The following is a 72,089-nucleotide window of genomic DNA, read 5'->3' as shown; positions in this document are numbered from 1 at the left end:
ATGATGATAATATTGTTACTAATAATGATCTTTTTTTTTTTATAAAAACCTACTGTATGCATCGTATTCAAAGCAGAATTATAATTTAGAATGTCAAACACAACTAAGAGATAGAAATCAAAATATAGTTCAACTTTGATGTTCTATAAATATTACAGTCAGTATCGTTTCATCCAATTATCGGGTATGAATCGAACAGGCAATCAAAATGAAGTAGATTGAGATGAACATCTCTCTTCAATTTTAGAGTACTGGAACAGGAAAAACAATCAAACTACAGCAAAGGGAAGAAATGAGTTCATTTTAAACTAGCAGTGTTAAAGACAGCGTCAGCTACCGTATGAAATGTTTTTTAGGTTTATTTTTAACTTTTCCGCTTTTATATATTTTTTTTTTTTTATTTATTTGCAGAATGCATAAAATGTTTAAAAAAAGCTATTCAATTCTCCAATATTTTTGTAGTGTTTTTCTAATATCAGTACAGTAAAAATATTAAACTCTTGTAACACAGGCTTGAAATTGTTCTTTTATCTCCCTTTTAATTCCGCCATTTTCTGTTTTTTAAATAGAAATCTATGTCTACTGAACGAATTAAGTTATATTAGTAAAATCTGGTATATCCTTTAAATAAAATAGCCAAAGAAATAAGTAAATTTCAAAATGGCGGCCGTCTTTATTTTTTACTCTACAATAGCACATGAATATTATTAAGAAGTATTAGTTATTGTTTATTAGCTAAACATTTACGCAGCCGCTGCATTATGTAGAAACACTTTATTGAAGTACTGAAAAAACTAATTATACACCTGTACAGGCTATTCAATACGTCTTAATATAGTATAAATCTAATTATTACTTACTAATTTAATTGCATTTATATAAATTGAGTTAAATTAGTAAGGTTTCTCACTGCTACAATCTGAATATTAAGTTTTTCCCGAAAAAGCTTTCCGTCTGTACACTTAAGCTTAAATTTAAAAATGAAGATTTATTAATTTATTTTGGTTAGAATTAAATTAAACTCAAAGACGTATTTGATTCCTAAATGGAGGACCTTGACAATGTAAAAATCTGTGTGCTTTATATAATGCCGAGATCTTTTAGTGAGATATTTTATCTCTTTTTTACGTTACGAGGGAAAGTTCTGCCAGCCACCGCTCTTCCGTACAGACGATACTATCAGGTTCTCACCTAATAAAACTCTTCCTCCTTAATACAACATGCTTCGATACCCACCCATCGGTATTACTCATGGGAGTATTGCCCCTGAGACACAGGATTTCAGACTAGCTCAGGGAGTCCTAACAAAAAAACAGAAATTTATCTACATTAAAAAAAAAATCAACAAATAAAAAAATCAACAACAATAAAATAAAAAAAAATTAAAACAAAAAAGATAGAACCTAGACCTATAGACATAGTAGCTGACACTGAGGGCACCCAACTACCTCCTTCTTTAGGCTATCCCCTTTCTACTCCTACCCAACAGTTATTATTTGTCCACTGTTAGTCCTTCTCCACACTTTACACGTCCTTCATCTTTGCTTCTAGGACTGACTGCTCTGAACCAATTAGCACACCATCTTATCCTATTTCACTACGTAACATAAATTGCATCACCATCTCCAGGCTAGCATATTCCTCCCTATCCGGCCTACCTGTCAGCCCTCTCGAACATACAAAAAAGTATGACCAAATATATCTTCGTCAATCTAAATCAAGCCAAATTCAACCGAAAGCCACCTTCTCCTATTAAACACGCGACTGTTTAATGCCCCAGGATTTATAAGCCACTGGATCATCCAAAAGTCCACCTCTCCATGATTTCGTCCTATCAGGCTTCTACTGTTCGGAATGACGTTAGCTTGTTGCTACCACCTCCTAAGCATGTTCTCCCTTGCTTCCAACGTACTTATTCCTTCATTTATCTCTGACCTTTTCATGATAAACAAATTCATCAGTGGGTTATCTGTTATGATCAACACAGCTTCTAATGAAACCGCGTATTGTGCCCTGGACTACCCGAATTGCTACCTTTATCTGTAGGCATTCTAACTTCTGCCTATAGCGCTGTATGTCCATTACCCTCTTCCAGATCGACGCAGCATACAGCAAAACTGAAGAAATAACAAACGTAATTAACTTCCTCTTCAAAGTTCCAGGACCACCCACATTGTCATTAACGTTTTTATGGCTGAAGGTTTCAGCTGAAGGTTTCACGGTTTCATCCACGTGCGTTGTGAATATTTTTTTGTTCCCACCCAGCCATAATCCAAGGTACTTCCCTCTTTAGAATTGCTGGATCTCCAGGTCCCCAACCTTAATACTTAACCGCTATATCATTCTCCTACCAGTCATTTAGATTATTGCAATTTTTTCCGCAGCAAACTGTAGTCGTCTTTCTAAACGTCACTCCCATGCGTATACACCTTTGGTACTACCTCCTCTATAGCTCTTGCTGTCAAAAGCAGGAATAGATAATTTACAAAAGAGACAGCTTCACTTCCCCGGCCAATCGAGATTCAGTACTTCTTCATATGATAAATTCCAAAGTATGAATCCCAAAACAGAACCTTGTGGAACACCACGCTCCATAAAACCAGTCACCTCCTTGCCCTCTACAGTTGCAGAAACTCTCCTCCTTAAAAATATTCCTGCTGCAATCTTATCAAATAAGGATTAAATCTCTTCTCCTCTAATTCTTCTATGAAGAATAACCTGTCTTGGAAGACACGCTATTAAATGCATTCTTAACATCTATGAGTATCACCATAGGCATCTTTTGCGTCTGGTTACACTACGTATCCATTGTTCACTGGTTTCCTTATTACATCTGAAGTGGCCTCCCTTACCTAAAAACAAACTGCCCAATTTGAGAGTTTCTCGCTGTACTCAATTTCCCCTTTCAGTCTTCTAGATATCATTATCTATCGTACTTCTCCAAGAAAATTAATAAGGCAAATCGGCCTATAATCAGAGGTATCATCCGCTCTTCTTCCTTATTTTTTAATAATACTAACTTCTTCCATTCTTTCGGAATCCCTGCAACAAATCAGTGTTCATTAGAACCAGAACCGTCGGCGGCGCAACTTCAATGACCACCCTTACCCTCTTCACTGGTTTATCAAACGGAGTTATGACAGCTCCTCCATTGTAAACCTAGTTATATTTTCTGCAATTATTTCTCTCCAACAATATAATCATGTCGAAAGAGAACCTCAATCGCGTTGATCAACTGTCTACTTGTAAGTACAGGTAGACATATCTTTGCGTTTCACATCCCACAGACCCTAAAACCAGTGTCAGTTCAAAAGTTCGTGTATAAATTTATATATATATATATATATATATATATATATATATATATATTTCACTTTCTTGTGGACACGATAACTGTTGTAATTTTGCGTCAATTAGTTTCAAATTGATACATAAAATATAACGATCCAAAATCTCGGTCGTGTTCGTTAATGGGCAAAATCGGACCATGGAGGTGGAAATGGGAGGGCTTTTTCAAAAAACCAAAATATCGCTATAATTTTCCTATTAAGTAAAATATCGAATTCGTTTAAAAGTTCTACTATTTTTTGGATAAGGGCCTAAAACCTATCTATGTAAAGTTTTTTGATACCACCAACCATTGGCCCAGGGAGTGGAAAAAACGGTGTTTGAAGACAAAAAAAAATCATACCTCCCTTAATAGGCACAGTAACGAATCAGTTTAAAGTGGTAATTAGTCCTCTAAACATTACTGAAAACTTTTGTCTGAAATAATTTTTGATATAACCAATCCTTCCGGCAAGGGATGACCAAAATGTTGCACAAATTATAAGGAGATTCGTATGATAAATATGTGAAAATCTTTTCACATGAAACCATTGTCGTATTGAGTAAATTTGAAGTTTTTCTTAACTTTCAGGTGGAAATCTTTTTTATTCCCTATTTAGCACCGGTGAAATCTACCTCCGCCTTCCTGCGTTCTGAAAGAGGTTTTTTATAATAAATATATTTATTATACGGGTACTGCAGAATAGAATCCTATTCTGGAAAAAATATTATAATCCTATATCGAAAAATATTATAATCAATAAAAGTATTGAGTGCCCAAGTTTTTGTCTTTCTAGATAATGAGCGGTCTTATCATCAAAGGGGAAATTTTTATGAAAAAAATTCAAAAACTGGAAGGTTCCTAAAATCAAAAAAATTACGAAATAAGATCCAATAGCCGGAGAAAAGGAAGAATGAAATGTGTAATAATATAATAAAGAAATACTGAAAAAGTTAAAACAATAGAATAAAGCGAAATAAAAATGGTATTGCGGTTTATAATACCGTCTTTTTTTACATCGAAAAAATCCGCTGTAAACTCAGTCCCAGAAAGTGCGTAAGAAGGGGGGGATTTCCGGTTTTACTTAAGAAAGAAAGGATGTTGCATTGCTTTAATGATTTTGAAAAATAATATTACTTTCGGTTTTTTTTATAGTTAGCTTTCGATGCTTTTTTGTATTTCATGTTATGTTAGTGAAATGTGTTCTTTTATAATACTGTAAGTACTTTGTTTTTGTTCCAGTAAGTACATTATATTTGTGTATTTTTCTTCCTCTTTTACACATTGTTGTTGAGTTATGACTGCATCAGTTGCTACTTGCCAACACACTTTAATACTGTTACTCATAATTTGCGTATATTTGGTGCTGCGCTTACAAAAAAGAGAAGGTTCAAATTGATCTGAAACAGATCCAAAAATGATTAAAACTTCAAAACTGATTTCTTGGAGAAGAACCCCTTTCCTTCATAACGGATCACATTTTCGATTATTGCAAAAATAAATTACTACAGGAAAATAATAAATTTGATTTTTTATTGTAATTTTTGGCTTCAAACATAAAATTTTGAATTTTAAATATTACGAAGCCAGCTCGCAACTGGCGGTGCTTCCAAAAATCTGATTTGAGCTACAAACTTGAAGTTTTGGAAATTTTGCGATTAGATTGCAGGTGCTCGAAAAAAAACTAAAAATCTAATTATAACTTTCTAACATATAACTATAATTATAACTAACATATAATATATAACTAACCTATAAGAAGTTACAACATGAAAACCTTGAAAACATACCAAAAAAAAAACATATTTTTTGCCTTTAACTTCAAACTGATTCACTTGAAAATGAATAGGGTTCTATTTCCAATAGCTTTACATCCCTTCATCAAGTTAATTCAAAATCGGTTAAGATTTATGAGCGGTAGAGCGGACAAAAAAAATCATATACTTACATATAAAAATTTCAGAATCATGTACTGCAGACTCGAAAACATAAAGAAAGTTGGTCCTCTCTCCCTCCGTCACCCCCTTAGAAAATCTGACCAGGTTCTGTAGTGATTTCTACAAATTATTGGGAAACCCGCTAAAAATTATGTAGGTTATGAAAAAAATTATTTAGGACAAAATATGATCACTCTCGAGTTTTTATACCCTATTATGAAGTGAATTCACAATAGGGCATATAAGAAGCTTAAAACACTTCGTGATTGTTACGTAGCGTAACTACGCTCCTTGTCTATTAAATCACTGTGCAAAGTAACGGTCAATTTGCATTATATTATATGATCTGAGGTCTCAGTCATTCTAACGGCTAATATTAAGTTTTGTTTTTGTTATTAAATGGCAAACATAATCCTATAAACTTTAGTGTTATGGGTACTAATCTGTCCACAAATACGATCAAATCTAATTTCCTATTTATTCACCTCACATTTAATTGTAGTTTAATATTGAATTAAATTAATTTACTTTTATTTTATAGTATTTATCCTTATCGTTAGATATTTTGTGGGCGGGTGTGAACGTGTTATTGAAATATTTTTTTTACAGACGAGTTTTAGATTTTTCCGACATCACTACCATGTATATTTTACTTTATTTTTTTTTACAAATAATTATAAAATATATACAAAATGTAACTATAAAATGTAACTGTATAAATTTTGCATATTAAATTTCAGAATAAAAAATTGCTTTTATAAAGGTAAAAAATTCGTTTAGGATATATATATATTTATTTAATTTTAAATCTACTATTTTATTAGCTTAGAACTCAAAGAATTCTTGTGCTTGAAGCAGAATGTAATTTCCTGATTTTATTTACGTTTTTTGCTCTTAGCTTTCTTTTGCTTGAGATTATTAAAAGATCCATTTATTCTTAAAGAAAAACATCGATATTATTATTTTTTAATATTTATTCGCATTATAATTTTATCCAGTAAACATTCTAACAGCACATTCTACTGTTATTTATACCTGTTTAGCTGAATGTAAAATGAAATATTCTAAGAGAAAGACTTGCGGGTAAAGAGAAGTGGATTAAGATAATGCTTGTTATAGCAAAAATAGCTGCATTATACAATTTAACTACTAAATAAGCTGTTTTGAATTTATTTAAAAAGTTAATAAGTTAATATTCATCTCCAATTAATTATTTTTAACAAATTTTAACTGTTTGTAGTCAGTGTTTTACTTATTTTTTTTTATGATACACATTTATAATTTATATATAGTTATCTCAATATCAAATTTAATTTCAACAATATTGTTCCAATAACTCATTTTGTGCACAGTTCCTACTTAATTATGTAAAACAGTTGTTATGCTAAATAGAGACAATTAATATTATATTTATGTTAATAATTTACGGTGTTTACTGTATTAAAAGAAGATCATAGATAATTTGATGTAGATTTCAGAAAATAAGAAAGAAGAAATCTCTGAATAATACATTATTATTTATAATTATTTTTTTATTATTACAACTGTAAACTAAGACTCAATTCTAAAGTTGTAATAAATTAAAAACCTTTTTTCCTATCTGTTATATCTTGCACTAAAAAAAAGTACACAACCCAAAAAGTGAAATGTTTCATACTTATCTAAAATAAAATATAGAAGCGGAGTAATATATTAAAAATAGATAAATGTTTATATTCTATCTTGATACAGAAAATACATTGCAGTCTGTATTACGTTGTAGCTACGTTCTTGCAGCCGCTAGCTATTTTAAGGTCAAATCTATTGTTTCTAGGTCACTGCCAACTTGATTCTGTATAATACTGAATAGTAAATAACTTTATAATGAAATAATTATTATTTATAAAATAAATAAAAATCCTTTATATGCTTTAGTAAGGATATTACTAAATTTTTTCTGCATGAATTTAATTTTGTAATATCTTTATGAAAAGCCTTGTTTAAGATAAAAAAAAAAAAAACTTAATGAAGTTTATTGTTAAAAAAATAATAAATATTTTGGAGAAAGGTAATAAATAAGTGAATGTAATAAATAAATAAGTAATGTTAACAAATTTACAAGTAAATTTTCTTTAAGCCAAAATTGAAAACTATACCGTTGGAAGATTTACACAATTTAAAAAATTATTGTACAGAAGAAATTATTGATACCCCGATGTATATTTTCGAGAAAAATCTAAACTACTCGAAAGTAAATAATTTTAAATTAAAACTCTCAGGAAGATATATTTCTTTCACAAATAATTAATTTACACTTTTACGAAGAAAACTTGAAAAAAGAAACTCAATATCGTTTAAAAATTAATTAAAAATTTTTAAATTCGGTAGCCATTTTAATTGTATGTAATACAATATAACTGAGAAATGTTATTAGTATTTAATATCTATATAATGAATTGTTATTTTCATTCCATGCAACATAAGATGGTTTTAGAGTAACCGGTGGAATTTGATTAGGAAGCTTATCGCAGAGATATGAATTTTATTAAAGATACAGTTGAGTTCGCTGATTTTAATTAAGAAATCACAAACAGAATGCAGAAAAGATTATTAAAATAAATTTATCAATGCAACAAAGCAACCTTAATTCGAATAACAGAGAAGAAGAATTTGTTAGATTTTATTTTAAAAATAAAATCCTACATTGCCTTTATAGCAACAATGGAAAACTGTTTAAACAAGTTATTGTTACGTTTTGAAAATTGGATTTGACCTCGAAAACGATATAGAAAAAAAGAACAGGTATTTATAAATTGATTTGTAAAGACAAACCAATGTAGGATATTTAATCTATTTTTTTGTGAAGTACTAAATAGTATTCAATTTAGGATACTTATGCAAATTAAAATAAAAACTAAAACTACAGGCAGGTCACAAAATTTCTTTCCTTGAAATTATAGGTTAGTTACACTGTTTGTCACCAGGTAACTGTAAAAATTAATCAGCTGTTTTCATTTATTTAACAAAGGTGAAGTTTGTTAGAATTTGGTATTATTTTTAGGTGTTCGTGAATCTCGATTTGTACACTTTAAAATGGCAGAAACAAGTGAGAATTTAACTGAAAAAATAACTTGTCCGTAATGTTTGGGTCCATAAGTGAACAAACGCAAATAAAAAAACTATGAAATCATAAGAGAAAGATTCGTTAGCGTTTTGGTAATGAATTCTGATCAGTAGTGTAACACTCCGAAAATGGGAGGAAATCCTTTTCCACCTGGTCAGATATTATTAAATGGAAATATTTAATAATAACTGGACACCTTCCAGTCGATTAAATAAATTTTATTTTGTTAACGAATCATGTTAAAGATCTCTTAAATTAACTAGGAAAAGGTCTTTGGAGCTAAATATTCCCTGTTCAACAAACAGTTCATAAAAAAAATCTTGGGAAAATTCTTTAAGCTTGCTCGTGTTAATAAAGTTCTGACCGGAAAATGGCTTTAAGGAAAACTTATTACAAAGGTCTTCTTACGTGTTTTCCAAATTTTCAATCGCGGAAAACAGTTTTCTTCTCCAAGGAGTGAGCCATTTATCTGAGTAATACATTTCGGAATTTGTGATTTTGGTGTAAAGAAAATATCCACTTTTATGAGGAAATAACATGGCATCCACAACATGTAATGATGATGAGAACAGAAATATCTGAAAGACCATACTTTTTTTTAAGTAAATGTTAACAGTATTTCATACCTTAATATGCTGGAAAATTATTTTATTCCTTCGATTAATCGGTATGGTATCAACAGTAATTTTACAGCAAGATGGGGTTCCAGTTCATTGCCTCAGTAATTAAAAAAGAAATGTTTTAAATTAATATTTTAAAGGGTCGTGAATTAGTAGGGGCTCCAAAACTAAGTCCAGAACCTAAGAACCTTCAGTAGGAAGTCCAGACCTAAAACAACCTTCCGTTGAGCTTAATCGAGTTTAATCAAAGAAAAAATCTCTCACTAGTAACAAAGGAATCTTGATGAGCTGAAAACTGTTGGTATTCAGATGAAATAGAATGTGTAACTGCCCTTGGCTACTGATAAAACTGTTCGCACGATGAAGATGCAAGCAAATAAGGATGTAATTTAAAATAAGATTTTAGTGTAAAAATAATAGATTAACTAATTAGGAAAACAATTATAGTGTTTTTCTTTATATGAAAAGGAACTTTCACGCTGCAAAATAAAAGAAATTTTGGGCAGAAATATCGGGAGTAACCCAACACTGCCTGAAATATCTCAAATGGTCGTAATATTAGTTTAAAAAAGTCCTTAAAAAAGAGAAATTAGTTAAGAAACATTTAAATTCATTGTTGAAGTATCAATTTATATTTAAAAAGTACAAAAAGCCAGGCAAGCTAAAACCAAGAAGTATTTTCTGATAGATATTTATAGAAACAGTTTGCTTGTTTTATTGATCCGAATTACTTTGTATTCAAATGTATATATTAATTATAGTTACTATTACTTAGTTACTATTACTATTACTGCGTAATGACTTTTTAAAATATGTAGAACAGTTACGTTAACGGAAGTTATTATTTTTTAACTAAAATTTGCGAGCTGAATTACGTAGAGAAAAAATATCTCCTATTATTAAAAACAAACACCTTAAGATATTTTGCGCAGAAAACCCAATTATAAACAACTCTGTTTTCATATTGTGTTAAAATGTAATTCAAAATAAAAAGAAGCAACAGACCTTGTTTATGTGAAGGTTTGTAAACAAGGACATAAGACGGGTGTCATATGACCTCGTTACTTCTACGCAGTGTTTTCTATCACGTACCAACATTTTATTATTCTAAATTAATTTTCTTTTTTCTTTTTCTTTGGATATTATTTAATAAATAAAAAAAATAATAAAGGAATTTTACAAATAAATTAAAATAAACGGAAAAATAAATGGTAACGTACTTTTGAATAAACAAAATAAAAATAAAAACAAATATGAAAAAGGAATATTTAAAATATTGGCCGTTTAATTGCTATTTTTATACTAAAGCTGATAATTTTGACAGTTTCAATTCTTTTGAGAGGTTGCGTGAGCATAGTGTATAAGTGCGTACGTTCGTATGTGCTTATCGACCGCTCGTTATAGAGCGTCCCACTCTTACTGTTACCCACCTTTGCATCCCCTACGTGTATTTGCCCTATATACGTGTACAATACTCCTCTTCGCTGTATCATATCCCAGAAACTGTTCACTCTTTCCCTAAAAATATAGGAAATAGGTTTACACGTAAATTTTCATATAAAACATTCATTATTTTCCTAATTCAACCATACACAAATCGTATAAAGAATGTTATCGGTTATAGTATATATTGTTATACAAATTCGATAGTCATATTTCATGGACCGTAAGCAATATTTCAATTTATTTTCATATTTAAATTAAAATCTGTTATAATACATTACCTAAATGAAATATTGTGGAATGAAACGTAAAAAGCGATTACTTTATGTAAATTTTAGTGGTAGCCTGTATAAATATTCGTAGAAAAATCTATAAATACGTACGATATTGAAAATAGAATTAATATTTTTTTTGAATAACAGCAAACGGATAAAAATTTAATTAAAATGTAATATCTCAATGCAGAAAATATATATATGAATAGGCTGATATACAGAAATGTAGAATTGAATACAATAGGATATAAAGTATGCTTAAAGATGAAATAAATATTAAGTAAAATCCACGGAAGGATAATAACAGTACTAATATAGAAATTTCATGAAAAAAAAATTTTAAATATTGATAGAAGAATGAAGTATATTATAAAAAAATACAATGATAACTAAATGAGACAAGTTGGGCGAAAATCTTGTAAAAAACCCTATTTCATAACTAAATAAACCTATGGAAAGAGCAACGAAAAAAATATTAAGGGAATTCCGGTCAAATAATTTGATTTAATTTTTATTAAAAAATGCAACATAAGAAAATGAACATAATCACATATAAATACACAGATTATACATAACAGATTAAATTAAATAAAAAAAAGAAGAAATTATTATAATAAATAAATTAAAATCACCACAAAAAAGTTTTTAATATAAGATTATTACCTTTGATTAAATGTGATATTATTTAAAATTAAAGTATTGAAATAACTTACAGATTTAATAATAAAGAGGTCGCCTTTTGGTATCATTCAAGAAGTTTTTGGTCGTTCTTTTCTTGCCATACCCTTTAGCACTACTTCAAACAATGGGTGTGCCTTACGATGAATAACGCAATTAATGATTAATTCAGTTGCTCGATGTCTTGTTCATTACTTTTTAAAATTTTGGTTTTCTTTAATTATCTTCAGTATTTCGACATCTCTTCCCCTACTAGTTCAGAATATTCGTAGAGCTCGGCACTAACACCAATTTTGAAGGTAATTAGTCTTTGCTTTCCACTTTTTACAATATAAAATTTTCTGAGTCATAATACGTCACCATATTCCAAAAAATGTTTTTTATAAATGCATTCTTGTTGAGAGTGATAAAATCTTTGAGTTTAATAGACATTTTTCCGATTAAAAGCTTCGTTAGCTTAAGCGATCTGAAAGCACGCATCTTTCTTACAACTTTTATTAGATAAAGTAAGGCTTTTCAAGGGTACTTGTATTAATCAATCCCCCTTCAACCAATTATTGGCTTTCTGACCGCCTTCTTGTGTGCAATCTTTCTTTTTATTTATTGCAACTTTCCTTCAAGAAGAACGTTAATTTTATTTAAAGAAGTCAGAGATTGTTTACCTTTTCTACTTGAATTATATTAACTCGAAGCGAAGTTTTTATTTTATATAGCCATACTGTTTATTTTTATTCCATTATCATTCACACTGAAAAATCTTTCGTTGATTCTGCCTAAGTAAAAATGTAATAAATCAATTACGTCATAAAATGATTTCTTTATTAATTTTCATCTCTTGGTACTGAGAAATAAACCAATTTACTTTTAATGTAATATTATCAGAAAATTAAGTAACAAGATGTGTTAGAAATTAGTAAAAAATCTTTAGTCAATAAATAATACAAAAGTGTTCCTGTGTAAGATACATTAGTTTATATACTTTTTTTTTACTTCTTAAAATAATATATCTCAGAGAATCTTTCAGTAGAAAATGAATGTATTGGAAGATGCGTACAGTTAGATCCTCATCATGAAGCACTTGCCTTATAGCAGACGGTAAATTCGGGTACTACACTGTATAAATGAATTTACTGCTTATTCATTTTATCTTTGCAATACATAAATAACAGTCTGAAAAATGGACAGGGGGTCATGCCACAACATTGGTATGGCAAAACTCTTGTGCCAGGTTTCAATTACTTCTAGTCCGGTTTATCAGACGTTTCACACAAGTCAATAATAGATTGACAGGCTTAGTTCTGATCCTCATTAGGTAATGATCCAAAACTTTACCGCCAAAATACAATTAAAAACTTATATTAATAGTAGAGACAAACTTCATCGTTGTTCTTTAAACCACAAATCTCCAAATAACAGAAGTTTTCCAGATATTTTTTCACTAACACAACAACATATGACACAATAACTGTAGATCATAATTCAAAATGAACTACAGAACGTGCATACACAAAGAACGTTTAAAATATACTGTTGTGACTCAGAAGATTGTTCTCTGCTGACATGTCAGAACTTACAGTATATGAAAAATTATGCATATACAGCAATTGCCTTAATAATGTTTATTTATATCCCACACTTTGTTAAAATTCATTGAAAATATTCTTTTATATCTTTAAAAAAATTCGTTGAATTCTGAAAAAGCAATACTTCAAAAATTTTACTGCACTAAAAATGTAAGTGATAGAATTTTGACTGCATTTTCAAATTTAGTATAAAATTTATACTACGAGTTGGAGAAACACAATAAAACTTTCATATGCCAAAAACCTGTGTTTATTAGTGTTGTAAATGATAATGATAACACATTTTGATCAAGTTAGATAGTATATTTAATGGTAAGAGGTGGCGAATATCTTAACAATTATTGGATTATAGATAATGTTAATTTCATATAAACACGAAACAAATTTCAGGTGATCCAAAATTTCAGTTTTATGAGGATAAGCCTCACAAATATAGAAATATCTTTTTAAATTAGAATACTTTTAATACAAATATTTTTGATATTATTTTATCGTTGTTTTCATGAAAAAGAAATATCTTAAGGAATCAGTTTTAGCTAGTACATTTAAGTTATAAACTTAGTGTAGATCATAAAGTATTTTTTTTTTTTTTAATTTAAAAAATCTGCAACAAGAGTAGGTTATTTATTAAACATCTAAAATAACAAATACAAAGTTTTGTTAAAAAAATTATTGGGTTTCCTTTAAAAAATACATTATTTAATCAATCTTTTCATTTCTAAAAATATAATTATCACTTAAAGAAAAATAAAAAAAAATGTTAAAAAAACTTTAAACAGATTCAGTATGGTATATTTTATAGTTCCTATTTTGCAAATGATATAATTTACCCATTTCATATTTACTGAGAAAAAAACATAATGGAAACCTTTAGAAGGATAAAGAAAATAATGTCAAATAAGATAGAAAATGATGCAATGGAATGGAAGTATTTCTAAGAAAAAAAGAATTGGTCAGCTGCAGGATAAGACAGAGATATATGGAAGGTTTTTTGGAGAATCCTTTGCTTAGTGCTCGCTAGAGGGAGTGTAATAACTAACTACCACCACCATCATCTAAGAACGAATAGTATCTATTCACACAATTATTTATGTCTTTCATTAATTGCAAGCATGCACGTCCGCAGGCATAAATACCCAGAAATTATTAAAAAAAAACATTATAAAACGTTTTATTGTAATAAATTATGACGTAATCCAGCAGGATAGATGTTGTAGTGGTTAGTAGTTTTTTTTTAATTAACATTTTTAATTTGATTTTGCATAAATTTGACAGATTTATCCAAATTAAAATAAACTAACATTAGTCTAAATAAATTTTTAATTTAACTGTATTTAGTCAGGAGAGTAAAAGTTGATTTATAAAAATATATATCGAATTATTTATTGTCTTAATAAATTAATACATTAAAATGATTAATGATGAATCATAAATGATGAATCTTTTTAGCTAATTGTTACTTTCATGATCGTACTTTTAAAAAAAGTCTTTAAAAAATTGTACCAAATAATGATTAGACAATTTTAATTAGTAAATTAGATAATAAAATAACATATTTATCAAAAGGAATAATAATTTTATGAACATATTTGGTTGACATCTTTGGTAGTGTGATATCTTTCAACCGAAATGTTCCAGGTGCGAATTTTGGGGTCTAAACATTTTTCAGCCGTATCCAAGTAATAACTAATATGTGAATGATAATGATAAATTATGGTAACGGTAAGAATTTATAAAAAAAAAACTGAATTTTTTTTAATAACCTTCAAATTAAAAAAAAAACCAAAAAAAAACACATGTGTAAGGGTATTTATTTTTGAATCTACTGATAATCTTTATTTCTTTATTACTTTCTAAAATGTTACCATTTAAATTGAATGATTAAAACTATCTATTAAACTGGATAATTTGAAAAGTAATTCAACTTTTTGTTCAATAACAACCGCAGAATATTCCTTATAGCAATGAAAATGTGAGTACTAAAGTTTCAACCATATTTTTGATTTGTATAAGGACATAGTAATTCTAAAAAAATTATAGATTTTACTTTTCTGATTAATTTTTTTCTGCAAGGCCTTATTTACAATTAGTTCTACATACATAGAAATCATAAGTAAACGATCACAAAATAATAACATGAAAGAGAACTATCCGTTGAAAACCCTCATAAAGAATACATATAAGTAATAGTATGAGTTACATGCATGAAAAGCAACAAACAGTGAGTAAATATAACAATAAGGCAATGAGTAACAAACAACAAGTAGTAAAAGAATTAAAACAAATGAAATAACAAAACAAAATATAATATAATAAATAATCCTCAATAAACGATGCAATGAAATACAATAACATGAGGGAAGTATTCCCACCTTAGTCATCATTTAATATTTCCTAGATCATACACATATCAGTTTCAGTCGTCAAATATTCTCGCTGTTGTTTAGGAAGTTCACATTCAGATGGTTTACATCAAACTATTGGCCTAAACATGTAATCTGAACTGAGTCGTTGAATTTCCTCGTGAACGTATGGTATCTTAAAATACTTATAGATCTCCTTGTTTTTCAAAAACTACGGCGCCTTCGTTATGTTCCTGAGTAACTTGTTCATGAATCGCTGGATAAATTCAATGTTGCTATTGCATACTGCATCCCAAACTTGTATACCGTATGTTAATACCGACATCAAGAATACTTTATGCAACAACTTTTCTCAAGATAATAAGCATCCATACCACACTACTAAGGAAAGTGAAAGAAACTGAAGGAGAATGAAGTCGTTTCCCATTTAAATGTGGCAAAAGTACTCTTGCATATCGGTGTACCAAGCCCACCAAAATGCAGTCATTTTCACCTTTATAAATGACATCTACACTCTATACATTACAAAGACTAATTGTTAAGTGAACAATATTACTCTCACACGAAGTAAATCTGATTTAGTTCACTTTGTACCTTAGGTGATTTATACGTATCGCAGCTGTAAAAATAAACCAACTAATGTACCCTTTTCTACCATGAAACAATGCGTTGTAGACACTGCTTATATGCGTTGTACAAACTCAGCAGGGGATTATTATATTTGGATAGAATATTTTTTATCGATCCTGGAATAACAAGTAAATAGAATAAGCAGTGATAAAATTGCGATAATAATTATCAGTTGTTTAATGTAATTACATTTAAACGATTAATCAATATAGGCTAAAAATGACGGGTGTTAACTTGAAATATTTGTATTCATTACAGAGCGATTTATTAAGAATTGTCTCCTGCCTTCAATAAATTTTATAGACTATGAAAAAACAAAAAGAACAAAAGGTGAAGCATATTAAAACTTTTTTTAATTGTTTTTTAAGTAGATACAAATTATTATTTTATAATAAATATTTGAATTCTTTGATTATCAATGTATGTACATCTTTATGCTACGCCAAAAATATATTAAAATACACTAGACAGAGTTTGGAAAGACTTAGCCTATCCGGTTAGATTTAGTAGTCGTTATATTTTACGAAATTTCCCAACTTTTATTATAGTATACTTCTCTCAAAAGTTTTGTAATAGGAAACTTTTCAAGAAAATATCCGATTGCTTCCTTAATGAATGGGTTACCTCGTAATCTTAATCTATAGGAATCTTTTGTCATAAAAGAGTTACGGTTTTTAGGAAATAATAAAAAAAAAGTGTAGGAACAACTTCCTACATCACAAAATGTAAGATTGATTTATTGCAGTTCATTGCCTAGGTTGTACCTTGTATACATCACAAAATTTAAGATTGATTTATCGCAGATCATTGCCTAGGTTGTATCTTGTATACAAGGACCATCACACGTTACTGGTTTGAGGAGGGGTGGTTGTTTGACGATGGTATCGTCAACAAAAATGACTACAAAATGAATCGTCTAGCATTTCAGCCATTTTAAAGTAATATTTGTATATGTTTCGAAATAAGATAAAGAACAAACTGAACCTTATTTTTTGTTCAGTGTAGAATTAATTACTAATGATTATTTGGAAACCTTGTAGATACTTATCTTGCGTTTGGTTTTTACTCGTGAAGTTGTTTTGAATAAAGTTCCCTTTTATTTTATTTTACCAAGCAACTTCTTTTGCAATTTATGTTAACAAATTACTATTAACTTATGTTTTATACTTAAAAATATAAAACTTAGATGAATACTTTCAATAATATATATTTTTTTGCATATACTCTAAAGCATCACATTAATAAATATTCAGGAAAATTATATTATACGAGCCTAGATTATAATCTCTTAGTTCTTCAAAACAAATTTTCTCTTTTAAATGAAAATCATCCAAAATATTTTCTTTTCCTTCCTTTATTCTCTCTTCATTTCCCAAATTTTGGGCATCAATAAAAAAAAATAATCAACTGAAATTTATTATATGGAATTGTTACATTAAACCAATTTAGAAATTATATCATTAAATCAATTAAAATTCTAGTAAAACTTTTCCGAAAATTCTTATTATTGTGCTGTACTCTCAATTGTTAATTCATTTCTAACAAAGTAATTATCAGAAACTTCTACTTAACCAAGATTATTACATATTTATTACATGTTAGTGTAGTAAATCTGAGTATATATATACATAATATGTCATTATAATATAATTTGTTGAATAATATTATAATTGTATAATAAGATTAAGGGATTATTTTTATGTTTTAAAGTTCCCTTAGGTCACGTGATCATTATTTGGTGGCCGATCAAATGAGTACTCACATAATATGTTAATCATAATTTACTGTCTTATATGACGTTGGTTTTTTTTCAGTATTTGTTGCGATTAAAAAGTTACACATTTTTCTATAATTTAACTTAAAAGTTTGCAGGTGGCGCCAGTGAGTTTATGGTTATAATAAATATCTATTGGAGTCCTACACACGCTAAGTTAATATAATTTATTTATCTCCTGTTTTAGCGGTTTTATAGAAGTCTTTTCAATTATTAAAAAATTAGTCTTTCTACCGTTTTAGGGTCTTATACTTGATTTGCATAATGGATATTTATATATTTTATGCATTTAGTAAATCATTCGTTAGTGGGTTTGAACCCATTTGGTAGCTTACAACGTTATTGTGTTTTGAATATTACAAAATGTTAATTTTGACGGCCAATTTGAGGTTAACCCGACGGTTGATAATGGCCATTTGTGTATTTTTGTAATCCTTTAACTATGTGAAAGGACGAATCCGAATCAGAAATCAAAATAAATATCGGAGAGAATAAGTCTTTACACACGTACACATTTTATTCGACAACGAACTGTTCGTTTGTGGAATATTAATACTCATTAACTACATATAGTATTAACCAAATTTGTATAATTTTTAGGTAAAAATACTTTAATAAAACCAATAACTAAAATAACATCAAATTATTCCAAACTATTTTTTTAATATTTTACTGTTAATATTCAACTTTTTTTCTATTAGATATTTTTCCCTTGCTTTAAATACTTTTTTTATTACCAATCTTTATTTATAAAAAATTTTCATTTATATTTTTTTTATAATCATTATTCTATTAGTAAAAAATCTGTATTGTTCCGTTAAACATATAATATCACTCCAGTCAGCTTCTGTACACAAAAAAAGAAAACAAATTTTTTCAGTAACATTATTTGCTACTTACATATAAAAAAATGTAATGAAAATTATAGGAATTTCAATGAATAAATTTTTAGGATATATGATTCAAGACTAGATACTTTATGATTTCAGTCGAAATATATTATATATAATATTAATATTTAATATTAAATATTTTATAACGAACGAATTAATGGACAGTGCGTACTGTTTATTTTAGAAAACGGTGGGTTAATTTTTTAACTAGTTTTGCTTATATTTATAACAAATGTAAAGCGGCTGATGTACAAGGGTAAATAGTTTAACATGCTTTAAATGAGATGAATGATTCATTGTACATTCCATCCCTATATTGAAGAGACATAAGATACGCTTGTAGGAGTGACTAATGAATAAACTGATTGTTAACTGTATATTCTACGCTTTCACTATAAAAATATGCATGATTATTTATAATCAATATAAGTGCGTTTTTTATCGGTAAAATAGGTATTATTGTTAAAGAAAAGTTCTATGTACAGTTGTTTTTCATGAATTTGACTGGTCTTATACTTTTCTCCAATCATTTGTGTTCAATACTTATCTTTCAATCTCAGCATATTTATTACACCCTTTGCATTTATTTATCCATTTCATTTAACCCGCAACCTTTAACTTTCTCCAAACGTTTTACCATGTACAAAAACTGTAATTACGAAATTAACTAAATCTGGGTGTCCCCATTCACGACCCACCAATGAGTTTCGCTCTTTACAAAATTTTCTACAGATTTCTTCCTTTCTGTATTTGGTTTCAAACTTATTTATTTCGTATTTTATCGATCCACTAAATATATAGTATTTTTTTTTATCAGATTTTAAACGAATCTTATTCTTTTCCTGCCCATATTTCTCTATCATAAACTACTAAATTCTACGAAAATATTTTAATTTCTAATTCATAAAACAACGTTTAATATTAGCAATCTTTTTTTTTGTAAAGACGTTTCTGTATTTTGTAAGTCTTAATACCTACGCTACTTCTTCCGTCTTGTGTAATTTTACTACCTAAATCATAAATTTTTCCAACTACTGATATACTATGCTTTTCTTACTTTCAAAATTTCTCTCCTAATAATAAATTTATGTCATATTGTATTTCAAGTCATTTTTAGTCCCTGTCAAAAATATTTCGTGTATAGATTTATTTCGGTTAATAATTTGAAAAAAAAAACTAGTCGGTCAGGGCTTCTCCTCCAACGTGTACGTTATCCTCATGGTAGTGATAAACTTTTGCAATTATATGCTCGTTCAACCACCAGGCACTGAACTCTTCTTTCTTTGATTTCTTGTTCTCGTGAAACCCGGCTACGCTTAGCGACACTTTATCATCGTCCTAGACTCGATCTCTTCTTAGAGGGCATAATAAAAAAAGATTGAAAAACTAGTTGGAAGGAAGAAGGAAAACATGATTAATGAAAGGGGACGTTATGTACAAAAAAGAAAAGAGAAGAGGAAACGATGAAGATTGAAGTACATAACTTTACAAATATTTGAAAAAAAAACGAAATTACAAAACACAGAATAGTAATAACTACAGTAAAGTGAATATTAAATATTTTACAGATATTCATTAAAGAAGAATGGATTAGTCATTTTATTATATTATATTTCTGTTGCCATGGTGATAGAAATATAATGGAATAATAGGATTAATTTTTGTTTTTTCTTTTATTATAAAGACATTTTTGTTTATTTTTCGTAATTTTAATTTTTGTTTTATCTTTAATTCAAAACTTTATGCCCAAGGAGGACTCGATCTATGGTTTTAAATCTTCCCTGAGATAAAACAAATTTATCCTGAAAATTTTAAAGCAATCAGTCGGTTGGTTCCCGCGTGATGCTGTTACAAATAAACAGATAAACTTCGCATTTATATAAAAGATTTAGGTTAAATAAAAATTACTAAAATATAAACAAACATATTCATCATTTATAAATTCTTTTCTCAAATTTTGATATATCCTGTAATTAATAAAAAACATACGTTTCATTGCAGGTAAACTGATTTTTTTTAGATATAATTAGCAAATATTCTATATTTTTTGAAATAATTTTTGTAAATTTACAAGGTTGAGGATTTGCATCTTAAGGTATATATATCTTAAATAAAATGATACAGCTCTTTTAAAAAGAAAAAAATATCATTGCAATATTTTAATAAAAAAAGAATCGTTATTAAAAATAAAATGTAAAACATGTAAATATTCACAATAAGAAAAATAGATAATGACGGAATACTAACTGTAAAAGAATAATAAAACTGAAACACATATATATACACAAGAAAAGAAAGACGAAACTTTTTCTGAACAACGAAACAGTTTATTAAAGTAGTTAAAGTTTAATCTGATTGTACAAGTAAAACGTAACTATATAGATAAAGAAAGAAAAACAGAAAATGTAATTAAAACTAAAATATTTGAAAAAAATTTCATCGTGTCTAGTTCGTTTAAGTAACAGAATTTTTAATACAAATACGTTCTTTCGTGCATAATAGTGCAAAGAAATTTTATTATCAATTTTACTTTTAATATGGATGTTAAAAAAAATTTATGAGCGTAAGGAATTTCTCAATAAATTAAACAGGGAAATAATCCGTCCTTTTGTTGGCAGAATTACAAACCGTATTTGCAGAAAATATGGTGTAACGAGGGGAGTTATACTAAGTGCTTTGTACTTTTCAGTGCTAATACTCTTTATAAAGCTCCTCTACACGAGTATATTACGGGATATCTTTTTCCGTGGGAGTATTCTACATCAATAAAATTTATTTGGCAAAGGCTATTTAAATATAAATTTTAATTCTATTGTTTTAACTGGCGTTAATAAATTATATTAAATACCAAACTTAATTATATAATTTATATTAATTAATATATCCGGCTGACAGCCGTAGAATTTTAATAACCTATGAATACGTCGGTTGAACAGTAATATGTATTAATTTATGAAATATATATCAGAACATTACCCAACGATTGATCGGGTTCTAATGCGTGTATACTCGTATTTTGGGTTAAATTACTAATAGTTAATAGTGAGCTATGAACAAATATTCTTTCCCTCGCTACATTAACTACATCATTAGTTAGTTGTATCTTGATACTTTTAGAAAGTCTGTTATACCAATTAATAAGTACAAGCATCTAATGGATTTCCATAAGGCATTTCTACCATCCATCTGTTAAACTTTAAACTGAAATTTCATGTTTTTTAAATTATATTATTCAATTCATTTTTTAATTATTTTTTGGAGATTTGCTATTATAACAAAATATCATTCACAGTTACCAGGTTTCAGTTTCATAAGTGATACTAGCTAGATTTATATCCAAAGATAACAGTTAACCGGAATAGAAAATTCTGAGCTAACTGTTAAAAAAGTTTTAAAAAGTTAAGAGTTTAGTTTAGCAGAGACTTGATTCAGATTTTCATCATCATGTAGGATTGCCATGTCGTCTGTAAACGATACGACAGTGACGTAATCCGGAACAGGAAGATCGGATGTGAAAATTAAATTCAGCAAAGGCCCCAGAACAGAGCCATGAGGAACTCCCTTTCTTTTTCCTGTTTAGCCTCCGGTAATTACCTTTCAGATAATACTTCAGAGGATGATATGTATGAGTGTAAATGAAGTGTAGTCTTGTACAGTCTCAGATTGTGTGGTTAATTGAAACCCAACCACAAAAGAACACCGGTATCCACGATCCAGTATTCAAATCCGTGTAAAAATAACTGACTTTACTAGGACTTGAACTGGAATTTTCGGCTTCCAAATCAGCTGATTTAGGGAGAAGCGTTCACCACTAGACCAAACCGGTGGGTCATGACTCCCAATTTCGTATAAAAGAACCCAAATAATACCTGATTGAACTTAACCTGGGAAAAACGCCCATCAACTGTACGGAATTTTCAAAAATAAAAATTTCAAACTTATTTATTTTATAGATGTTGATGGGTTCACGTACTTTAACTTTCATTAAATTAGCAATAACAAAAAAAAATTATTAAGAAAACATAAAATGGCGAATAGAGAAAAAATAAAGCAAGAAAAGCAATTACACCATGCAAAACCTTTTTTGTGTTTTTTCATGTCCTAAGTCAGTTCCTTAAGTGTAGACCAACACCTCCCGGAACATTCTCTTATATATATATATATATATATATATATATATATATATATATAATTTTTTTTTTTTTTGTTTCCGAAGAGTCTGAGGAACCCCATTTACGGGCTGAGTGTCGATCCCCTTTTGAGTGTTGGACTCGCTAATAGGTTCCGCTAGATTTTATGAAGAGAGTGTATGGGTGCTTGCGCCCTACCGACCAAACCTCATTTCTCACCGATCCTCCCCCACCCGGGTTCGGGTCCACAATTAAGCATTGCCGTACCCGAGAGGTGCCTTTGAGCGAGAGGGATCCAAAATCTTCGTGCTTTATCACCGTCGTCCATCCACGCAAGCGCGGACGAACGACGGCTCCGCAGAGAGCTGTCATATACATATTTTAATAGATATAAACAACACGTTTTGGATAAACTGATAAATATTTTACAACTTTTTATTGATATAAAGCTAGACACTTCTTATTATACGTTACATTAAAAATTTTATTTAAATTTATAAGAATATTTATGATTTTAATTATAAATATAAATTATTTTATAAATATGTCATAAATTTTATAGTACTGAATTTAAATTTATTTTACCAAGTTGGTTTAGGTTACGATTGAAGTTTGAAATATTAACAATCGCTGAGAACTTTGCCAGCCGTTCTAGGTGTAATGCAACAGTGCGAGAATAGCAATAATAATAATAATAACAAAACAACAATAATAATTATTATAAATGAATATATTAACTAACAGTATACACTCGACCATAACATCTAACAAACGATTTGTTTGTGTGTGCATACGCGCATATACAATATTAACACACACCCACGTGCACACACACACACAAACAAACACACACACACACACACACACACACACACACACACACACACACACACACACACACACACACACACACACACACACACACACACACACACACACACACACACACACGAACACCACTATTATCACATTTATTTGTTCTACTATTCTGTAATTATATTAAGCAAGTAGATTACAGAATATATGTACATAAGATGTAAATTACTAGGCTATAAATCTAAACATAATAAGCGTATAACATGCATAAGTTATATAGTAATTTATTTTACTGAAGGGTTTTAGTACTTTAGTGTAAGCTTAAAATTGTTATGAAATGACATGACTAGAATTAGCACAGTATTATCTACATGCTGATTGAAAATAAATAATTTATCTTGTAAAATAATAAATTAATGATAAATGTAAAATTATAAAAATAAAACCACTTAAAATTATAATTTAGGTCAAAAAATGACTGTCAGACCATAAAATGATCAGCGTTAAGCTGTTATTACAGATTTTCTTTAAACTCTACAAATCTGTGTATAGAATATATACATAATAATTAATTTTAATTGGATATTATATCCTCATAGCCTATAATAATTGTGATTCAGTTTGGTCGTTTGGGTCTAGTTTAAGGTGCTAATCTCAGCAACATCAACTTGAAAATATCAACCGTATATTTGGCTATGTCATTTTTAGAAATAACTTGTCTTGGACGGTTATAACCGTAACAGTTTTATGACTCTTAACGTATATACGTAACATATATTCTTAACGTATATAGATACATAATTTTATTAAATTTATGAATAACAAAGTGATTCCTATTGAATATTTTATTACAGGTTTTTTATTGCTAGATAAACAGTTTTTTTTGTTTTTTTTTGTCTTCAGTCATTTGACTGGTTTGATGCAGCTCTCCAAGATTCCCTATCTAGTGCTAGTATTTCAGTATACCCTCTACATCCTACATCCCCAACAATTTGTTTTACATACTCCAAACGTGGCCTGCCTACACAATTTTTCCCTTCTACCTGTCCTTCCAATATTAAAGCGACTATTCCAGGATGCCTTAGTATGTGGCCTATAAGTCTGTCTCATCTTTTAACTATATTTTTCCAAATGCTTCTTTCTTCATCTATTTGCCGCAATACCTCTTCATTTGTCACTTTATCCACCCATCTGATTTTTAACATTCTCCTATAGCACCACATTTCAAAAGCTTCTAATCGTTTCTTCTCAGATACTCCGATTGTCCAAGTTTCACTTCCATATAAAGCGACACTCCAAACATACACTTTCAAAAATCTTTTCCTGACATTTAAATTAATTTTTGATGTAAACAAATTATATTTCTTACTGAAGGCTCGTTTAGCTTGTGCTATTCGGCATTTTATATCGCTCCTGCTTCGTCCATCTTTAGTAATTTTACTTCCCAAATAACAAAATTCTTCTACCTCCATAATCTTTTCTCCTCCTATTTTCACATTCAGCGGTCCATCTTTGTTATTTCTACTACATTTCATTACTTTTGTTTTGTTCTTGAGATAAACAGTATAAAATAAAATTTTAAAGTAAATCGATATAGAAATAAATATTATATAAAGAAGGAAATAAAATTAATCTCATTTGAAGTCCCATAAATTATTGTAAGTGAACAACAGTGTACTACACAATAATCCATGCAAATGTATACAGTATTTAATGAATATGGAAATATATAATATACAGGCTGGCCAGGAAGTCAACGTACCCCTAAAGTTAACAAAAAATATGAGTTAGAATACGTGTTTAGAACGTACGTTATTTTCGTTGGAGTCTATTGGCAACAGTTTTTTTTTTTTTACAATCCAACACACTCTGAGTAAAAGATAGTTGTGCTACAATGTTTGACACGAGTAGGTACTCGTGTCAAACAATGAAAAGTGTATGGGTTCATGAACAACATACGAATCAAACAATGAAGCTAATTAGTGATATGTTTTGGCAATGCTTTAACAAGCCGCTACCACGAAAAACAACAATGTTGGCTGGGGAAATTTGTGTTTGAATTGTTGGCTTGGGAAAAACGTCAGTGTTAAAGATAGGCCGCGGAGTGGACGAAAGTTAACGCGGTTAGAAACTTGTGCTGCTGTTGAAGTTTCCATTGAACAATCCTCAGTGAAATCAACGCGTAAACGGTCAGCTGAACTTCGTATATCGTGGACGACAATGCAAGACCACATGGAAAAGGACTTGAAAGTTAGGCCATTTTGTCCGATGTTCATCAATGAACTGTCAGAAGCAGACATGTAACATCGCCCTGCATCCTGCCGGGATTTATTAGATAAATTCCCTGCTGCACTGCAACGTGGAAAGGTGCTATTTACTGACGAATGTGGAATCTATCGCAGTTTTCCTGCCAGAAATTTGATATTTTGGGCGAAAGAAAATCCTTATTACGCGACAGAGGTGAAAGGAAATTCCCCGCATGTCATGATATGGGCTGGAATGACAGCTCGTCATTTGTTTGGTCCTTATTTTTTTTTTTGAAGGGCTAGTGAATGCACAAACTTATTTAGAGTTATTGCAGGCACGGTTAATACCACAACTTCAGGAGAAGGATCTCATGGAACGAGCATGGTGTAGCAGGATGGAGCACCTACACATTTTGGTCTACCTTATATAGTACGTTTCTGAATGAAAAATTACCGGCACGTTGGATTGGTCGCGGTACTTCAATGTCACCAGCTCCGTTATCATGGCCATCACGAAGTCCTGATCTTACCACACCAGACAATTCATTATGAGGAATTATCAAGGCTCACGAATCAGCACGTCGGTACACCACAAATGAAGAATTGCGTGATGTGTGAGGGACGACTTCCGTAACGTTACACCAGAAATGATCCTTCGTATGTCACAGAGGACGTAACGACGTATAGAATTATGCGTACAACATGAGAGCGAGTACATAGATCCACTGGACCTTCAAATTAATACTACGTTATCAAGAGAGTAAATAAATAATTCATTAATATATTTTAAACTATCCATATTCACAGTAATTTAATTTAATCCAAAAATATACAGCATCTTGGAAAAACCGTATATACAAAAAAAATACTGAAAGCTTTATACCCAATAATTCTAAAGAACATAACAAGTGTTAGATATAAAGACAATTTTTTTTTTAAAATTTCATAAAAAGCAAAAATCGAATGCTAGTAATAGCTTTATTAATCTGTCATAAAAAATCGCAAAATTTCTTATTTTTCAATTGTATTTCCAACTTTTAAAAATTAATAAGAAATTAAAAACAAATTATCAACAATTTAATATTGCTTAATTAATTTAGCATTAACTTCAAAAAGTCGAAATCTTATGAAAAAATAAAAATAATTTTTCACTGTCTTTGTTTAGCGTTGTTTTTATTTTTTTATGTGGATTTTGTTTTGTTTGTTAATTCTATTTTATATGGTTTTATTATTTTTTTAAATAGATAATGCCAAAAGAAACACCATTCATATAAAATAAAACCGTTATCAATAAATTTAAAGACATGAAAGCTTTATCTTAAAAAGAAATAATAAAAAATTGCAAAGAAAAAATGTAAAGAAACTGAGCGTGAAATAAAACACGCGAGAATGCGTTTTATTATTTTTTAATTAATTTTCCTGAATTATGCTCGAAAATTCTAGGAATACCAAGATGATTGCATCCCATATATTATTACCCAATAATAATAGAATGTTAATCAATGATGATAACCAAATATTAAAAAAAAATCTACAAATCAATTACTTAATTTTAATTAAGTTATTTTGTTAAAGGATAATACTTAAATAGTGATTTAAAAAAATTAAAATTGAAAGCTTCCATTTTGAAGCTGGTTAACTATAATATCATTATTTGTTTTATAAACCGGTAATCTGTAAATGGTTATCAGCATTGTTTTGATTCCGCTCTAACCTGTAATATATATATCGATTTATATACAATGAAAGTGCAGAGAATCTAGCCAAATTCTCATAAATTACCTACGAAAAAGAGATTTATAAAATCTATTTTATACCTTTTTGAATACGTTCAAAGAGAACGTATTTTCTGGATGCAACCCATATACTGGCCATCGGATCTGATGAAGATCAGCAAGTGCCTAGAAGAGAAGATCCGTTGCTCGGTTGTTTTTTTTTAATGTCCAGGAAGCCATTTTGGCCTACTCTATAACTTGAAAAAGAGCTTTCCTCAACAGTATTACTTTATCCTACACAGCTACCTAGACGTTTTTCTCAAGTGAGGTACAAATATGACTTATCTCAATTCCTTGATACTGGATCGGGTTGTTCTCAGGGATCAGTTCTGGGACCGGTTTTATACTCGGTCTTCACTGCGGACCTTTCAACTCATTATTGTACCTAATTAACGAATGGCTATCTAAATTAAAAGTGAAGGTTAATCCGGCTAAGTCTACGTTACGTTTGCGATGAGGAGGGGTGACTGCCCGCGATTTCAATTTAATGGAATTTTAATCCCGCATGCTGATAGCGTGCGATACCTAGGGCTACATCTAGATCACCGTCTGAAATGGAGAATACATGTCAAAAAGAAAATGACGCAATTTAACATTATGTTCAGGGAGATAAACTGGTAGGGGGTAGTAACTATAATTACTTAACAAGCAATTGCTATGCTCAGCGGTCCTGAAACTGATTTGGATCTAAGAAATCCAAATATGGCATACGAACCGGTAGAGATTAAGATCGAAGTCGAACAGCGATTAAGAACAAACTATTAATAAATATAACAGAAGCTCCGTGATTTGCGAAAAACACTGAAATATATGATTATTTGGGATTACCAACCGTTCGAGAGGAGATACGACGATTTGGTACGAAATACAAAACGAGACTAAATAGATATGTAAACTGGCTCGGTTAACCTCTGGCTTTCAGCGAGGATGTAAGGCGCCTAAAGCGACTGCATATATTAGTTCCGTAAGTTATCCTATATTTGAGATGAATCAGCTACTATAGGGTTTGTACATCGTCAAAACTGCTCATTTCGTTTCGCCACTTGCTTTTGTTGTTCTCTGATTTGCTTCACTATTTCACTGTTTCTATGGTGATTATTTATTGATTTGTTTTTTATTCTTTTTTTCTCTTTTTATGTTCTGAACTTTATCAATGTTTCTTGGATTCATGTTTGTATATACTTTATTAATGTTTATTATATACTTATGAAAACTGTATAAGATATAATTTAAATATAATATTAAAATCAGCTTGCGAATAGATTAGTTAATTCCTTCAAACATTTTCAGTTATTCCGCCATCTTCGGGAGGATGGATCTTATAGTAGTTAAAAATTCAAATATGTAAATATATAAAATTCACAAGATAAAATTGTTAGAATCATAAAAATTGATCGTCATAAGTTAAAAATTATAAATTTAAAGTAAAAGCAAGTATGTTCGGTATTGTTATGATTCTAAAAATTTTATCATGCGAATTTTATATATTTTCATTTTTTAATTTTAAATTATTATAATATCAATCCTCTGAAGATGGCGGAATACGGAACACGTTTAGAGAATTAACTAATCTATTGGTAAGCTGATTTCAATATTATATTTAAACTAAATTATATTTTACCAGCGGTGCCATGTTTGCAAAACTTAATTTAAATTTATAAGATATATATACATACGCTTATATATGTATATATATAATTGTTTGAGGGATTTCAATATAAACTCTTATATGGACGTCACTTCGTTGTACAAAGTAAAGGAAGTATTGTGGTCGCGAAAGATTTCAGTTTTCAGATTTCAATGGAAATATCCATTTTTACTAGTTTTGGCGTGACTTCTGTACGTAAGTATGTATCTCGCATAACTCAAAAACGATAAGCCGTAGAATGTTGAAATTTTAGATTTAGGACTGTTGTAATATATGCATCTCCCCTTTTGATTGCAATCGACTGGACCAAGAGTATCTATAAAGCCCAAAATCCAAAAGATCTGGATTTTGGACATTTCAACTGCAATAATAACCCCTTATTGAGAGCTTTTCAACTACATATCATAGGTGGTACTTATTTTCATTGGTTACAGAGTTATAGCCAAATGAAATTTTTTAATGAAATATTTGGATCTTACAAGGAGAAGGCATATCGGTTCGAATCCGACTTCACATACGTATATTTTTTTTACCTTTTTTTTAAAATTTAAATGTATTGATTTACTAATAATTATTAACTTCTGATGTAAAAATTTTTTACAATAAATAATAATTCAATAATAAAAAAAAAAAATCAAAAAATCAAAAGTTATTAGCGAAATAAAATTTTATGTACTTTTCATTTTAATTCAGAAATTTTTTTACAAAGGTTAATAAATCAATATTTAAATTAAAAAAAAAGTTAAAAAAACTATATGTACATGAAATCGTATTCGAACCGATATGTCTATGGTTACGGATCCGACACTTTCTCACTCCAAATAACTACTTGATCGACGTGAAACACAATTAATATATAAACTAATATAAAATGCTGATACGGACGCCACAAAAAAAATGTGATGCAGTGTGGTGTCCATACAATGTAGTTGTGTAACTGTCCACTTCATTAAAGAATTGGAGGATCGTATCTCACTTTCAAATGAAATAAGTTTAAATGAACTGCAGCAAAAAATGTGTATATATAATATTATCGGCGTACAAAAAAGTCATGTGATCCACATCAAATTTTTTTGTAGCTATGGTTCCGGTAAACTAAAACCGATCGTAAATTAAACTTTATTTAAAAAAAAAATTGTAGTTTGCGCATTGAAAACTCTGTCATTAAATAATAATAATAATAATAAAAACGTAATGAAATACCTAGTAAATTAAATAAATACCTTAAATATTATTTATAATTTAAAATTTAAACAATTTTAATTTCATTCATAATAAATTTATTACCAGTAATGTAATGAATGAATGTCTGCTGGATACTTTAAGAGAAATTTTTGAAGAATTCATTATAGAAAGTTAATTATGGTGTTAGTGCAGTGACGAATGGAAGAGAACCGCAGAGAAAGACGTAAGGTTAGGGTTATAGGTTTAGTCGTTTAGAAGGGTTGGTTGGCTGGTTGGTTAAAGAAAGGAATTGTGGAGGCAATATCCCGCATTCCAACAAAGCTATGCCAATATCCTAGCCAAGAGCGATTATGAACTACGACGAGCGGCGGGTTTATCATCAACCCTTTCTTCATATGCAATGCATAATTTTAAATGAAGTCTCAATAAAAAAAATAATAATAATAATTCCAGATAATAGTTGCATAAATTAATAAAAATATTTCTTATACTTGTAAAAAAATTAACAATAAAAATAAAACTATTATGGAAGCCAAACATCGTACTAAAAGCTGGCATTTATAAAAACTTCATGAAATTTAATATTAGTATATAAGGACTTTCCCGAACGATAATTCTTATCATTATTAATTCTCTTCTCTCAATCAATAATTTATTCCTAATAAAATTATTATCTTTAACTTCTACTTACGCTACATACGCTAAGTTAATATAGTTTATTTATCACGTATTTTGCCGGTTTATGGAACATGTTTTTTTTTTCAATTATTAAAAAAGTTAGCTTTTGCACCATTTTGGGGTCTAAACTTAATTTACAAAATGTATAGTTATACACTTTAGTGAACCTTACATTAGTGCGTTTAAACCAAGATGATAGCTTACACCGTTATTGCGTATTGATTATTACAACATTTTTATTTTGTCGTTCATTTTGAGGTGAACTTGACGACCGATCACGCTATTCATGTATTATTGTAATTCTCTAACGATGCTTAATCTGAATCCGTAATCAAAATCAAAATCCGAGACAAAATGTGTTCATATATATAAACACATACATACATATTGAATCTAATACCAATCTGTACGTTGAAAACGCTTGATTAAAGTAGGAAGAAAATAGTCTGAAATTTATTAATCTTGGTCAATATTTTATAATAGGCAAACCAAAAAAATAAAATAAACTGTTTTATTTTATTTTATTTTTATGGAACACCAAAATACACAACTTTATTAGAAACATCTACAAAATTTCACAGCTACGAGTACCACGTTCGATCAAAAACATGAAATTTGCAGAAAGTTGAACATTTCAACTAAAACTTTATTTTTTGAATTTAGAAGTCATTTTCGGGAAACATCTTTTGTCATTTGTGCTCATAACTGATAATTTGTAAAATAAAAAAAAAACATGATCCCTGACTCCCCCTCTATGTCAGTATCCCTCTGAGATCTGGATTTCAGATTTTTAATACTGTAGAATTAATATCACCGAAATATAGAAGCCATAATGCAAATTACCACTGAACAGTAACAAAATCCTGTAATTCTGAAGAATTTACGTACATACAGAAATATGTACGTAAATTAGTTAAATTTACTTGTTAACTGGCTCTGAAAAGATTTGATATGACTAAAGGGGGTCTAATCAAACGTAATACCTCAAAACTAATTGAATTAGAAAGTACGAATAACACCCCGGGATATAATCTAATAAAAGTGTTAAAAGATTCAATTAAAAAAGCAGGTAAGAAAAAGAACTACTTTAATACACGAATTAAAAAGATATCTATAAAAAAAAATAATAATGAAAAGCAAAGCATAAAATATTAAGTTACATGTAACTGTTGTAATGCCATATGATACCAACATATTAAAAATAGATCTGGTCAAATATTTAACACCTGAATTTGTCAACGGTGTAAACAAATTTACGCAGATTAGAAACGGAATTCAAACTATCTGTTAAACAATTATTTCAAACTCAAATCAGTGTTTTAATGTTACAACTTTGTCGAATTTAATTTTTAAAATGTACTTTGTAAACTAATAATTTTCGTGAAAATGTATCTGAACAAGATTTATCTTTTTCTACTTTTTATAACAATATTTACTTTTTAAAAGTTAATTTCATTATATTTTTTATACACTTTTTACTTCCTTGTACGAAGTATAGGAAGTACTGTGATCGCGAAAATTTTTGGTTTACAGATTTCAACGGAAATATCCGTTTTGATCATCCCTGAATCCACTTTGACTACTTTCGGCGCGACATCTGTTCATACGTATGTATGTACGTACGTATGTAATTCGTATAACTCAAAAACAATTATCAGTAGGATGTTAAAATTTTGGATTTAGGGCTATTGTAACATCTAATTGTGTACCTCCCCTTTTGATTGCAAACGACTGAACTTAAAGTGTCCAATATCCAAAGAAATTTGGATTTTGTACTTTTTGTGCAGTAATAAAAAATTGAAGCTTTTCAGGGATATATATTTTTTCATTGGTTCCAGAGTTATAGCCAAATGAAATTTTTTTAATGAAACATTTGGATTTTATAAGGGGAAGGCACATCGCCATGGTTCAAATCAAGACTTTTCTCCTTTTTTTTAACGTTTTTTTTTTTTTTATTTAAATATATTAATTTATTAATAATTATTATTAACCTCTGATTATAAAAAAAGTTTTACAATAAATAGTAATTCAAAATAAGAATAAAAAAATAAAAAAATATTAGAAGTTGTTAATGAAATAAAATTTTATGTACTTTTCATTTTAAAAAAAATGTGTTATGTAATTTAATAGGCGTACAAAGAAGTCATGTTGTGTCCACATCAGATTTTTTAAAATCAGTTATATGTTTAAACAAATAATTCCTGATTTTATTATCTGATTTTATTTAAATACCATTAAAGTGATCTACAGTTTTAACTAAATTCAATAAAGTTTTAGTTTTTAACAAGCTAAACAAAATAATAAAACTTTACGCCGAAATTCTCATACGTTCCTAAATTTACTGAGTCATAGAAATCAAAATAAAAGCCTATCCGCAATAAGTCCAGAAAATTGTATAATAATTTTGTTTTACGTGTAAATAGGCTATAAACAAATTTTACTTTAGTTAATTTGATGAATTGTGTTAATAAATTACTCTGTATAATTAAAAAGTAATTAGAATACCGGCTTCAACATAACTGTCGAACGTACATTAAAAAATAGATTATTTATAATGTTTTATGTAATTCTTCGAATCTAATGATTGCATCTATCAAAGCCAATCGCTTCTGGTTATTAATGTTTATGTTGCACTCACCCCAGTTGTTAAAATAATCTCTACTTTAAAGTAGACAAATCCTTTCTAAATTATTATGTATCTTTCTGCTTATAAAAGAAAGATATTAGAATTTGGGCATTAATGAAAATTTAATCCGTTAGTGAGCTTTCAATATCAGTTAACCAGAAGGATTTTTGTTTAAACTAAACTAAAAAAAATGTTTAAAACAACACACGTTTTAATGAAAAAATATTCTTTAGTAAGTTTAATACAATAACATTATTTATAAGGAAAATGTTACTTAATCAATTCCGCTTTTATTAAGGGGTAAATTTTTAAGACAGGTAAAATTAATATCTAAAAATTTAATTAAAATTTCGAATTTAATCATAAACCACCTGTATAGAATTTTTAAACTCATTTTTTAGTAGACAAATAAATGGAGGTTAGTATTATTAGCTAATAGATTAATAATATTTTCACATTATAAATTATTACTGTAGGTAGTAAAGAGTAGCTATGTGTAACTTGCTTAATGAAAATTTTGTAAGGAAAGAAATAAAATATGAAGGAATTGTTACCAAAGAGCCCCAAACCCACATTGTTGTTTCTATCTGTTTCGCAAAAAAGCAACTTAATTATATAAAGAAAAAATATAGAGAAGTACACAATAAGTGATTCGAAATTCCAATAAAAAGTTTGATAGAGATGAAGAAACAAAGTTTATTCAGAATGCCTACAAAGAATTACGATACTAAAGACACCAACAAAAAATTGCTGGAAGTGCACACCTAATCCCCGACTAAAATTTAAAAAAAGATGGGAAAATGAAAGAAAAGGCTGCAAGCCAGGAAAACGAAATTAAACTCTGTAATACCGTAACTGTTAATGTAATTAACTCTTAATTACATAACCGTAATTAACTGTTGATACATTCTGATCTAACCAATAAATTTCGTTGATTAGCGTGATAAAATATGATTTAAAAATTAAAAAGTACTCATTTTTGTAAATCATGAAATGTACTACAAAAATCTTGCATATGTTGACACTTTTTTTGCATGGAGATTTTGTTAAAATGTTTAACTAATCGTCATTCAACACAAGAAATTAGTATTTTTTTTAATACACCGGACAAAAGTTAATCCTTATTAAACTTGTTAATGATGAAATTGAATTTAAACTTTTTAAAAAAAAAATTTTTTTTTTTTTTTTGTCTTCAGTCATTTGACTGGTTTGATGCAGCTCTCCAAGATTCCCTATCTAGTGCTAGTCGTTTCATTTCAGTATACCCTCTACATCCTACATCCCCAACAATTTGTTTTACATACTCCAAACGTGGCCTGCCTACACAATTTTTCCCTTCTACCTGTCCTTCCAATATTAAAGCGACTATTCCAGGATGCCTTAGTATGTGGCCTATAAGTCTGTCTCTTCTTTTAACTATATTTTTCCAAATGCTTCTTTCTTCATCTATTTGCCGCAATACCTCTTCATTTGTCACTTTATCCACCCATCTGATTTTTAACATTCTCCTATAGCACCACATTTCAAAAGCTTCTATTCTTTTCTTCTCAGATATTCCGATTGTCCAAGTTTCACTTCCATATAAAGCGACACTCCAAACATACACTTTCAAAAATCTTTTCCTGACATTTAAATTAATTTTTGATGTAAACAAATTATATTTCTTACTGAAGGCTCGTTTAGCTTGTGCTATTCGGCATTTTATATCGCTCCTGCTTCGTCCATCTTTAGTAATTTTACTTCCCAAATAACAAAATTCTTCTACCTCCATAATCTTTTCTCCTCCTATTTTCACATTCAGTGGTCCATCTTTGTTATTTCTACTACATTTCATTACTTTTGTTTTGTTCTTGTTTATTTTCATGCGATAGTTCTTGCGTAGGACTTCATCTATGCCGTTCATTATTTCTTCTAAATCCTTTTTACTCTCGGCTAGAATTACTATATCATCAGCAAATCGTAGCATCTTTATCTTTTCACCTTGTACTGTTACTCCGAATCTAAATTGTTCTTTCACATCATTAACTGCTAGTTCCATGTAAAGATTAAAAAGTAACGGAGATAGGGAACATCCTTGTCGGACTCCCTTTCTTATTAGGGCTTCTTTCTTATGTTCTTCAATTGTTATTGTTGCTGTTTGGTTCCTGTACATGTTAGCAATTGTTCTTCTATCTCTGTATTTGAACCCTAATTTTTTTAAAACGCTGAACATTATATTCCAATCTACGTTATCGAAAGCCTTTTCTAGGTCTATAAACGCCAAGTATGTTGGTTTGTTTTTCTTTAATCTTCCTTCTACTATTAATCTGAGGCCTAAAATTGCTTCCCTTGTCCCTATACTTTTTCTGAAACCAAATTGGTCTTCTCCTAACACTTCTTCCACTCTCCTCTCAATTCTTCTGTATAAAATTCTAGTTAAGATTTTTGATGCATGACTAGTTAAACTAATTGTTCTATATTCTTCACATTTATCTGCCCCTGCTTTCTTTGGTATCATAACTATAACACTTTTTTTGAAGTCTGATGGAAATTCCCCTTTTTCATAAATATTACACACCAGTTTGTATAATCTATCAATCGCTTCCTCACCTGCACTGCGCAGTAATTCTACAGGTATTCCGTCTATTCCAGGAGTCTTTCTGCCATTTAAATCTTTTAATGCTCTCTTAAATTCAGATCTCAGTATTGTTTCTCCCATTTCATCCTCCTCAACTTCTTCTTCTTCCTCTATAACACCATTTTCTAATTCATTTCCTCCGTATAACTCTTCAATATATTCCACCCATCTATCGACTTTACCCTTCGTATTATATATTGGTGTACCATCTTTGTTTAACACATTATTAGATTTTAATTTATGTACCCCAAAATTTTCCTTAACTTTCCTGTATGCTCCGTCTATTTTACCAATGTTCATTTCTCTTTCCACTTCTGAACACTTTTCTTTAATCCACTTTTCTTTCGCCAGTTTGCACTTCCTATTTATAGCATTTCTTAATTGCCGATAGTTCCTTTTACTTTCTTCATCATTAGCATTCTTATATTTTCTACGTTCATCCATCAGCTGCAATATATCGTCTGAAACCCAAGGTTTTCTACCAGTTCTCTTTATTCCGCCTAAGTTTGCTTCTGCTGATTTAAGAATTTCCTTTTTAACATTCTCCCATTCTTCTTCTACATTTTCTACCTTATCTTTTTTTCTCAGACCTCTTGCGATGTCCTCCTCAAAAATCTTCTTTACCCCCTCTTCCTCAAGCTTCTCTAAATTCCACCGATTCATCTGACAACTTTTCTTCAGGTTTTTAAACCCCAATCTACATTTCATTATCACCAAATTATGGTCGCTATCAATGTCTGCTCCAGGGTAAGTTTTGCAGTCAACGAGTTGATTTCTAAATCTTTGCTTAACCATGATATAATCTATCTGATACCTTGCAGTATCGCCTGGCTTTTTCCAAGTGTATATTCTTCTATTATGATTTTTAAATTGGGTGTTGGCAATTACTAAATTATACTTCGTGCAAAACTCTATAAGTCGGTCCCCTCTTTCATTCCTTTTGCCCAGCCCGTATTCACCCACTATATTTCCTTCCTTGCCTTTTCCAATGCTTGCATTCCAATCTCCAACTATTATTAAATTTTCATCTCCTTTTACGTGTTTAATTGCTTCATCAATCTCTTCGTATACACACTCTACCTCATCATCATCATGGGCGCTTGTAGGCATATAGACGTTAACAATCGTTGTCGGTTTAGGTTTTGATTTTATCTTTATTACAATGATTCTATCGCTATGCGTTTTGAAATACTCCACTCTCCTCCCTATCTTCTTGTTCATCACGAAACCTACTCCTGCCTGCCCATTATTTGACGCTGAATTAATTACTCTAAAATCACCCGACCAAAAGTCGCCTTCCTCTTCCCACCGAACCTCACTAATTCCTACTATATCCACATTCACCCTATCCATTTCCCTTTTTAAATTTTCTAGCCTACCAACCTTTTTTAAGCTTCTAACATTCCACGCTCCGACTCGTAGAATGTTATTTTTTAATTTTCTGGTGACCCCTTCCTTAGTAGTCCCCACCCGGAGATCCGAACGGGGGACTATTTTACCTCCGGAATATTTTACCAAGGAAGGCGCCTCCATTATTGCTATGTGAAAATGCAGAGAGCTACATTTTCTTGGAAAAAAAGCAGCTGTAGTTTTCCGTTGCTTTCAGCTGCGCAGTACTCAGAGAACTGAGTGATGTTGATACGGCCGTTTAAGTCATTGTGACTCACGCCCCTAACAACTACTGAAAGAGCTGCTGCCCTCTTTCAGGAATCATTCCTTAGTCTGGCTCTCAACAGATACCTCTCCGATATGGTTGCACCTTCGGTCCAGCTACTCTGTATCCCTGAACACTCAAGCCCCCTCACCAACGGCAAGGTCTCATGATTCATAGAGGAGGTAAAAAAAAAAAAATATAAAAAATATTTTAATTTTTTAATATCTGAATATTTCTTAAATCCACAACTGTGTATTTCTAAAATAAAGAATAATAAAATTCATTCAGCACACTATGATCCTTATGTACAATTAACGAAGGATTTTCTTTTACAAAAATCTGATGAGGACACCACTTGACTTACTTGTACGTCTGTTAAATTACATATACACATTTTTTTTTTAATTAAAAGTACATAAAATTTTATTTCATTAATAACTTCAGGTATTTTTTTCATATTTTTTTTATTGTTATCATTGAATTATTATTTATCGTATTTTTTTTTTAAATTAGAGTTTAATAATTATTAATAAACCAATATATTTAAATTAAAAAAAAAGGAGATGAAGTCTGATTCGAACCGATGTGCTGTTACCCTGTTAGTTCCAAATATTTCATTAATTAAAATTCTTTTAGGCTATAACTCAGGAACCAATGAAAATAAGTAGGACTTATGATAATTTGTTGAAAAGCTCTCAATGAGGGCTAATTACTGCAGTTAAGAGAAAGTAAAAAATCCAAATCTTTTGGATTTTGGGCTTTTTTGGACACTTTTGGTCCAGTTGATTGCAATCAAAGGGGAGGTGCACAACTATGTGTTACAGCAGTCCTAAATCCAAAATTTCAACATTGTACGACTAATCGTTTTTGAGTTTACATACGTACGCAAAGAAGTCACGCCGAAACTAGTCACAACATATTCAGGAATGGTCAAAATAAATATTTTTGTTGAAATCTGAAAACCGAAATATTTCGCGATTACAATACTTCCTTTATTTCCTACAAGAAAGTAAAAATTATGCCAATATTAATCTATCTATAACTGTACGTATAAAGAAACTTGTCCTGACTGACTGATTCATCAACACCCAGCCAAAATACTAAAGATAAATTGATGAAAATTTGTGTAGATTTTCTTCTTAGGGTGTAAATAAACATTAAGAAAAATTTTTTTTTTAAATTCTGAGTTTAAAGTGTTAAAATGGAGTAACAAGGAAATTAATTTTTTTTTTTTTTTTTTTAATTTCTTGGTAATAAATGAAGACATCAATTTGAGTTTTGGTGTTTTTTCATGTAAATATTTAAAAACAAATTTCTAGATACATCGAAATTCATCCTTAAAATAGGTGAAGAAAGGTAAAACTTTTGAACAATGATTGTAAATTTTCCTCATTTCCGACTATACTAATGAGATATTCACTAGATTGGGGTTTGCAAATACTTTAAGTGCGACGCAACTACTGAAATTACTGATACTGTAAGTGCGACGCAACTAGCTGAACCTGGCTTCGGGTACATGAAAAATAAACATGAAATAAAACAAAAATTGACCGCGATCGAAAACGCAAGTTACCATATAGCGCGGACGAAGGCGCGACGGGGATGCCAGTACATTGATATTTTGAAACAAGTACTAGTATAATTTTGAAATTTTTCACCACTCGATGGTCATGAATAGTTTAAAATGCACTGATGAGAAAGGGAACAAAATAGTAAAAATGCAACATGTAAACCATATATAAATGCATGTAGTTATAGGGATTGCATTTAATGAGGATAAATGCATGCATTTAAATGGGATAAATGCATGCATTAATCAGATTAAATGCATAAATGGGTTTCTGTTAAAATCAGCAATACTATGACTGTCTGATGCACAGTATGAAATTGTTAGAAAATTACAAGAGATCGATAGAGAGTAAATAAAATGTAAATGATCTAAACTGTGTTTTAAGTATTTAGATTTTATCAGTGAATTTATACAACAAAAAGAGAAATAAAACTTTTTTTTAAATTATGCCCACAAACATACAACAAAACACATATGTACGTTCAAATATTGTTTAATAATTTACGTACTGTTCCAGCATTAAAGAAAACAGGAATTATTTTAAAATGTATACGTAACAAAAACCATAAACATTCCAAAATAAACTGTTACGCGACAAGAAAATTATCCTTACTGGAAAAATATAAAATTACTTATAAAACAAGAAGTTAGAAAGGATAGTAACGTAATGTAAAAAGGAAAATGTCAAAATACAAGCCCCAGTGGCCCAATATCTTAACTAAATGACGTACTTTAACGAGAATACAGCCCAGTTGGTTCAAAACGTCTCCTTGCTTCTTACTAAAAACAACGCTTCCTCTTTTTCCTCTATTTTTATTCTTGTATTTCCCTTTCTGCCTTTTCTTATTCTCTTCTATTAAACACTACCTACATCAGTACATTTTCTAGTACATTACCATTCCATCAACTTGCTTGAGAATATAAATGTGTGTACTCAAATACTTTTTCACGAGAAACCATGTATAGAATATAATTTTATATATATATATATAAACAACAATATAACGATGATGTTTGTGTACACAAAATTAAAGGATAATATTAAAAAATTCTATTAACAAAAAAAATCACATTCAACGCCATTATGATTTTATGTTAATTTACCTCCCAACCAGACTGTTTTTCTTACATTCCTATAAGTTAGAAAACAAGGTAAAAGTAACATAAATTACGTTAATTTAGCAAAAATTATTAATTCCAAATTTCACGGTTTTTGATGATTTTTTTGGATCCCTGATTGCAATTTTTTATAATTGTTTTTTGTGTTTTTGGGATTTCAATCGTTTTATAACTAAAATTTTGCCATGGATTTTATCTAAAATATCTCTGTTCTCTACAAACGGAAACAAAATTTTGTAATGTATGGATTTTACAATTATAATATTTTGTCGAAGTTAGCCTTAATCAGTTTTAAAATAATAAAATTAACATTAGAAATATGTAAAATCATACAAAATTCAACATAACCCAATAAAACAAAATATAAAATTGAGCGTTTATGACTTTAACCTTTGATTAGAAGTATAAATAATACATATATTAATATGATTTATGTTGTCATATTCAAATGTTATATTTTTCTCTGTTCATTTGTCTTTCGTAAATAACACAGGTCAAAAAAAAAAATAAATGGAACTGAGATAAAGGTAGGTGAATTAGAATGTATTTTTTAAGCTGAATCTTAAAATAAAATCATCACCTTCAGATTTTTAGTTATGACCATTTAAAATACTGAGAAACTTCTTATATAATAAATACAAAAATAATAATTATAAATAAAATTCCTACTTTTATTTTGAAGACATTTACGTTTATCGTAATTTATTTTTATTTATTTTCCTTTTGTGTTCAGTGAAGTTTTCTCTTTTATCATCCTTCACTCATCATAGATTCATCCCATCTGCCTTGATAACGTTGTTTCATCTGCAATATAGGTTGGCGGAACATTTCTCCTTGTTCGTCGCTGAAGTCACCCAAGTTTAAAGGGAAAAAATCCAAATGAATATGTAAAAGAAGAATTTTCAATGACATTCCGCAGTCTAAATTTTTGTAGTTCACTAAGAGTTCATTATAAGCTGATCATGGTTTTCTGCTTTTTTTATTTTCAAGAAAACCAGTAATGACATCTTTGAATGATTTCCATTTTGCCAGTTATTTAGGAGTCAGTTTACTGCCAAATTTATTTTCACGAATTAATTCTCTTATTTGTACCCAATGAATATTTCCTCTTTTAATTTTACTTCTCTTAATGTAGAGGTTTAGAAGTGGTAAAATAATACAATCTGCTTCGACAAGGGAAATATTGACATTTTGCTTTCCTGGGAACTGATTTATTTTTGGGCAGTTTTTAATTGCGTAGTGTCTATCTGTAGCCCGACTATCCCACAAACACTAGAAACACATATATTTTGTAAAGCCACACTGGAGACCGAGAAGAAGCCCTATTACTTTCATGTCTGCAATGATTCACCATGAGTGTTCATCTGACTTAACAGCTTTTAAAATTTCTGACGTACTTTCATACGTTTCTTCCATTTCTACAGCGTTTGCTACCGGTATAGAAGAAAACTTATTCGAGTTATGCAACAACACTGTCTTTAAGCTTCTTTTTTATAAATCTATAATTAAACGCCATTTATGAATAATATATTTAATGTCCAGTTCAGACATTAGTCCCCTACCATCATGGCATTAACAAATTAAACCATCTCTTCGAAAGAATTTCAGTAAATTTCCGTTTCGATTTCTATATACGAAATTTCAGTATCATTTTTTAGTAAATTCTATAGACATCAACCTAGGAGTTCGGCAGGCATGTTGTTTCGACAAATACAAGTCACGAATTAGGTTGCTCAGTTCTGTTTGTGTTCAGTATTTGATTCTTCTGAAATGTTTCTAATTTCTATTGAAGTTGAGAATTCCTCTGTTGAGCCTTCAGGGGAGTCAGAATTTTCTTTCCAAGACGTTGGAGCAATCGGAATCGATAAAAATCAACACCATGAAGTACTGGTCTCATAGCTGAACGAACATTTGGGTATTTAATACTGCTTTTATTCTTTGAATTGAAACCAGTAACATTTGTTAAGCAAAAGTAGCAGTTACTATAATGGTTAGTAGGCTCTCAGCAAATTATCCACCGGGTTGGTCTAGTGGTGAACGCGTCTTCCCAAATCAGTTGATTTGGAAGTCAAGAGTTCCAGCGTTCAAGTCCTAGTAAAGTCAGTTATTTTTACACGGATTTGAATATTAGATCGTGGATACCAGTGTTTTTTGGTAGTGGGTTTCAATTAACAACACATATCAGGAATGGTTGAACTGTACAAGACTACACTTCATTTACACTCATACATATCATCCTCTGAAGTATTATCTGAAAGGTAATTACCGGAGTAAAACATAAAAAAGAAAGAGGCTTTCACCAAATTATAGGTACGCCAAAAGGCAAATGCTCTTTTTTCCTATTACACAACTAAAGAACACAGCAAGTCATACCAAGTGCTGAACTCATAGTGAAGAAATATTCATCACGTTGAATTACTCATAACTTGACTCACATACATGTCTGGGTTGAAATGATATTACATCATTCGACTGTTACGTGTCAAATATAGGTCTACACCATGCTTCACAATATACTTATTTGTATAGTTTGTTCCACGAATGATGGAATAAATACATTTAAGGAGTTGTAACTTAAGAAAGTTAAGTGAAAAATTGTTTCAGAATACATATTCAACGACACTCTTCACTACGATGCGGGACTACACACCGTATCCGAAGTGGGGGTGGCACAGGCACGTAGACTGTTCGGGAGAGCGGCCGTGTCTGAAGACGGCCATCTCCGGGACACCTGCCGAGAGGGCCGTACTCCACAGGGTATAAAAAAACGGCCTCATGCCGTATTAAACGAACCACCGTGAAAAGGCGGTACGAGAGTCAAAAAAGACAAACCAGGCTTAGGAGCCTCTATATCGCGTAACCTATAAATGGAAACCGCGCGAAAATTCCGGCCGCAAAAGTGACCGTTTTCGCAATTAGATTTTGTTAAAACTATAAAAAGCTAGACAACACCCCACTCCGTCCGACGAAGAGACCATAATTTCATTTAGTTAGCATATGCGACTCCCTCCGGAGAACGGGGCGCATTTCTTCCTCCAAATAACTAGGTAGGCGCACTCCTGCTAGCCCATAGATGCTGGTACCGAAAGTACTTCAGCGGATGGACTGAAGGGGAATCACGCCGGGATTACTAGGCTCAAAAGTTTAGTCTCTCACGGTCAGAACCAGTAAATAAATTTCACGATGGTCCATACGGATAGGAACGCAAATTACCAAATCCGTCCATAAATAAAACTTAAAATTTATAATCGCCACTAAATAACCGATGAAATACATCCTATAGAAAGATACATATAGATGTATATAGAAAGATACAGCAGCAAGGAACATTGTCCAGGCTCTTCGATCTGTAGGGAGAAATATTGAAATTCCCGCCATTCTTGCGTTCCGTTCCGTTCCAGTACATATTCAGATTCAGCATATGAAATACTATGTAACACCTACTCCCTTTTTAGTTCCAAATTTTATGATGACCAGTGTAATTAAAGTTAATTTTTTTTAAGTTTGTTCAATTTATTTTTAATTAATTTTTTTTTTTAATTTTGCTGGACTCTATTTATTAACATTTTTACCACTTAAATATTTTTTGCCTAACGGTTTTTTTTTATGAAATACTGTATTAAAAATCTAAAAGATTAATCAAAAACATTATCTGGAGATATTATTGTGGTTAATTTTGTTTTTCTCGTAGTTTTAATTTAAAAATAATTATTATAATAATTAAATAAAACTAGCCTTTCAACGTAACCCGCCGGGTTGGTCTAGTGGTAAACGCGTTTTCCCAAATCAGCTGATTTGGAAGTCGAGAGTTCCAGCGTTCGTCCTAGTAAAGCCAGCTATTTTTACACGGACTTGAATACTAGATCGTGGATACCGGTGTTCTTTGGTGGTTGGGTTTCAATTAACCACACATCTCAGGTATGGTCGAACTAAGAATGTACAAGACTACACTTCATTCACACTCATATATATCATCCTCATTCATCCTCTAAAGTATTATCTAAACGGTAGTTACTGGAGGCTAAACAGGAAAAGAAAGAAACCCTTTCAACGTAAAAAAAAAATTTTTAAGAAAATTCCCAATCAAATAAAAAATTAAATTAACAACTAAATCTCTGAAAAGCACTTATTTTCATTGCAAATTCGAACAGGTTATGTATTTTAAATCCATCATCTCCTAGGTAATCTCTCGGCTACCATTCATTATTAAATTTATTAAACTTAGAACTAACTTACGTTCTTTATTGTAAATAAAGATTAAATAAGTATATAAAAAAAACGAGGCTTTGTAATGGACAACAAAATTTTACATTTAATATTAATTTTACATGCGATATATAAATATTGATAGAAATTAAATCCAAACAGAGTATTTGAAGATAATTCTGCCCACTTAATTAAGTGGGCATATGTTTTTTAATTAACTAATATATAGAGTAAATGATATAAAAATTAACAAATTGATTATTATTAACAGAAGTAACATCTATATGTTTAAAAAGTTTTGCTAAAATTAAAATAAAATGTATTTTATAAAGGAGATATTAGATTACTTTTTTATTAAATCTACGGACTGGAAAATGTTCAATCGATGGAATTGTAATTTATTTTCAATAACACCATTTTCACCATTTTTTTGCGTTACATAGTATAAATCTTCGGCCTACGAGAAAAGATCTTAAAACATATGAGTTTCTGATTTTAATAAATTAATTACCTGGTGATCAAAATTAACTTTCGATCAACTTAGATTATGTAAATTAAAATATTTTCTTTTATGGAAACAATATTACTCTGTTAATGAGGCTTTAAATAATACTAATTCTTGTTTAGAATAATAAGTATTCTAAAAGTATTATTTAGAATGCTAATTAGATAAACCTGTACTTTCTGCATATTTTTTCAACATGAACGTAAATACTTAGCAATTAATAGCTTCAAAATTTTTGTTTTATTTGTATCGAGTTTATTTTTTATTATATTTAAATAATTTAACATTATTATTTTATGTAGATTTTAATTTGTTTTATTACAATGTACTATTTCTCTTTTATTCTATTTATTACTATGACAAAATCCTGCTCTTATTAAGGTGTATAAAATGCTGCTTTGATAAAGGTTTATTTTCAGTGTATTCCCTTGATACTTTCAGAAAAACGCTGGATCATATCCTTTTCTTTATCAACAAAATAGCAAATCTTCCGTACCTTATATTATTAATATAATATACTCTCATTTCTGTTTTAAACCGACTGAAGTACACATAATAATTAACTTATTTTTAACTATTTTAAGAAAGAATTTTTTAAAAATTATAATACAGAGGAAATGTTATAAATTAAGCTAAATTAAAATAATGAAAAATTTTGTTCGTTATAAATCCGCTTCTCCGAAGATTATTGTACGATAACAAGAAATTTATAATATAAATGAAAACAGAAAACAATAAAACGTTTTAACACATGGTTTTTGTTTAAGCAGTATATATACGCTCTTAAATAAAAAAAGTCATAAAATAAGTGGTTATCTAATTTAAATTCTATTTAACTTACGTTTATAAGAAATAATAAAATTAAAACGAAATAATATACATAACCTGTTGTTAATTCCTGTACTGTTGTACAGAATGTAATAAAAATTTTACTTCCACGTTTTTATGTACAGATCATGATGACTTCCTTTAGCATCACACTCCATCCTGTTTCTAGAAATTTATTATTCAAGTAAATAATTTCTCCATCATAAAATCTCAGTAACGAAGCTTTTTTTCTATTCTAATATAATGTTTAAATAATTATATATTTATAATCAAAATTATGTAATATATTTTAATGTTTAAATACTTAATCAAATTGTAGATAGAAATGCCTATCAAAACTGATAGTCATTTAGTTAACTGTGTTAACTAGATAAGGTTACCGATTTTAAATTTATTGCGATATTAAGCTGTTTTGGCACTTTAATCATTATTAAAACCTTTATTAATTATACATTACATTCACTTTAGACAGAGTAATACTCTAACCTGACAAATTACAACTTCTTTCAATAATCAATAATAACTTACTGTATAACAACACTGTTTAAATATCACCAATGATAAAAAAGAATAAAACCTTTTCATTTACATATAAAAGAAGAAAGAAAATAATAATCGTATATCTACACTGAATTTTCATACATTGAATTTCTTTTTTTAATTTTTTGATAAGAATAAAGAAATTATCATCATTTTAGGTAACAAACAGCATAAGACAATATAAAAAGTTAACAATGATAAAAATACAATTAATTATTTTTTTTAATTAATGGTTATTGAATAACAATAGATAGATAAGAATTTGTTATTCCTTATTTTCCAAATTACAATAAAAAGAATTTACATAAACTGTATACAAATTGAGTTACAATTTTGTCACATGGAAAGTGAAAAAACGTAAAAAAGAGTAAAGATCGAAAAGAATAAATGTTTTCAGAGTTTGAAAACAGTAAGTAAACTGTACTTACTATTAAATAAAGTAAATTATAATTAAAAATATGTCCTAATGTATTGCACATAAGATTCCGGAGAAAATGAAACATTTTGTAAACCATCGCCCACCACGTTATTCTTACTACAGTCAAACCTCTTTAAATCGAAGCTCCTTAATTCGAATAACTTCCTAAGTCGAATATTTAATTCATTCCCTTGAAAATTCCTCTTTAAAAATCGAATTAAATCACCTCCTTTATTCGAAAATGTTGTGGTGTTGAAAAACATATTATTTTTTATGAAAACGTATTAAACGTTTTCAATAAAGAATTTACATACTGTTCACGATTTCCGAAGAAGCATAGATAGTGAGTAGTGTAAATTTAGTTTAATAGTGTATAGCGATCGTAAGTGTGGGCCGTAAATTTTATCCGGTACTGTATGCCTCCTAATGTTAGTCAACTTCCCACTTGTTTATTTCCGTCGACGGTCGCCGGATTAGTCGATAACAAAAATACGTTCACGGTGCCACCGTGTGATGAGTAATATCCGGTCTTATTCCTTACAGCAGGCTGTGCGTAACATAATGAGTCAGATTTTACTACAGCATGCGTTTTGATTTAACGTAGTTAACAACTAGAATTCTCGCAGAATTCAAGTTTTATTTCATTTTAAAATTTACGATTCGATTACGTACATTTTTGTGTCTTCTAGTTAGTTCATTTTTGTTTAAACTTTGATACGTAGACCTACTGTACATTTCTAATAGCCACGTTTTATAATGACCGTACAGCGGAAATATAAAGTATCATCTATCGGTGATAAAATAGATAATAAAAGAGGTAAAAAGTGTAAAGTAAAAAAAAGAAGACATTGCTAACGAATTTGAAATTCCTTTAAGCACTTTATCGACAATTGTAAAAACTGAAACTTCGGTTCTTTTACAAGAATATTCTTCGAATTTGGACCACAAAAGAAGAAGAGAGGTAGAATTCACCGATATTGATGAATGCGTGATAAAATAGTTCAAATAATGTAAAGATAACAGTTTAGGGGAATGAATCATCAAAGAAAAAGGATAGATGTTTGAAGAAGCGATTTTAATTTTTTTATTTTTACATAATACTATATACATTTTTGTCTTTTCTAGCTTGATTTACTACTGTAGTACATTATTATATAACTAGTCATGCATCAAAAATCTTAACTAGAATTCTATACAAAAGAATTGAGAGGAGAGTGGAAGAAGTGTTAGGAGAAGACCAATTTGGTTTCAGGAAAAGTATAGGGACAAGGGAAGCAATTTTAGGCCTCAGATTAATAGTAAAAGGAAGATTAAAGAAAAACAAACCAACATACTTGGCGTTTATAGACCTAGAAAAGGCATTCGATAACGTAGACTGGAATAAAATGTTCAGCATTTTTAAAAAATTAGGGTTCAAATACAGAGATAGAAGAACAATTGCTAACATGTACAGGAACCAAACAACAACAGTAATAATTGAAGAACATAAGAAAGAAGCCGTAATAAGAAAGGGAGTCCGACAAGGATGTTCCCTATCTACGTTACTTTTTAATCTTTACATGGAACTAGCAGTTAATGATGTTAAAGAACAATTTAGATTCGGAGTAACAGTACAAGGCGAAAAGATAAAGATGCTACGATTTGCTGATGATATAGTAATTCTAGTCGAGAGTAAAAAGGATTTAGAAGAAACAATGAACGGCATAGATGAAGTCCTACGCAAGAACTGTCGCATGAAAATAAACAAGAACAAAACAAAAGTAATGAAATGTAGTAGAAATAACAAAGATGGACCACTGAATGTGAAAATAGGAGGAGAAAAGATTATGGAGGTAGAAGAATTTTGTTATTTGGGAAGTAGAATTACTAAAGATGGACAAAGCAGGAGCGATATAAAATGCCGAATAGCACAAGCTAAACGAGCCTTCAGTAAGAAATATAAGTTGTTTACATCAAAAATTAATTTAAATGTCAGGAAAAGATTTTTGAAAGTGTATGTTTGGAGTGTCGCTTTATATGGAAGTGAAACTTGGACAATCGGAGTATCTGAGAAGAAAAGATTAGAAGCTTTTGAAATGTGGTGCTATAGGAGAATGTTAAAAATCAGATGGGTGGATAAAGTGACAAATGAAGAGGTATTGCGGCAAATAGATGAAGAAAGAAGCATTTGGAAAAATATAGTTAAAAGAAGAGACAGACTTATAGGCCACATACTAAGGCATCCTGGAATAGTCGCTTTAATATTGGAAGGACAAGTAGAAGGAAAAAATTGTGTAGGCAGGCCACGTTTGGAATATGTAAAACAAATTGTTAGGGATGTAGGATGTAGAGGGTATACTGAAATGAAACGACTAGCACTAGATAGGGAATCTTGGAGAGCTGCATCAAACTAGTCAAATGACTGAAGACAAAAGAAAAAAAGTACATTATTATAGATAAATATAAATTTTCATTAAATTATGAAATTTTTCTGTAAAACTTTCGAGTTTCATTATTTTAACTCTCTAAATAGAAAACTCCCTAAATCGAAAAAAATGGTCCCTTGAGATTAGAATTAAAGAGCTTTGACTCTATTTTAAAAAACCTGATATTTGCAAAATCTAAACTTCATTTGCTAAGTAAAAAAAGAAATAACACAAACAATATAGTACATTAAGCAACGAACCTAATGATAGCCACTAATGTACGTGTGTGAAGTTACGGCACAAGCCTTGGCGAGTGTCGTAAACTTTGCAAAAGTGCATTAATGGCCATTATAGAGAGATGCAAATTATTATTTTTTTTTTTTTTACGGCTGAGAAAATATTGGGATGATTGATTTAGATCAGTGGTAGAATACATTACGGAATACTTTTTAATCTTTCAAAAAATACTTAAATAACACATTTCTGTAGCGGTAGGTTATTAGTCATTAGTTCTGCTTTTTTTAATATTGATCGTGTTAGAGACTTCTTATCCGACATAATTAACAAAAGGATAAGCAGTGTAATATAGAAATTCTGCTTGCTAATTACTAAATTGGATTAAAATCAAAGTAAAACTGCTGATACATTAAATAATACCCGATTCTGATTGGTGAGTAGTTAAAAAAAAGTAGGCTATTGATTGGTTGAACACCTGTATCGCAGTGAAATCTGTTTCATAATGACCCTCATTATGATGCAGGTTCCAGCGCGTTATTCAAACGTTATAATATAGCCATAAAAACGTATGTACCAGTTATTGAAATAGCGATTATTTAACAAAGATAAACCAAATAATTTTATCCAAATTATAAAAATAAAATAAAATAACTTTTCATGATTTATTTGTTACATTATTACAGCGAAGAAAAGAATAATTTTTTTTTATTAATATATACATTAAAAACACATTATCTTTAAATCTAACCTCTATTAAATTATAAACATTAGTCCGCATTTCCATATTGAATTTCTTAAAATTTATTCGATTATCAATTTCACCTCTCCTGGTTAAAATTATGCCAACTTTTAAATTAAAAAAAAATATATATATATATATACATATTTAAAAAATACACATCTAATTTTTATCTTAATTCAAATTAAGAATACTAATAATAAACGTTAAGTCACAAAAGTAAATCCTTAATGACCTACGGTACCTCACAATAACAATAGATATTCATTTATCGTGTTAACGCTTAATAACTCATAATAATAATAATTCATAATATGTTGCCATTTATAATAACATGCCTCCCTACAGAAGCGTGTCAACCTATCACAGTCCTTACAGTGTTAAGAATTTTACATAAATATCACGTGAGAACACGAAATAAAATTCTTCTTCCTTCTCTTTATTATTATATAAGGTTCAGTTTACATAATTATCTCTTATCCGTACTTTACAATTTAGTTCGATTAATTCTTCTGTCGCTTTCATAACTCATCTAACATTTAAAAATTTATATACAGATATGAAAAAATTATCTTTTATTTGACTTAAATTTTTATAGTCAGACTGATTCCAAATAAAAATGGATGATTTGAGAAAAGAAAATTACATACCAAAAATCAAAATTTTTGGAAAGATACGATTAAACATCTACTTTCTAGAAAAATTCTGTTCTACAGATCATAATACATAATAGATTTAATAAAATAATAGGTGAATAGATAAGTTTATAAAAATACTGCACATTGAAGAGATTTAAATTTTAATTAAACAAAAACTTTTAAAAGTTTCATTATTTATTTCAATACCAAAAACTCCATTACAGAGGCTCGTATGGTTTCTAGGAATGGTATTTTGTTATCCGGGAGGCATACCTAACGTTGCTAGGTTGACCACAGCATTCAGTTATATTTATCAGACATTCAACCTTTTTCCACAATGTACATTATTAAATCTTTAACAATATTAAATACTATGTAACGAGATTTTTTAATTTATTTTTATTGTTCTGTTAATCAATAATTACATATTTTACTTTCCCGGTTATAGCGATATAGCTGTGTCGCAGCTATAGCTATTACGGGAAATTATATACGTCGGTAACAAAAAAATTAGAAATTGGTCTTTTTTAAGTTTTGTGCCTTAAGGAGACACTTAAAAAAATAAATTAAGTGAATTGTTAATAATCTGTGAAAAAACCTTAATCCAATACTCTCACATCTAAAAAAAATCTATTTTTCTGACGGATGTTTTTTCGAAAGTACTGAATAGATTTGTATGTACGTACCTATGTATGAACTTGTGATTATAACTCTTGACCCAGTCGACCGATTTTCTTTAAACTTTGTAGACAGTAATATCTCGGCAAGAAAGTATCTACTCAATTTTTGCAAAAACTAAAACGGTAAGCAACATTTTTTTTCACATCAGTCTCATTACTTTATTGTCGTTCCTCGTAGTACATATATACGCACATACAAACACACACACACATATGCTTTTTGGTCTAGATTAAGTATTCCATCCTAAGAGGTAAAGATTTGCAGAAAACTCGATACCACATTTTTGAGATGACGGCCATACTTTCCTATTCCCTACAGCTATTCTACCTATATTTTCCGGGAAAGAAAAAATAGTTTTCAGTAAATTAGTGAATCTTTACAAACAACTCATAAAAATTAAGAATACAGACTTTAAATTGATTTAGAAAAAAATTTACGTCGATTTTAAGATGTTAAATAGCAAGGAATAAAAAATTGACGTTCTAGACTCTTTTACGGCAACCAGCACATGAAAAGAACTGCCCCTTTTCTATAAATAACGATATCACCTTAATTAGTAACTTGCTAATGATGTCTGCTTATAAGGAAGGGGAAGAGAAGTAACATACCACCTTTTGCCTCTTACGCTCTTCAGTCATATCCGTCGATGTATAATTTTAATTGACGATGTTATCATCCTGAAATTAAAATAAATTATATTATACGTTATCGCTTTAAATAAGGATGTTCTTATCCAACGTCAAACTCTCACTGCTCGTATATTTATGTGTATAAATTGAAAGTGATTGTCTGTAATAAGGCATTACCAACATCTTGAAAGGTACGCACAAAAAATATCAATTATTATATAAATCATAGGAGAAAAGAGTGACATCGAATTTAATAATTACTCAGCCAAGAACAGTAAATATCAACATTTAAAGTTAATAATGTAGATTAAAGGAGAACATAAATATTAAAAATAAAAACAACACTTCTTACAGAACAATAGAGACTAATGAGGAATAGTTTTTTAGTAGTTATTAATTTCTTAAAAGTAGGCTAAATTTATTATCTTTGTTATCAAACTTTCTTTGTTGAAGAAAGGTAATCTGTAAGGAAATTTCTACCATACATTTTTAAAAATATTTCTTTCACATAAATTAAAATAATCAAAGTTTTATCCAGTCAAGAATTTAATGATCATTATAAGATATTTTCTTTGTGTTTTGTAAATATTAAAACAACACACTCGTAAAAACTTAACAAAACAGAAATTCCGGAATTCTTTTTAAAATAAAATGAAACATAAAAAAAAATATTTTTATTAAAAATTGTAAGTAGATATTTTATTTTATAGAAATAAAATTAAAAAAAAAAAATATGAATGCAGATTTCTATGAAAGTATAAGGAAAATTAGCATGTGCATCTGTTAGGTAAAGTTGCATGTATAAAATACGATGTTTATCACAAAGCGAAAGATTAATGTACGGTTTCCTTGCGCTAAAGCTCTTTTAAGAATAACAGATTACTCTGTTAGTATAATAAAGCATAAACTACACTTCAGTCTGACTTATTTATTAAAATTAGATTAGTACATATACAAAAATGTTTATACTTACAAATAAAAATAAGAAATTTTAGCGTAATCCAATTACTTAGAAAAAAGTAAATGTACTGGAAACCAGAAACAATTTTATATTTCTTTTACTTATATTTTTCACTATACAAAAGCAATTTAAAACTTCATACAATTATATTCTGAACGAAATTTCTTACGTTTCATGTTGTTTATTTTTATAATAATTCCTACAAAATTTACGATAAAACTTCTAATAAAAAATTCAGATTACGTATGTGTATGTCTAACGGTTGTAGGCGAATTATCCCAAGATATAAGTAACTTTAATAAATTGAACCATTACCCAGAATATTAAGAATGCCAAATCGGTTTTACCAAAGAGGATAGTAAGAAGTGAAGTGGTTTCCAGTTGCTTTGTTTTACTGAATTAATTATATTATAACATATCAGCGTGCCAAGTTCTCAAAAACCCCATGAATTATTCAGCCCTGCAAGTGCTCTTTTAACTTGTTCGCTGTTCGTAATGAACATTAATTTACATGTGATAAAACTATAATAAAAACAGGAAAATTAAAGGTACCTCTGTTCAAACTAATGTACCTCTGTCTGTAATAAACTATGCAAAATAATCGTATTCTTTCCAGCTAGTATAGGAAGCGAAAAACGTTTAAATAAAATATATCAACTTGCCGACATCGGAAGGTTTACCTTTGAACCAAAACATATTTTTCAAGAAGCAACCGATAGGGAACTTTACAATTTTTTTTAATCGATTGCCTGTAGTTTCATCCTAAACAAGTAAGTGTTGTGTTTCATCCTATAAATAATTTGAAAATCGATTAAACATGAAAGGAATAGAATATCCTGTTTCTGTTAAAGATATTGATAAATTTGAAGCGCAAAACCGAAATATTGGTGTAAATGTCTTGTGTCATGATATTGAAGATGACAAATAATCGTTTAATCCTAATGATGTATATATAAAACGTGTGAATAATAATCGAAAAAATGTCGTTTGGTTATTATTATTAACCGATGTTAAATTAATTCGCTCCCATTATACTCAAATAAGTATGACAAACGAATATAATAGTTTATCAAGGATGTTGAGTGGTAATAATAAATGTCCTAGAAAAGGTGAATATTGTCCTTATTGTTTGCATTGTTTTTAAATCTTAGTCACGTGAATGCGAATCTAAAGAAAAGCTTGCAAAACATATTGAAGATTGTAAACAAGGAAAGTTTCAGAGAATTACAATGCCAATAGAATGGATTGGTGTAGGAGAGAATCGTAGACGAGGAAATGTAGTATCGTTTAAAGACTATTCTTCAACATTACCGTTTGTTATATATGCATATTTCGAATCGTTTATAATTCCAAACCACATTGCAAACCCCGAACCGGGTACTAGTAATACTACAAAAACACACACCCATAAACCATCTGGACATTGCTATGTAATTATCGACGAAAACCGTCGTGTTGTGGAAGCGAAATTATACAGGGCCACACAGATGATAACAAGGTAGTTGAAATGTTTCTCGTTGATTTATGTAATAAATAAGAATATTTCAAAAAGGAATTGTCAACTAATAAAGAGTGTATTATGAGTAAAAAAGATCAAGAAAAATTTGTAAATGATATATGTGGAGATGAGATTATTGTGAATCGTGTAAGACACCATTCACATACAAGTGGTAAATTTATTGGACCGGCCCATGAATATTGCAATTTAAATTGTAAACACGCAACATTTATTCCAGTTGTATTTCATAATTTACGCGGTTACAATTCACATCATACTGTATTGGCGCTGAATGAACTGAAGAATAAATTTGAAATTTCTTGTATTGCAAACAACAGTGACAAACTTGTATTTATAACATTCAAGAAAGAAATATCATACCGATTTATGGATTCGTACCAATTTCTATCTTATAGATTAGATGAATTGGTAAAAAGTGTATTTGATCATTGTCATTTATTTGGTATGAATAAGAAAAGATTTTTTATAACAACATATAGTTTATTTTATAAAAATATACAAAGAAATTGCGAAGAAAAGAAAAAAAACAAATGGAGATGTTTAATATGTTGATCCAACGAAAAGGTGTTTATCCCTATACGTATATTACATCGGCATCTGTTTTCAACGATAGACAATTACCACCCATCGAAGCTTTTTATGATGATGTAAAGAGAGAAAACATCTCTGAATATGATATAGACATGCGCAAAACGTTTGGAATAGTTTTAAAATTGAGACGCTTAGTAAATACCATGATTTCTATATGAAATTGAACATTATGCTGTTGGCTGATGTATTTGAAAATTTTCGGAATAAAATGATTCACACAAACAGTTTGGATCCCTGTCATTATAAATCGGATCTACATTTATCATGGTTTGCAGCACTCAAGGCGACAAAAGGACAATTGGAACTTGTTGCAGACACCGATATGTATTTGTTTTTTGAAAAAGGCATTCGCGGCGGGGTATGGATGATTCCCAACCGTTATGGGCTGGCAAACAATCCCAATATAGACAACTATGATGAAAATAAACCGAAAAAATTTATTAAATATTACATAATCCAATCTCTTTATGGAAAATGTATGATGGAACCGTTGCCAGTAGATGGATTCAGTCGGTGTAATGAAAATGAACTCGAATATTTGTTTAGAAATGTGCAAAATGTAAAAGACGACGAGGAAATAGGTTATATATGGAAGTTGTTTAACATACCCTCAACACTTGCACGAAACACATAGAGATTATCCACTTGCGCCAGAGAGAAAATCCATTGCCAATAATGTGCTTTCTCCATTTCTTTCGGATGAAAAGGAGCACTGTGTAAAAAACTATTGTGCACTTTGCAAGATAAACACAAATAGGTCTTACATTATAAAACGTTAAAATTGTATCTTCAACAGGGAATGGTGATGACGAAAATACACAGGGCCGTTAGTTTTAGGATATCTCCGTGGGTGGAAAATTACATTTGGGAAAATTTCTTTGCATGGCGTCACGCAGATGATCCGATTGAACAAAAAGTCTATAAACTACGAATAAAGTGCTTTTTGACTAGACAATCGTTGAAAAAATACGATATTTTGATTGCCTAGTTCCTGATGTAATCTCTGAAGGGAGGAGAATTATAAGTATAATCTGCGATATGCTTGGATGAATGTCAATTGCTATCGGTTTTTTTATCGGCTTGCCTCTGAGTGGATTAGAAACGTATTGGGTCATATTTCATTGATTTTGTGTACTTTAAGTGAATGTGATGAAGAGCCAAAGTTTTAATAAATTTTTATCAAATTGCACTATTATAAATATTAATAAATATTCGTATTTTAATCTTTTACATATTCTTTCGTTAGTCTTCGCTATTGTAAAATTTAACACAAACATTATTTACTATAACGCATGAATTTTTACGATTACCCATTAAAATATAGTTACATTTGCATGAAAATTGGTATAACTAAACCTGAAAATTTATAAGTCTTCATTATTTACTGTGTAATTTTACACAAATTTATTTGTAATTATAAATAGTATACTATATATAAATACTATATATAAATAGTATAATAGTAAACTCGTTATCACGCTTGTTCTGAATTTAAAAAGCATAAAAATTGAAATACGATTTGTGTATTTTAATATGAATTATTTAGGTAGTGTTTATTTATAAATTTGTATATGTTTATAAAATATAAAGTAATTAACATTATTCAGCAATAATAAATGAAGAAAACAATCATTTGAATGCTTGTCTTTAAATACATACAGAGTTGGGGGTTTAAATTTCCAGCTTTGTGAAAAATTCTTCAAAGAAATTCAATACTATAAATCTACAAACTGCAGACATTGTAAGACATTAGTCGATATTTTTGAAAGTATATGACTAGAAAAGTAATAAATAATTGGATTAAAAAAAAGGTAATTTCAACACTTTTTTATATACAGCAATAAGTAATATATTTCATCGTTTTATAACAATAAATGTTCTAAAAGATAGTTAAAAATCCATTTCACTAGTAAAAGAGATTTATTTTAGTAGAACTGAATTTCTAGTTAAATACCAGTATAATCATAAAATCTTTACTACATCTACTCATAAATTTTACCTCCATATTCTGGAAAAAGTGGATTGCTATAATATCAACAAAAATATAAAAAAAAAGGCAAGAGCAGATTCATAACTGTGATCTCATAAATCAAGATACAATTCTATTTTAGCTAATTGTCTCTACGTCTGTAAATTTATTTTTTTTAACACAATGTATTTACAAGATAAAAAAAACTTTTGATTACATAATTTGAAAGAAATTATTCGCTTTTAATTATTATCATATTTTTATGGTTAACATTTTAAAATTTAATTTGAAAATAATAAAAATTGACCTATATTTAAATTAAATTACTTTACAAATTTACATTAAATTAGAAGACAAGATTATGTATATAATTTTCTGGTTGAGTTGTGAAAAGCTTTAATTTTTTAAATCTTTTATTTTTTTCGTTAAATTAGTAATATAAAATTACATTCAACAATTGAATTAATACTTTGGTTAAGTTTATCGGAAATGAAAGTACAAAAGTCATTCGTTTTTTTTTTTTAATTTAGGTTTAGAAGAACTTGTTTATATTTGTTTACATAAAAAGAATTCTTACGCAAAAAGACCAACGCTTTGTTATTCTATTGTGTATAATAATTTTTGTATAATTTTTGCTCAAGATATATATACAAAACATAAGTGAGTAAAGTAAAATAGGTATAATTTTTTTTTTGTTTAATATTAAAATATATTTTCTGTTTATAAGAAAATTAAATTATTATTACCGTAATTTGATGAAATAATTAAAAACAACAAGTAGACCGTACATACAAACATCAAGATTAAACTCACTCATCCCTCTGACTCACTGCATAAACGCGTATGAAAAATACACCAATAAAAAATTAACTTTACCTCAAACTAAGGTTATGTTGTCTGTTGTCCACTTTAAATTGAGGATAAAAGAACAATAAAAACAATTTTCGTCAAATTTTCATATGCACACTTCAGTTATATTACTACAGTATATTTAAATTTCAATGAAATTGACTTAGTCGTTTTGGAGATTTCGAGCCACAAAATTTTCAAATATTTATGATCAATTGAGTACAATTCAAGAACGACTCAACTAATCTTCATCAAATCCTACTACTTCAAATATACTACTACTACATATCTAAATTTCAATGAAATTTATCTAGTTGTTTTGAAGATTCTAAAAACGTTTTGAAGATCAGTAAAACTTTGGATTAATAAAATATCATGAATGGTATTTTCGTAATCCTCATACCTCAAAACGTAAAGAAAATTCAATTTCAACCTCCAATTCTACAGTGCGACCGAAAATAATGTCGTACTTTTCTTTGAAAAGTCGGTAAAAAATATATCATAATTTAAAATTACTATTTACATGGCAGAATGGTAGTATTTTTGTCTTTCGGGTTCAAATCGCTGTCTCAAATGATATTCTTTATTCGAAACAAACTTCTAAAACATATTTTATCTTCTATATGTGGCCTTCAGAAAACGTGTGCTGAGACGTGTGAATTCTGTTAGATTTCACCTACCTAAACCCCGTTAATAAATTGGAAAATTGTAACTAAAAGATAGAAAAAAAAAATAAATAAATTCCAAGAAATATTTTAATAAAATTATTAAAGAAAATATCAATAAGGCAATTTAACCATGGTTAAATTAAAAATTAATTAATTTAAGAACTTATCTTATTTTCTAAATCTTATTAAAAAAAGTCTTATTTAAATCTTATTAAAAAAAAATCTTATTTAAATCTTATTTTTTATTCTTATTTTTCACAGATTCTTTTCGATATTTATTATTTCACTTAGAAATTACAGATTTTAACACTTATTTTTACGTTAAAAATATTTTGGTTTTTAACCAATTTAAGATTTTTTTCCGATTTAGTATTTTAGGTTTAATGTATATTAATAAAGTGTATAGGAATTACAAAATAAAATTATTTTTAGAAATACCGCGGTTATAACCGCGGTACTCTTATAAAAGGGTAATGAGACTTCACCCTTTTAGGTTAAGTCCAATTTCAGCGATTCTAATTTCGTTAAAACAGCAAAATTTTATACAGCATAGACGTTGTACAGACAATTCTGTACTGTACTGTATTCTACACTTAAGTCAGGCAATTATTATTATTTAAAATTTTTTTTGTAACAGACACACTTGAAATTCCCAACCTTCTCTTTTTTTTCCTAATCATCTTTTCCATCATCTATTATTAAATATAATTAATGAATCTACGTAAGTATTGTAATTGTGTGGCGTTAAGTTAAAATATTTAACGAAAAAAAATTTCTATCTTTAATGAGAAAAACATTTTTTAAATGGCCATCACATTGAAACTGATCATTAAAAATAATTTTTTTAAATACTTAAACGACAAATAAAACTGAAATATATTCAAATAATTACTTTTTTATTTTTAATTCATCTTGTAATGAAGTTACGGGACGTTAAAGTTATACTAATCGAAAAAGGTGATAAAAGACGATGAAATAATTCTTATAATTTTTGGTGGATTTTTTTTCAAACAAATTAAAACGTTAAAAACTGATGAAAAAAATAATAACCAGTTTTATACACAGTATAAATCAATTGTTTTCAATCCACAAATTCGTAAAATGTAACGCTTCATGAACAGATGTTTTCTTTATCGTCATGGACAATATTTTAGTTAATTGTAAGAGGTAGTAAATTTTAAAGGTGCTTCATCGGAAAAGGGAAAACGTAAATTTTAGTAACAGAACAAAGTTAAGTGAAGTTTGTAAATAACACTTCATCGCTTTTTGTACAAGTATAACGATTCAATAACTTTAAAGTTGTATTAAACAATAATTTATTGACAAGATTACGACTCTTATGACATTGTGATTGCATGTGAAAGGAAGAACCATTACATTATTTGGAAGCAATTAATAATGATGAATTGAACTGGGACTTACCTACATTACATTTGCTCTCAACGATACTTACGAATGTCTTTATGCTAATGTAATCGGAGTGTAGAGAATAGCCTTCATTGAAAAGGTTTATAGGCCTATTACTTACAAGTTGATGATATGTTCTCACTGAAATTATCGATGTTATTTCTTTACCAAAAATTCTGATAGGAATCAATTTTTGAGAGAAAACAATATTTTACCTTGCTTATAATAACTGCCTAGATTCCTATTCATAATTTAATTGATTTATTCTTAATATTAACACATTCAGCCCGGGTGTCATATTGCAGACATTAATCTATGTCATTAACGTATTTTTACATGAAAAGTTCAACGGCACTATTGGTGTCATTGTTTTATGCAAACAATACTATTTCTTCATTGTCTGATACATTAAATTCAAACGATGGGTGTTTATTACACAAAGAAAATGGTAAGAAAAACTCTCGAGTTTAAAGGCCACAATATACTCATAGCATTAACTGAGTATAAAAATCCGTCCCATAATAAAAAAACAAAAATATATTCAAGAAGAATGGAGAAAAACTTGATTTGATTTTTTAGGCTTTTATTTTAGACGATTCCAAAATTTCAGTAATTTAGAAACCACATATTAATTCAGTAAAGAAAATGAGTTGTATACCCTATAAATCGTTCAAACAAACAAGGATTTCAAAGTTGGACAAACAGATATTCGTTCACTCTGTTGAAGAGAAAGTGTCAACCGGACCATGATGGTCTGGAAGGCGAATATCAAATGTTGTGTCAAAAAAGTAATTAGAAAAGGTCTTTAATAAGATAGACATGGATCAATACAAGTACCTGATCCAAAGGAAGAATACCTTGTCGAAAAGCAAATAAATTTTACTAAATGAAAAGAATCCGTATACATCATGGGAAAGTAACAAAATAAAAAAGGTTTTACTTAGTTTTACTAAGTTATAATTTGATGAAATCATCAGAATACAAAAATTTAAAGGAGTAATGAAGCAATTTTTGTTCAACTTGTGTACTTTTTTGAAGTAGCTTAATTTAATTTCTTTCTTTTAATTTTATTCGTAGAAACTGGCATACAAAACCATTTAACATATGAAAACAAGCCAGTCAAAAAATATTCAAAGAGAAATAATTTACCTATAGATAAAAATAAGAAAGAGGGTTTAAAAATGGTGTAAAGAAGGTGTTAACGACCCTGAGCAAAGAATTTCTGAAATGCAGGTATATATATATATATATGTATATTAATTTTTTTATTTAACTTTTTCAACTAATTTTTTTGAATTGTAATGTGTACCATTATCTATATACCATTACCCTGCAACAATCCAAAATGAAACAATAATTTCGGCAAAAATAATGTAGATTGAGTTATCTGGAAAAAAGTAAGCCCAGAGAAACTTTATCTACAAAATAAAATAAAGAAAATCACTTAAATCTGTCTCCGTTTGGTGAAAAAAAGCTTCACCAAATATTATTCTATATTCTATAAGGATAAATTCAAATTTTTATCAAATTTTGGAGCTGTTTCTTTATTTTTTTTATTAACTGTTTATTTAAAGTTTGGGCACATATATATTGTAAGTAAAATATAAATCAGAATTTTTATCATTTTTTCCACATATCAAAACAAATAAACTATTTACTAGTATCTGTAAAACAAATGACCTTTTCCTTTAACATGAGAAAAATTCCATCTTATGCTTTTTTATGTTTACGATTACTTCACAAAAGAACTAAGATTAAAATACGTAAATTTACTGCTAATTAGAAAAAAACAATAATAATCAAGTCACAATTACAGTAATACAATTAATTATTCTATTGAAAACTAAGAAATTTTTAAAAAAATTAAAAAATATGCCACAGTATTAATCTATTTTGTAAAATTATCAGTGATAGCATGTTTAATAAATATAGTAACATTACGAGGATATTTCTGTCACATTAATAATTTTAAATAAGGCTTTTTAACTGGGTCACAACGAGAGGTTCACTTTATATTATGAGATAGGTCAAGAAGATCTGTTCACGAGATGAAAAGTAATGTATCATGACTTTAATACATAGCTTGACAGTGGAACAAAGAAACGTTTTGTCGGGGTTAAATGTTCAACACTATTCACCGATTCACTATTCACCTTGTTCCCCTTAACTTGATGGATCTCTTCTCTCTGTATTCCATGCTTCAAATTTTCATGCGAGCTACTGAACACTAAGTACCTTTACGCTATTCCTTCCCGTCTGTAAGTCTTCATTTCTACATGAAACATCTTCAGTGTTCCTCTAACGTTACGTAATTATTTATAATAAAAGTTATTTTTCATAATTTTTAAAGAAAATTAATCTTTCTATAATTATGAAACAATTTCTCTTATAATTTAAAATTAATGTTGTTATTTTCAAATATATCAAAGCAATTATCATTAAAAAAAAAAAAATTATCTTAAAGGAAAAACTGAAATAAAAACAGACTAAGAGCTTTCATTTTTAAAGTTGTTGGTATGCTAAATTCAAAAAGTAAAACAGTTTGTTTGTAGTACTTGATTTTTATTGTGGAATTCCACAAAATGTTTCTAAAAAAATTTTTTATATTTAACAATAGTTTATTATTTATTTTATTTGCCACTATGGGGTAATGCCTTTACTGCCACCGTCCTTCTATTGTCTTTTATGAGTAACGGATTTTGTGAAATATAAAAAAGCCAAGCAATATAATATAAAACAATGAAATATTTTAAACTGGTAGTATTTTTTTATTATTGTTTAATTATATAAATTTATATACATTCTTCCTTAATTTTACTTTTGTAGGTTTTGTACTAGTTTATATTAACCTTTTTTTTTTATTTGTCCTTCAGCCATCAAGTATTTGTTTTATTCAAGGAATTTTTAATTACGGGTACTTTTAGCATATAATATTGATACTTATACTAGTTGATTTTTTTAAACACACACACAAACACATACTATTTTAAGAGTTTCTGCCGCCTACTTTTTAGGCGTATTTTTTGATACTTTTGGTTTACAATAAAAATGGATATAAAAGTTTTTTTACTCGGTTTTTGTTGACTTTAATTAATAAATTTTCTCATAATCAAATCATTTGTAAATTTCTCCTAATAATTTATTTGGTTATTGAAAATTTAACAAATTGAACCAAACCTAAAACAATATGTGTTTCTCAACTCCCAAATTTTTCGGTTTTACAAATATTTTCTCAAAAACTACTGGAGATACAATTATGAAATCCACTTATTTCCAATTGTTTTTATATAAGATTGCGCACAGAACCACGAATTTTGTTCAATAATCTGTGTTTATCATTCTTCTAGTATATCAATATTTGACCTTTAGAGCCTTTTTAGCCTGTACATTTATGTAAACGTTTTCTATTATTTTGATGAGAGGAATAAAGTATGGCACATAATTCCTGAAACACTGTATAAATACTATATTTATACGTAGACATGAAAGTGGAAAATTTTAAAGTATTGACGTAAACAAAAAAAATTTATTTATATTTTACCAGGTAAATATTTTCTAATATAGAACAAAAAAAATCATACCAGTACGGTAGTTTAAATTTTATAAATATTTTCTTTACTCATTGAATAAATAAAAAATTAAAATTAATTAAAGATTTAAATATGAAATTTTCTTTCTTAAGTATTTTTAAAATAACAGTGAAAAGGTTGAAATTTCAAAACACTTTTAAAATAACAAAATAAAGTTTTTTACGTTAACAACAGTCTGAAGAGTAAATTTTAATCAAACACTGTTGATTTCCGAGCCATAGGTAGCTGCATTCATCTGTTACTCCTGTAGTAAGTCTATTTGTAACTGATTACATCTTTCATCGCTAAGCTAGGAATGTGTTAATAATTTAACTTAACAAGAGAATATTAGTAGTAAATCTTTAAACATTTCAAATAAAATTAAAATATTCTCGTATATCGGGGAAAAAAAAAAGATTAACAGATCATTTAATAAAAAAAATTGTTATACATAAAATATCAATTCGTAATGAAAGGAACTTTTATAAAAGTTACAACGATTTAAAAGAAATTAAAGCAATTAAAAAAAGTATTTGATGCAGTCTTGTAAAGTTTTATTCATACTTTTATGGCATTTTTATAGAAATTTTAGTAAAGATACTATGAATCAGTTTAACGTAACATAAAAAAAAAATATTCACGGTTTTCATATTTTATTACGGTGGTTATTTCTGTTATAAGACTATTCGCGTAATTAGAAAATAAAAAGTCACCTTACTCACAAATATAACTTATTTTTTAATGCAAATATTAGTAGTATATTTAATGTATAAAACTATATGTACGTAAATCATTCATACAAATTTTTAATGTGTATTATTTATTTAGTAAAAGCGTAATATAAATTTCCTCATGCAAAATATGAAATTTAAGAAATCTGAATTCGGAAATATTGAAATTTCATATTTTGTTATATACATTTGCTCTAACTATTTATATCACTTTCCTTTCTGTTAATGAAATTAACAGAGCCTGAATATCTTCTTCATCATTACATCCTATTCGGAAATTGTGTTAATTGTTTTACTTAATTCGAGTATCAGTATTAAACTAAATATATACGTAAATGTTAGGTAAATATGACTTATTGAACGAAATCTTGGTTTGTAATTTTCGGAAAGAGTGATTTTAAGTAAAGAAAAACCCGACAACAAAGTTGCTATATTTTCCTGGCATTGATTATTTATTCTTGTATAATAGAAAAATAATGATAAATGAAAAAAAATTTATAAAACTGATATTTTTTACTTTTTTCTTCTCTCCCACCACCAAAAACACCTCCCAAGAAATTTTTTTTTGTCTACGTTTATTACGTTAAATAAAATAAAATAAAAATTCTATTGAATGTACAATCAATAAAAAGTTACGTAAGAATTATTTTTTGGTGAGGGTGAATTATGAACGAATTTTACTGTAATATTATTTTAAAAAATTTAAATAAACCAAAAAAGTTTTAAAAAATTCCAAAAATTGTTATTTTTAAAGTTTGATCGTCACCCCCCCACCACCAATATTCCCCACAAAATACTTCTTTGGGATCGTTTGCACTACTACTGTGCCTAAAAATACATAAAAAAATTCGGTTAAAAAATATGCAATAAATAAAAAGAGAGCTTTTTTATTTTGGGGAAACGGGAAAATGTAGCGGGCAATTTTTTTTTTTTTTGAAAATGGTAAGATATGCATGTATGCACGTACTGAGATTAATGCAGTCAGATTAACATTGCAAAATTTTTAGAAAAGTGATCCCAAAGAAACTATCTACCTCACTGTTTTGGAAATATTAAACTCAACTTTTAACAGCAAGTTACCTCATTTAGACACGTGTATCTATACCAAATTTTATCAATCTCTGTTTATCCAGTCAAACGTTCAAATCCACGTACTGAAGATCATTACCCCGAACTTCTTTTTTGTTTTTTCATATCCCTGGTTCATGAAAAGTAAAGAAAGGCGTAGGACCCATACCCAATTTTTTGACTGATTACCGTACTTTCCTTCTTGCAACATAGCTGTAGAGCTATGATGCCAGGAAGGAAAAAATGTTTAAAAAATCAATTTGTCTCTTGAAAAATCTCTAACAGTCTCTTGAAAAACTGAACATATCATCGGATCTATAAGAAGGTTTCCTATGATAAAATTTCAACTGCTGTTTGCTTGATGATGATAATAATAATAATAGTGCAAAAATAATTAAATCATTATCAATCGTAATTTGTTAAAAGAATTCTTTTTGACAAGAATTTTCATTAATGTGTAAGTTTTACCTTTAAACAGAAATAAATATTTCGATACATTCTATAACAAAAATTTTAAATTTTGTATATTTTGGAAATGAAATTCTATCGGTGATCTTGTGTAAAGTTTCCTTCCTGATAACATCCAACACACAGTTAAAGATTTCTAAATGAAATATTACGTCGTCTACACAAAGTATCTAAATATGTATTCTTTGTAAAATTACATTGGGTTATAGCGAAATTATACAGTATGAATATCTTATTAATTTCAAAATATATTTTCGTGAAAAAATTCAAAAAATTAGTAAAAAAGTAAGGTAAAAAAAATATAGTTTTTACATTCTACTAAGTCCTAGCTAACGTTCTGTAGTAGTTTCTTGTGAGTATTTTCACTGGAATTCTTAAACATCTTAACGATGTAGATCGCCTAAGAGGTTTTTCTTTTATTTGCCGTGCTTCAGTCAATAAACAATCGTGTCAAACTACAGGACTTTTTTCAATAGATGTTTTCTGTTAATACAATCAATTAAAAAAAAAAGAAACAACATTAACGTTTTTAAAACAAATTAAGTTAAAGAACCTAAAAAAAATTGAAAGTAAAAAATAAAGGTATTTAATTTTATTTTTTAATTCAACGTTAAAATTAACATATTAAGTTGCTGGTAGTTTGATTTTAATTGAGCGGTTCAAAAAGCTGAAAATAAGGACCAATTAAAATTGTGTTATTTTCTAGTATTTTTGGACTAGATTTTATTACATATATTATATATATACCTTTTTAATTTATTTCATCATAATTTATTGTACTGCGGCAGTTTGTTTTCGGATTAATATTATTTATTAAACAAGATTAAAATCGACACATTGCAATATTGCCGGGGTTGTGCCAGCATGAAATAGCAATTGAAAAGAGGTTTGATTTTCTTATCTAAAGTTGACAAATAGTTTTCTTACATATGCTTTCTAATGATGCTCTGATGTGTTCTGTTGTTAACCCATTCATAACTGTTTACAAACTGACTATTACGTTTTAAATTTTTAGTGAATTTCCAGAGAATTTGGAAATCGCTACTACGTCCGGTCATGTTTATATATATGTAAGTATGTATAAAACCTTTTCATCCGCTGTACCAAAACAAACTTAACCGACTTTGATTAAACTTGGTAGGATGATAAACTTAGTAGGAATAGACCACTATTGATTTTCAAGAGAATCGATTCACAGGAACCGGAGTTACAGCCAAAAACATGGGAGTTTTTTGGGCACGTTTTCAAGGAAATCCGCCCTTCTGACAAACTTACTGCGACAGAGTTTTTAAAACTATTTTAAATACTAAATAATATTTTTAATTATTTTGAATAACACTTTTGATGTTTTTAATTTGATGATAAGGGCGAAATAGTTACATTTTTCTCTTAGCTCTACTTATAAATAATACAGTTTTAAAATTTAATATAACAAATAATTCTATGCGGTGTTCAATAAAACAAAATTTAAGAATAAATTTGCCTGAAGAATCGCAAAGAAAAGAAAAATCTCATTGGTAATCTACATCGATGACTCAACTTATTCCACTAACGACCTTGGATGTACAAGAACTTAACCCATAATAATAACTGAAGACTGAATCGCAAAACATGCAAAATCAAATTAACATTGACTACTTGCTAACCAAAATTTTGTCATGAGAACTCTTCGCTTTGTTCTCCGTACAAAACCCTAATAGGTGTGATAGAATCTTAACTGTTCAAAGAACTTAACTCTGAAGTACTATTCAAAGAACGAAACCACGCCGTCATTTCGTAGAGTATTCCTACGACACATGGAAGCAAGCGTGCTGCCAAATGGATGGTAAATCTAAACTATATGAAAATTTCTTCAATGCTATTGATCCTTATATCATTGAAAACGTAAAATTTCAAAAATAACCAATTAGTATGCTTTATTTTTTAGCGACTGTACATTTAAATATCTAAAAATTAAACTTGGTTTTAAATTATTTTGTATATAAATAAATAAATACCTAAAAATATAATTGTTTCCTATAAACACGGCGCTTTGTATAAAAAAAATAAAAATGTTTGCATTGTCTAGGTAAAACTCTTCATTAATGACATTTTCACACTCTTCTAAAAGATGAAAAGAACTTCTATTTATGTATCCTAACAGCGCAGCAATTGGCTTTAAAAATGTAGATTCTGGCGTTTTTTTTATCACAATAGCGCTCATGTTACACTGATCAAATAATTGGATAGATCAGCAAATCTTGCCTTAATTCTAATGTAAAATGAAGACAAGTGAGTAGTAGTCATGATTTATATTTAATTCATCATTTACCTGAAGAAAACTTATTTTTGTACCATTAAATTCCATTTTTTTATCCTTTAAGTATATGAGATGATTTCCCACATAAATATCCTCACATAGATTCTTAAGTTATACATATATAGAATTTAAAACATGGCGACATTTTCATAAGACTGTACTTCTTAGATTTTATACATTTATGTGTAATTATCTAAGAAATTCAACACGAAATAAAAAATCTGATGTGACACCACATGACTTTCTTGCACGCCTATTAAGTTATATACAGACATTTTTAAATGTACATAAAATTTTATTTCACTAATAACTTCTGACTTTTTTTCATATTTTTATTTTGTTATTACTGAATTATTATTTTTTGTAAAACGTTTTTACAATCAGAGATTAATAATTATTAATAAATAAATATGTTTAAATGAAAAAAAAGTTAAAATAAAGGAAATGAAATCGGATTTGAATCGATGTGCCTTTACCTCGTAAAATCCAAATATTTCATTAATTAAAATTTTATTTGGCTATAACTCTGTAACTAAAAAAAATAAGTACCACATGATATATTGTTGAAATAGGGCTCAAACCTTCAATGAGGGCTTATTACTGCAATTAAGAAAAGTCTAAAATCCAAAAAATTGGATTATGGGCTTTTTTGGACATTTTTGATCAAGTCGATTGCAATCAAAAGGAGAGATGACTAATTAAATGTTACAGCAGTACTAAATCTAAAATTTCAACATTGTACGGCTAATCGTTTTTGAGTTACGCGAGATACATACGTACGTACAGACATCACTCCAAAACCAGTAAAAATGGATTCAGGGATGGTCAAAATGGACATTTCCGTTGAAATCTGAAAAGCGAAATTTTTCGCGAGTACAATACTTCCTTGGTACAAGGAAGTAAAAATGAAGTGACAATGATATTAATAAATAATAATTCTTAATAATGTAATATATTGTACCAATAATTCATATGATTATTTATTTATTATTTTATAATTATAATTTTTTTTAATAAAATATTTATGAACATTATCACAAATCTGACATATGTCAAATTTATTTCAATTCAAGTACATCCTGTTCAAAGGAATAACTTAGATTTCAGGCATACAAAAAAACAACTAATAACACTACACCATATCTATTTTTATTAAAATTTATTTTTATTTTATACTAATAAAGAGAATAACACAAAAATTTTTATTTTTTATTTTTATAATATGTTTCTAGTTGCTGATTTTTTAAAATAATATTTACTTGAAGAGCAACAAAGAGATCTTTTTTTCTGTCAGAACAAAAAATAAGATATTATCTGTTGTTTAGAACGAGAGAATAACTCACAAACAATTCGCATCGTAGTTCGTAGAAGATCGGCTTACGACAAATGTGAATTTTCACTCGGCTAGTTTGATGTAAAATCGATTCGCTTTTGATAATACGGGTTTCACCCGTTTCTATCTCACTCTTTCACGTTCACGTAACAGTAGGTTAGTTTGTTGATGACATTTCACACCAGCAACCAGATACTCTTTGTGTCATCAGATACTTTATGCTTACCATAACTGAATAAATGACTAAAATTCACATCTTTATCAAATTTACTACTATAATTATCATTTTTATCATCATCATCATTATGATTATATTTAATTGTTTACCAGGTAAAAATTATGACGTATGTACGAAAAAAATACAAAATTATTCTTGTGACGCAATGTTTTTAATATGTAAGTATTAAACTGCCAATGACGATAATCAAATTTTTGTAAGACATGTATCTAGTTCATACTATAAAAAATACAACAAAACGAAGAAAATTAATGTAAACACAGGTAACACGAATAAATTCAAAATTCGAAAACGTAATTACATTTCCTGTATTCAATTTATACATAAGCATAGCAAAATATACAAAAATATTTTATTGCTTTCATTTGACTTACATGATAAATACATCATGAAATTATAAAAACTGTCTAAATTTCATTAGATTTTAACGAATTGAAAATTTCAAAACTAATAACCATAGATTAGTGACGATAATTAGATTAAACCATAATATCCTTAAAGTACCTAATTTCATTATAAATTATTTCCAGGCACAAACCTAAAAAGATAAATGTTTAATTACACTGATGACGATTTAAACTGTTTTATTCTGAACAATCCCATTATATTTTATACAATTATAGATCAAACTAGAAATTATGGGTACTAATTTTCAGGTAAAAAAAGGATACCTCTCATGATATACCTAACCTAGTCAGTTTTGGTGAAGCTGGTTAGAAAAAGCTGAGGCTGAAACTGTGAGGGATAGAATTTTCTTTCTCTTAAAGGGAATAAATTACAAAATAATAAATTGTACATAAATATGTCAATTTACATGCAAACAGAGGTCTTTAATTATCGCAAACTATATTTAAAAATAAGAAAACTTGTCTCACGTAGAACCCAACGCAAATGTCTAATGGAATAATATTTTTAACAATATTTAATATCATAATATTTGACATTCAATTAAATAATTTAGGATGATCTCGGACCACTTTGTTTTTATAAAAACTACATTAATTCCACGGAAGAGTCAAAAAGTGTGACTTCTGTAAGACAAGTAATAACTTTATCTAATTAATCTGCTGCGAATGAAGATAGTACATCGAAAATCCCTGTTAGGTGTAACTGCTGCATACAGGACCACATCTTATGAGGCTGTGTGCGTACCGGCGGGAGTCTCTCCCTCGATCTTTTGGTGAAAGAATGAATCAGCAGATACGGTGGTGGGAATAAAGCCGAGGTTAGATCGGGCACCTTGGGTGTCTGGCAAGAACGATGGAGGATGAGAAACAAAGCAACCTGGACGAGGAAATTAATACCTGACCTGGTAGTATGGAATAAGAGAAAACATGGTGATATGAGTTATCATGTTACACAGTTAATGACGGGTCATGGAAATTTTGAGTCATACTTGTATGGTATTGGCAGACGTGAGTCATCCGCCTACATGTACTGTGATGCCCGAGACATAGTAAAGTATACGCCGTTACACTGTCTGGAGTGGGAAGAACACTGTGGACGTGCTGGCATCAGTGGTCTAGAGCCGGAATGGCTCGTATATGGTAAACTCGGAGGACAACTGGAGAGCAGTTGAGGAATTCACTACGGCGACATTTCGGGCTAAGGAAGCAGAGGAAAGAAGATTCTAGTAGAATAGATTACCTAAACAAGACCCTGTGAAACAGGTGAAGAAAAGGACTGGAGATCGATGGAATGAACGATAGCCTCCTGCGGAGTCGTCGTTCGTCCGCGCTTGCGTGGATGGGCGTCGGCGATGAAGCACGGGGACTCTGGATCCCCTGAGCTCGAAGGCACCTTCCGGGGCTCAGTAATACTTGATTGCCGGTCCGGCCCCGGTAGGGGTGGTGGTGAGGTAGGAGGTTTAGTCGGTAGGGCGCAGGTACACATACGCACTTA

Source organism: Lycorma delicatula, chromosome 6 (assembly GCF_047948215.1).
Source record: "Lycorma delicatula isolate Av1 chromosome 6, ASM4794821v1, whole genome shotgun sequence".
NCBI lineage: Eukaryota > Metazoa > Arthropoda > Insecta > Hemiptera > Fulgoridae > Lycorma > Lycorma delicatula.
This window is presented reverse-complemented; position numbering follows the sequence as displayed.